Consider the following 72,089-nt stretch of genomic DNA (forward strand, 5'->3'; position numbering starts at 1 on the left):
GAGGTTAGTTATAAAAATTCAGATCAGAATTCTTGTATGAAATTGCATTGTTGTGAAATCTCTAGAGAACTGAATCGGGTAATAATTCTGGTTTGACGTATATTTGTAGAGAATGTATGTAAATTCATTAGGGGAGTCCCTAGAAAATATCACCTGTGAGGATTATGTAATTGCCAATTAAAACACGACCCATGGGCTTCCCTGGTGGCGCAGTGGTTGAGAGTCCGCCTGCCGATGCAGGGGGCACGGGTTCGTGCCCCGGTTCGGGAAGATCCCACATGCCGCGGAGCAACTGGGCCCGTGAGCCATGGCCGCTGAGCCTGCGCGTCCGGAGCCTGTGCTCCGCAACGGGAGAGGCCACAGCAGTGAGAGGCCCGCGTACCGCAAAAAAAAAAAAAAAAAAAAAAGCATTAAAACCTACTGACTCAAGGTTTAAAGAAGGAAAAGGCATTGAAACATCATATCAAAATAGTAACAAAATGAAGTTTTATCAAACAAGCCTGATTTAAAGAGAGAAATTGCTCAAAAAAAATAAAAAATCACCAATTAATGATAAAGAGCAGAGACACTGGATAAAAGATGTATCTTTATGCATCAAAATTTTAGGTTTAGATTTCTCGTAGATGCTATTTATCCAACTAACTTTCACTCAAGTTCTAGCTTATTTAAAACTTTTATGATAATTGGGTGTTGAATTTTGTCGCGTCTTTTTTCTGCACCTATTAAGATAGGTATAGGAACTTTTCCTTAGTTACATTAATGTGATGAGTTATACTGGTTATTTTTTGAATGTTGCACCAACTTTGTATTCTTGGTCCAAACCTCATTTGGTCATGAGGCATTATCCATTCTACATATGCTTGAATTTAAGGTGCTAACATTTTATTGAGATATTTGCATTAGGTTTGGACCAGCTTCATAAAGTGAGTTGGTAAGCATTCTTTACCTCTCAAATTTCTATAAGAATTTGAATAAGACTGGTATTATATTTTCTTAATTTGTATAAGACTGATATTATATTTTTCTGTTGGCAGAATTCAGCATTGAAAAAATCTGCTCCTAGAATTTTTGGGGGGGAAAAGTTATCGATTAAAAATTCAATTTCTTTATAGATACAGGGACATTCAGGTATTCTCCTGTGTCCATTTTATAAAATTACTTTTTAAAGAACTTTGTTCATTTTTTTAAGTTTCAAACTTTATTGGCATAAAGTTTTATAATATTCCTTATTGTCATTTTAACATATATAGTGATATGACCTTTTTAATTCCTGATATTTATAACTTGTAGCTTCTTTTTCTTAATTTTAAACATGCTAGAGATTTTTATTAATTCTTTCCAAGAACAGCCTTAATTTTACTTCTTTGCCATTGCATGGTTTCAGCTCTAAACTATATTATGTACTCTATTCTACTTAATTTACATTTAATTTGCTCTTCTTTTTATATTTTTTTAGAGTAGAAACTTAAAATCATTGATTTTAAACCTTTATTCATTACTGATGTAGGCATTTAAATGATATTTTTCCCCACTACACAATGTTTTGCTAATATCCCACAAATTTTGATACGTTGATTTTTTTTTTTTTTTGCGGTTCACGGGCCTCTCACTGTTGTGGCCTCTCCCGTTGCGGAGCACAGGCTCCAGAGGTGCAGGCTCAGCGGCCATGGCTCACGGGCCCAGCCACTCCGCGGCATGTGGGATCTTCCCAGACCGGGGCACGAACCCGTGTCCCCTGCATCGGCCGGCGGACTCTCAACCACTGCACCACCAGGGAAGCCCAAACATAATATATTTTTAAAATTTATTTATTTATTTAGTTTTGGCTGCATTGGGTCTTCGTTGCTGCCCACGGGCTTTCTCTAGTTGTGGCATGCAGGGGCTACTCTTCGTTGCAGTGCGTGGGCTTCTCATTGTGGTGGCTTTGTATTTTGCTTTGTATTTTTTGAGAATCTGTTACTAGATACGTACAAAGTTAGTATTGCTATGTCTTCCTCTTCTTGTTGAATCATGCTGTATCTTTGTTAGTAAAGATAACTAACACTTTATCACTTTATCTTTGTTAGTACTTCCTGTCTGATTGATATTATCAGTTATATCAATACTAACAGTAATGGCAGTATTGTCTGCTACATTTTTCTTTTTTATTGAAATATAGTTGGTTTACTATATTATATTAGTTTCAGGTGTACAATACAACATAGTTATTTAATATTTTTATAGGATTATAGTCCACTTAAAGCTATTACAAGATAATGGCTATATTCCCAGTGCTGTACAATATATCCTTGTAGCTTATTTTATGCATAGAAGTTTGTGCCTCTTGATCCCATATCCTTATGTTCCCCCCCCTCTTCCCTCTCCCCCCGATAACCACTAGTTTGTTCTCTGTGTCTGTATGTTTCTGTTTTATTATATTTGTTTGTTCTAATTTTTAGATTCCACATGTAAGTGATAACATAGAGTATTTGTCATTCTCTGCCTGATTTATTTCATTAAGCATAATACCCTCTAGGTCCATCCATGTTGTTGCAAATGGCAAGATTTCACTCATTTTTATGGCTGAGTAACGTTCCATTATATATATACACCACATCTTCTTCATCCATTCATCTGTTGATGGGCACGTGAGTTGCTTCCATATCTTGGGTATTATAAAAAATGCTGCTATGAACATTGGAGCATGATCTTTTCAAATTAGTGTTTACATTTCCTTCAGATATACACCCAGGTATGGAATTGCCAGGTCATATGGTAGCTCTATTTTTAGTTTTTTTAATAACCTCCATACTGTTTTCCATAGTGGCTGCACCAATTTACATTGCCACCAACAGTGTACAAGAGTTGTTTCCCTAAAAATAGAACTATCATATGACCCAGCAATCCCACTACTGGGCATATACCCTGCGAAAACCATAATTCAAAACGACACATGTACCCCAATGTTCATTGCAGCACTATTTACAATAGCCTGGTCAAGGAAGCAACCTAAATGCCCATCGACAGACGAATGCATAAAGAAAATGTGGTACATATATACAATGGAATATTAGCCATAAAAAGGAATGAAATTGTGTCATTCGTAGAGACATGGATGGATCTAGAGACTGTCATACAGAGTGAAGTAAGTCCGAAAGAGAAAAGCAAATATCGTATATTAACGCATATATGTGGAACCTAGAAAAATGGTACAGATGAACCAGTTTGCAGGGCAGAAATAGAGACACAGATGTAGAGAACAAACATATGGACACCAAGGGGGGACAGTGGCAGGGGGTGGGGTGGGGTGGTGGTGTGATGAATTGGGAGATTGGGATTGACATGTATACACTAATATATATAAAATGGATAACTAATAAAAACCTGCTGTATAAAAAAATAAATAAAATTAAATTTAAAAATTAAAAAAAAAAAGTTGTTTCTCTGCATCCTCACCAACATTTGTTATTTGTGTTCTTTTTGATGATAGTCATTCTGGCAGGTGTGTGGTGATATATCATTTTGGTTTTGATTTGCATTTCTCTGATGGTTAGTGATGTGGGGCATATTTTCATCTGTCTCTTGGCCATCTGTATGTCTTCTTTGGGAAAATGTCTATTCAGGTCTTCTGCCCATTTTTTAATTGGGTTCTTTGGTTTTGTGACGTTGAGTTGTATGAGCTGTTTAAGTATTTTCGATATTAACCTTTATAGGTCACATCATTTGCAAATATTCTCTCCTATTCTGTAGGTTGTCTTTTCATTTTGTTGATATTTTCCTTTGCTGTGCAAAAGCTTTTAAGTTCCATTAGGTCCCATTTCTTTATAGTTTGATATTAATATAGCCATACTAGCTTGCTTTAACTTCTCCTATACGTATATGATTTGTTCTTTCCCAGTCTCCTACTTTCAACATATTCGGGTCTTCATATCTGTTTTACATCTATTGCAGGCAGCCCAGAGTTAAATATTACTTCTTTCTCCAGTCAGATATTATGTATGTTTTAATTGGAATGTTTAATTTATTTACCTTTCAAGTAAAGATGGATATGGTTTAGGTCTGCTGTCTTCATATTTATTTTTATTTGTCCCTTCTGCTTTTCTCTCTCTCTCTCTTTTTTCTTTTCTTTTCTTTCTTTTCTTTTCTTTTCTTTTTTTTTTTTTTTGGTCTCTGTTCCTCTTTTCTAGACTTCTTTGTAGTTAATAAAAATTTTTGTCTCTCATTTTATTTTCTTTCTTGTTTTTTTTTAACTATACTCCCTTTTATTAATTTTTAGAGGATGTTCTATGAATTAAACCGTGCATTCTTAGGTTATCACCATCTGTTTAAAATTAATAGTATAAATTTTAAACTTCACAAGGTATAATTACATGTAACCATCCTATGTGATAATGTTGTTATATATTGTACTTCTGCATAAATTATGAATTCCGTCTTATGTAATAATATTTGTATTTTAATATCCATTTGTCTTTTAAGGAAATTAACTTAACTTGTACTCAAAAGTTGATGATGTTGAAGGAAACTTGGTTTATGTTCTAATATTCCTGGGAAAGTGGCACATGGAATTTTATCCAGAGTAAGTCATAAAAAGGGCCAGAGTCTGTATTAAAAGTGATCTTTATAAAGAAGGACCTAGAAGCACATGGCAGGAATGGGTATCCATGGGGGGAAGAGGATAAAGGCTGTTTTTCTAACTGTCGTTTTCCTTATAATTTTACTAGGACGGAACCTATTTTGGTACTTGCTCCCTTTGTTTTGTGTGTACGTTTTTAGTATTTTAATATCAGATTTTGAGAACTACATAAGCAATATAATCAGACACTTTTGTGAGAAAGTATATATTATAAGAAAGTTAGCTGTTCTGCAAGCAGAGTTAATGCTGATGAACGATATTGCAATTTCCTAGAACGGAAATAAACATCAAAAAGCAAACCTTTATTCTGTTCTTCCAGAGCTCCCTGTGGTTCACCCAACAGAGACACAACCCATCTTCATTTCTTGAGAAAACGACAGGCAGAAAACTTAGTACTAATATTTGTTGCTATACACAAATCCAGATGTTAGCTCAAATTATGATTATTTAGCGTTAACAGGGCCTCTGGGTGTACAGACATCAGCACTTTGTATATATTTCTCTTTTATCTAAAGAGCTGTCTGGAATGAGAATGTCAGGTCATTTTTCTACTAAACTAGGCTGAGCAGGTATGTATGGAATTGTGGGCATCCTCGAACACCAAGATGGGATCTCTTTATTCCTTGTTACAAACCCCATAGTTAGATGATATTTTGCAATGTTAATAGAAAGAAAATATTGTGTTTAGAATTCTTTATGGGCTGGAAAGAGAAAAAGTAGAAGCTTTCATAAGATTACATAGTCAGGGATTTTCAAATTTTAGTGTGATTAGTATCTGCCAGGAAATGTATTTAAAATGCGTAAACTAAACATTCCCAGAGCTTCTGTTACAGTATACCCACCTCCAATGGGAGCCAGGAATCCACATGTTTAAGAAGCATCCAAGGGTTTCTGTTGTGTGTTGTTCTACTATCACACTTTCAGAAACACATCCTTGAAGACTTCGGAGCAGAGATGGTGGGGTGCGGCCAGATCACAACGCCCCCTGCCGGGAACTCAATGAAACAGCAACTGCAATGTTTTAAAACATGCCACCAGCACCCAAACAAGGAGCATGGATGGTGTCGTGTTGCAAACTTCCAAAGGGGGCAGCTAAGGAAAGAAATAAACAAAATTTGAGAATGATGACTGATTTCCAAGTCTAGTAAGGTACTCTAAAGTAAACTTGCAGAACTCAGGAAACCCTCTTGTTTTTAATGTTCTTAATGGGACAGTGAGAATGCTGCACAGCATGGTGGCTGCCTCACTCTTAAAGGAGCAAAGGCTTTAGGACCATTTGGATTTGGGGAACAATTCAAAGCTAATAGGTACCTTTATTTGAAAATAAAATACACACCCCGCTTGATGAGTGAACCCCGCCACACTTACCAGCATCCCAGAAGAGAGTATGGAGCCCCGATTTCTAATAATGGCTCTGCATGGTCTTCTCTGTGCCCCATAACCATATCCACTCCCCGCCCCGAGTGTCCCAGCTTAGGCCTCAACAAAACAGATGAAACAGCAAATAGCTGGCTTAAAATCAGACGTATGAGCCGGAGGATGAATTAACATGCATGCAATTAGAGAAAATAGAAAGTCTGGGCAGGGGAGCCTGTATCAGTGCTCAGTCAAGATGCAAAGAAATGTGTGTGAGGGCACATCTGCTCACGCTGTGTGAAGAGAAGGAACGAGAAGGGGAGGGGAGGGGGGAAAGCATGCAGGACATGGGTCAAGAATCTGGGCTGGAAAAAATGAGAGAAGAAAAGGAAGTACTTCTTGAGTTTTTTATGTTCAAGAAGAACTTAATAAGTTCTTGATATTGTGAAAACCGGAGCTCGAAGGAGAGATGGTTCAACAACAGGATGATATTAAAGGGAGATTGTGAAGAATTTTAAGGACTTATACTAATGCTTTTATAGCACTAATTGCATACCTTAGGAGCAGCTAGACAGAATAGAGTCATCAAAATTCTAATCTGTTAAGACAGAAGAAAGGTAAGGTAATCATGGTGATTTCAAAAGAAAATAAAAAGGAGCAGTTCAGAGGAATGAGGAAAGCAAAAGAAAACATGATTATATGTAAACGGATCATTCGTGTTGAGAAAATTCAACGTGTGAAATGGAGAAAATGGTCAAATGAATAACAGAATAAAAAAGTGTTGAAGGAAAGATCTGTTTGATTTAAAAAATATTCTAGGGAAAATATTGAAGAACCACTTATGTATTACTTATTCTAGTTAAGATCTGAATTTCAAGAAGAAAAAAAAGTTTGAGGCACCTAGGAAACAAAAATAACACCTTTACCCACAGGTGCAGGTAGTTACAATGTCCAAACCTACTGCTTCTTTCCCAGCCTCCTGACAGTGAGGTAAGGCCAAGTGACAAGTTTGGATAAATGACAAGAGATAAGTGACGTGTGTCACCGGAGAGCCCAGGCAGGTGAGTGATTGTGAATTTTCCACTTTCTCTCTTGCCCTGTATTACAGACGAACCAGGCACACGGACTGGGCCCTCCATAGTCATGGCCTTGGAGTGATGGGGTAGAGCAGAAAGAAGCCTTTGCTGGGGTTAGACACTAAGATTTCGAGGTTCGTTTGTTTCTGCAGCGTGAGCTTTGTCCTATTAACATGACCCAGTTTTATTACCAAGGTGTCCCAGAATAAAGGCAGCCTCCAGACGCTCTCCAGCATGAAAACCTCAGCCAAGAGCATCCCAGTGAGAGCTTTCTGACAAAACAACTACATGATGAGGTCCATTTAGGGGATGCATCAAAATAACTCAAGAGTGGAAAATGCATGATAGCACAGCTGGATGGAGAGATTCGAATCAATTTGAATATAGAATTATATTGAACAACTATAGGCAATATAGTTACAGCACAGATGAAAAGTGCTATAAACCTTGACAGATTAAAAAACATAATCTTATCTAATGAAAAAACAAACAAGAAAGCCAGGAAGCAGAGGAAAGAGAGTTAGGAAGAAGTATGAGAGTGCTAATTTTTCCTCATGAGCAGCAGGTAAACAGTGATAATCTCTTTTTGAGGATGACCCTAACATCTAAATATTATTTTAAATATTTTCTCTATGTTAAAGAGAACTTTTAAGAATCAATATTTCTACTGATCAAGAAATATTTCTTTCAGTTTCATTTTAGTTTTCATGTTATTTTTCCCTCTATTAAAATTAAGAAAAATGAATCTGACTTTAAAATGTAATATACAGCATGAATAGAAAGATTCCATCTTAATAAAATTATTTTATCCAGGATTTGAGCAATTCTTTCTCCGTCTCTTTTTTATATTTGCTGCATAGACTGAATTATTTTATATTGAATGTGTGCTAATTTTATTGCAAAAATTATAAAGTCATTGACGGAGAGGGAGGAGACAAATAGAGGAAAAGAGAGTAAGTTAAATTATAAATTTATGCAAACCCAAGGAAAAAATACTATCAGATATTTTTAAATTCTGAAGCTAGAGAAGTTGACAATAAAGTTCATTTGGAAGAGCAGGGAAGCAAATGTAGCCAGGAAGCTTTGAATAAGAAGGCTAGTGCTACTAGACATAAAATAATATAAAAACTCTGTAATTAAAGGTGCCGAAATCACATGAATAAACAGAAAGACCAAGGGAACAAAATCCAAGAGAAGATGCAGCTGCACCTAGAAATTTCTGTAATATGATATGAAAGGGCTGCATTTTAAATCAGTAAAGGAAAGATGGACTTCTGAAAAAAACAATGTTTGGATAACTGGAAACAATGTGGAAAAAGATAAAATTGGATCCATTTCTCACAAAAAACATGATAAACCAAATGGCTCAAAGAGTGAAACAACAAACGAATGAACTAATGAACAAACAAATAAATAACACGTTAAAAGCATTAGAAGAAACAGGGGTGAATCTCTTAAAAACCTGGGAATGGGAAATCCTTCCCATCTATAACTCACAAATCAGAAGTAATAAGAAGGAAAAGGATAAATGCTACTACAAAAACAAATCCCAAGCACCTCAACCTGAAAAAAAATCAAAATAAACAATGTAATAAAATATGAAAAAATTTATTTGTAATCCATATCACAAAGCATTGTTAGTCCAAGAAAGTTTCCAAAAGTAGACCAGAAAACTATACAAGTAGGAAAAAAATGTGTAGAAAAAGGAACAAGAGATAAGATCAGATAATTCACAAATAAAGAAAGGCAAATGGCCTTTGAATATTAAAAGATGTTCAGTCTAACTCATTATTGGAGAAACCAGAGTGCAAAACTGTGTAAGAGAAACTTAAATCGACCCCAGCTTCCTCCCTTGGAAGAGTCTTGCTGACAATCACCTCCCTGGCGGAATCCTGCCGTTGAAAATCTCCAGAATACTAACTAGACCCCTCGAGACCAGAGCCTAACCCACAGACCCCTTTTCAGAATAATGTTTCAAATGGATCAAATAAAACACATACGTTTACAAAGGAAAACTTTAAAAAAACGACACTGAGAGATAATTTTTCGCCAATCGGACTGAACAAAATCTAGAAGTGTGTCATGCTCCGAGGAAAAGCCTTGGGGATACAGCACTGTCATAATTGTGGTGAGGTTGCAATTTGATTCAACAACCATGGAGAAAAATATGGCAAAGCCTAGTAAGATTACCTAGAGAGATCTAAAGACGGAAAGAACTGACAGTGCTATCTTAAACTGCAACCAGCAACTAAAGCCTTAAGGATAAAATCACATTACTGTTTTGAAACTATTATATATGAAATAGGATAAAGCAAATAGATAATCGTGCGAATGATATTAAGCATCAACGTTCTAAGCATAACGTCAGAGAGGCTGTGTGAGAGACTATAATCTTACATTTGAACGGGAAATATCCATATGAACTCATTATATAACTTTCTTTTAATTATATGCATTTTCTACCTCTCTGTACTGGAAAAGCCCAGAAGCAAGGATTAATTCAGTTACAACGAGCATGCCTAGCTTTCAGATTGTGGTCTCTTAATAGTATTTCCCGTGAAAAAGAACTAAGGCTCCTTGACAAACGACTGATCCCAGGTCTGTAGCAGAAAACGCATGAGTCTGGAATATAGTGTAACTGAAAGCAAAGACACTAATAAAGAACTCTGAGGTCCCAAGCACACGTGAGCCAAATGAATGGGCTCCATCGGCCAAAGCTAAGACAATGGGAGCATTAAGAAAGCAGTGACTATGATGACTTGAAAGCCACCATGTCAAAATCCATGTGATGCTAATGAAAGCAAGTGAACCCGAACTCTAGTTAACTCTGCAAGTTATTAGGCCATCACTGTAGTCTGAAAATTGGCAAATAGAAGACAAGTATCAGGGATTTCTCCTGCCGCTCCCACAAAACATATGGTGATAGAAATTCTTCTTTATGGAAGAGTTTCAATTATTAAATGCAGAAGGGAGAGTAAAACATCATCATTTTGCAAAAAACCCAAAGCGAAAATAACAGACCAAACGTCAGTCACCGGCAGCTGGCGGTCCCCTTAGGTGGAAGTCTGATGGGAGCCCTGGAGGAGCTGGATCAGGCCGTTGATACACGAATGCTTTGTTCAACGTTACTATCAGAAAAGAAGGTACCACCGGCCACCGTGTGCTTGCTGGAGGCACAGCAGCACCAACGAGTGTTCTTGCGAAGAAACTGAATCTGAATCTGATAGCCTCTAGAACCCAACTCGCAGATTAAAGGAAGGGAAGGGGTTAAAGGATGTATAAAATAACATCACAGGGATGCAATTACCAAAATCTAGTTGCAAAATATTCCACAAACAATGAGCTGGTTTCTTGATGACTGGAGGAGAGGAGAATAGAAAGGGCACAAGTCTCTGCCCCCGGGGCGAACGACCAGCCCCCCGTTTGCCTCGGAGGGTCCACGTTATCTCTGTTTATTCAGTTAGGACAGCACCCCTGATCACTCTCAGAACATTTGTATGATGATAATACGATCACCCTACCCATCAGCCTGGATCACTTAAAAAGTACGCAGCTATCAGATGTCCAACTGCTTTTGATATTTAGAAAGATCACTGGGAATCAGAATCCAAACCTGTGTGCCCTGGTTGACCACTATGTTAGTCCTCTAGGGCAGCTGTAACAGTGTCCCAGGCTGGGGGGCGTTAACAGCAGACATTTATTGTCTCACAGTTCTGGAGGCTAGAAGTATAGGGTCAAAGTGTCAGCAGGGTTGGCCCCAGGCCCCTCTCCTTTGCTGCAGGCAGTCTTCCTCCCGGGTCCTCACCGTCTTTCTCCCACATGAATCTGTGTCTAAATAGTCTCTTCTTGTAAGGACACCAGTCATGTTGGATTAGGGACCACCCTAATGACCTCAGTGTTCACTTGATTACTGCTCTAAAGATCCTATCTCCAAATAAGGTCCATTCTGTGGTGCTAGGGGTCTGCACTTCAACATATATATTTGTGTAGGGGGGCACAATTCAGTCCATGATAATCACCATGACCCTAAGTGAAGCAATTAAGATTTTGTCCAAACAATGGAGGAAATTTGAGATCTACTTTGGAGACTTAACAACCCTGGGATAAAAATCCTCAAACGTCACAGCCTCTGAGGAAGGGGCTCTCAGTGTCCAGATCCCTATCCTGAGCCAGTGGAGACTCAAGCTCCACCTGGAGACGGTGCTTGATCCCTGGTGAAGAGAACTCTGGGACGCAAACCCTGTGGGTCCTCTAAGTGTCCTCCATAGCCCTGTAGGACTTTGCTCCCAGGTCCTTACAAGCTAGTCCAGCAAGATGCCAAGGTTGAGGTCACCAATGGGAAAGAAGTTTCTGGTGGAAAGGAAGCTCTCTGCCCCTGAGAACAGCCTCTACAGCTGTGGGCTGAGAAGCCCATGGGCACAGGCAGCCAATCACCCACAGGGCATCGGCAGAAGCAAAAGCACCCATTATGGCCAGGCACCAAATGGCGGGACAAGAAAGAGAAATCTGGACCTCAGAGTGTCTTCCTCCAGGAAGACAGCCCCGCAGGGACGGGAGAACACTGGATTCAAAGTCCCAGGAGCTCCGGGAGCTCTGTTAGCTGTGGAGTTGCACTTCAATATCGTTTTTAGGTTTTATTGTAATTATTACTTACATCTACTTGCTTTCTCCTGGTGTGATTGGATTGGGAGAATTAAGGATTTCACAAAGAAACATGAAAACTCTAATACAGAAGAAAATTAATATTTTTATCTTAATGCTGAAGATGTTTTTACACCTGGTACCTTTATGGACAATTTGTTTTCAATCACTGGAGGATATATCATAATCTTCTAATTTGATGAAATTTCTCCCTATGGTTCAGAGCTGGGAGCATATTTAAACTCACCGGCAGGCGCTTTAATTGCTTATGCTGGTTTGTTATTATTTCTATCAAATATTCATGCTGGAAACATAAAACAGGGAACCTGATGAGAAGGATAAAATGCCATGTCTCCATCATATTTTTATGTATTTTAGGAAAATCTCAAATTCTCTATATCCAATCACATCTCATCACATCAAATTGTTATATGAATACTGTTTGTTTAAAGTCGGTGGACAGACTCCTGGAACACTGGTTTTTAAAGACGTTTCCCCCTTTTATGAACAGATATTCTTTGGCTGACTCAAAGCTTTCCACATTTGAAAAAAGATTCACATTAACTTAATATTTCAATAAATAGAGTAGGAGTTAGAACTAATGTATATGTCTCACAAATTGGTAACAGTCTCCCAAACCACTTATTCTTTCAAGGCTGCCTCTTTACCTAAAATTGGGTGGCCCACAATGTCACATGCAGGTTGAAGGGCATCTCTCCCTTTGCCCTAAGGGAAAGCAAACTGTCACCTGCCTTCACTCGTGGGGCAGGGCGCTCACATCCAGACAGGGCGCCTTAGGTACCAGCCCCTCCAGTGACACAGGCTCACTTGAGTGAACACTAAGCCCAGGAATCAGGTAAGGATTAAAAAGTAAGCCCAGCAAATGTTCTAAAATTGCTGAAGGAAAAAGCGAGCTCTGGCAGACACACGTCCTCTGTGAGGAGCCCCGTCAGACTCAGCGGCGGTCTCCTTCACCTGAAGCAGAGGGGCGGTGGAGACACCTCCATCTACTTGTTTGCAAATGTGGTGAATCGGGGCAATGCTGCTCTGTTTCTCTGTTTAAAATGGACGAGACAGAGGCTTCTGAAAGCAGGATGTCGGGGAGATGCACACACAGAAGAGAAACACAGAAAGAAAAGCAAGTAGGTCTTGGCCAAAACGGCTAATGAAGGGCTGTGTCTGCTTATGGCTGCTTTAAGCATTTCTTCCTGTGCAGCAACATCCACAAATGATGAGAAAGCTTCACTCACGTACGGAGCAGAGATTATATTCGCTGTCAGCTGCCTACCAAATAGGGGCGTTGAGAGGATTAATGAGGATCCGGGTGCTACACTGATCGTTGCCATGGAAATGCGTAGATAAGCAGGGCAGTATAAAAGACGTGCCAAGTGCAATACTTTTTATCCCATGGCTGATAATAATGGGAAGGCAGAATGTCTCTTTGCATTAAGGAACCCAACGGATTAGCACATCCACGACCTCTGTGCTCCCGCCACCCTCTGTGGTGTGTTTGTGACTTTTAGACCCAGGCTGTCAGTTTGGGTGTAAAGGGGCACTGGCAGAATTGAGACTGCCCGACAGATCAGTGTATTTCACTGACCTCTAGCAACCTTATGGCTCAGCAAATGACTGGGGCGTAAAATATTCACCTCGGCCCACACAGGGTCTTCCTAAACAATGTGCTGTTTACTCTGCTTCTAGTTTTCCTGACTTACAGTGGTGTGTGGAGCCTTTTTCTTACCTTGTCTACTATTTTCTTTTTTGGAAAATAAACTCAAGACCCTGCTTTTTCATCCAATATCCATGTAAGTCCATTCTACACCTACCGCAAATCTTACACCTATGTCTCCTGGTTTTAAAAGAGCAGGAGTCACACCAGCCCAGGAAGAAAGAGGAGTGTTCAAGGAGTGGGAAAATGGCCACCACCCTGTCTCAGGACTCTGTGGCTTGGACTATTCTCCCCACCCAGACTATACCTGCATCTTAGGACTAGGGTGATGTGGTTGTCCGGGAGTGCCCAGGAGAGCAGGGAGAGGAGCCAGCAGCAAGGGTGGGGTCTGCGGAGTGCTTTTCAGAGGGAGAGCCGAGCAAGTGCGTCTCTCCCAGAGCCTCATGCTGGGGTCACAGAGCTGCTTTGGGCTTGAATTATCCACATCCAATTCAGAGCAGCAACAGCAGCATTTTAGGGTGGATGTGTGGGTGGGGAAGGCAATGCACATATCAGGTGTGGGAGTGGAGGGGATGCAGCCAATGCTGTCGACAGCAGAGGCAAAGTCGTAGCCATGAGCAGGGAGAGCAAGGATGGGGTTGGGAGGTCCCCCCTTTTGGGTCAGAGGTGAGTGAAGGCTGCTGTCTGAAGACCACTGTGGAGCCTGTAGGCAAGGTGAGCCCTCAAAGTCTCTCCAGCTCAATGAAATAAAGCCCATCTGGTGATGCTGTGCACACTCAAAAGGGGCTGCACTTCCCCTGGATGTTTCATTCCCCATCAGCTAAAACTTTCTTTTAGTAAACATACGGATCTCTGACAGCTATGACAGCCCCCTGGAGTTGTGCAGTGCACAGCCTGCACTACCCGACATGGCGGAATGGAGCGGTCGTTGGGCTATGGCTGCTCCAGGGACACAGTTTCTTTGGGGACACCTACGTGACAGAGCCAGTTTGTCAGGAGGAACCAGACACCAGCATCATTGTTCAGAAGCAGGTGGGCCAGAGACAGGATCACCCAAGTGACACCAAGCAAGTCTGGCTGCCAGGATTTTCATTGGCCTAAATCAGCCCAGAGGACCTTCACTGGCTTAAATCAGCCCCGAGGAGGATCTGTTGGGTCCTTCGAGGATCCAGGCCCACCTGTGTGAGCATTTGGAGGTGACAGGACAGACTCGAGAATTAAAGAACATGGCTGTGGAGAACGCATGTGCTCCCCGAACGCCAATCTTAGGATAAAAGGAGAGTTTGAAAGTAATGAGCTTACCATTCGTTTCAAGAATTTAGTAAAAAGAATGGCCAAATAACCCCAAGATAAGGTGAAAGAGGAAATAATAAAGAAGAAGCTAACCCAGTCAGGAAAAGTGTGTTTGTTGGGTCAACCAAGGTTCCAGCAGGAAGACTGTGTATCTCTCTCGTTGTTATCACTGTCTCTGTCCCTGTCTCTCTAAAGCACATGATCTCTATCTCAGAAACACACACACACATGCACACACGCACATGCAAGGGCTCTCTGGAAACCTGTCCCTTGCTTAAGGGTGGAAATGTGCACTTCTCATCTAACTGTCAAGATTTAAAAGCATAAAAATAGAAATGTCCATAAACTTCCCACCAAGGAAGTTTTGATGACTAACTGTTGAAGTGCATATTTGCTCTGTTCTAGCCAAGCCTCACCGTGGCATTTGAGCCACTGCACACGGCCAAGCACAGTCAGGCCAGCACACTTCATGCCCTGAGTGAAGGCTGTAGCCTTTGCCGTCTGGGCAGCGTAGGTGGTGCACTTTAACTCTGGTGTTTACGCTTCTGGAAACAGAAATATAACCATCAGGTTGGTTGAGCTTTCCTCATGTTTTGTACTAGAAAGAGAGACAGTAGATTACAGGAGACGACAATTATGAGACAACTTCTATGGGTACTGCAATTCCACGCCCTATGATAACACATTGATTTCAATGTTCCCGTCTGCAAATAACTTCTCATGTTGCTAAGGGTAAATGCAAACTATCCAGTCCAACTAGGCAAAAATAAAGTCCCTTATGTGGAAGAAAAACCACTCAAACGGAATTGGCCTCATGTAGAAATGGCTCAAGAGTCAAGTGAGGAAGTGCACACGAAAATGAGGATTATGAGGAAATTGCTTTCACTTAACCAGGGTCCAGATGGGCTGAAGTCGGAACACGGTGCCCTGACTTGCATAACGTTTTGTGCTCTGAGCCACAGGAAAGGGCTGTTCCAGCATCCGAGGAAGGCCACGGAATTCAAACCCTCATTCTTATGACCTGCGGCCAATCCCTCAGCCTCACACAGACGCCTCCCTTCATGTATATGGAAGGAATAATCCTATCACCCAAGCTCAGATGTTCACTTGGGGAATTAACGAACATTTTAAAAGCTCTGCTTATAACAGCCATGCCACGCAAAAGGAAATTGGCTTATCCATTTTATATAGCAGCTCATGAAAGGAGTCTCTGCCGTGTCGTGGAAAGAATGCTCTCCTAGGAGGTGGGCAATTGTTTCCAGTCCTGGTCGCCCACATTTAGCAACACAACCTTGAATGCATCACAAAAACGCTTGAGCATTTGCAGCAACATGGATGGACCCAGAGATGATCATAGTAAGTGAAGTAAGCCAGACAGAGACAAATATCACGTGCATCACTTATATACGGAATCTTAAAAGGGGATGCAAATGAACTTACACACAAAAGAGAAATAGACCCACAGACAGAGAAAGCAAACTTATAGTTACCAAAGGGGAAAGTAGGGGGGGAGGAATAAATTAATAGTTTGAGATTAACATATACACACTACTGTATATAAAATAGATAACCAACAAGGACCTACTGTAGAGCACAGGGGACTTGACTCAATATTTTGTAATCACCTATAAGGGAAAAGAATCTGAAAAAGAATGGACATATATGTATGTATAACTGAATCACTTTGCTGTACACCTGCAACTGACACAACATTGTAAATCAGCTATACTTCAATTAAAAAGAAGAAAAAAACTTGAGTCTCAATTTTCTCATCTATAACCCAAAACATCTGTATCTGACGAGCTAACATCCTACACTACCGTAGCCACTGCAAACACATGTACACATGATAGATAAATAATAGATAGATGATAGATGGTTAGATAGGTAGGTAGATAGACAGATAGATAGATAGGGATAGAAGAGTTCCTCTTCCCAAATTTGGTGAAATAAAGAAACATGGAAATAAAGATTCTCCATTTAATACTGAAAAATATTAAATATACTGAGAGCAACGAAAACAATACTAAGCAAAATTGTCACAGCTAAACATTTGCCTGATTTGAGGTCATTTCCAAACACTGTCAATTAATGAGGCCCTACCATGCTTTAGAAATAGAATCTTTGAAATACTGTACTGAATCAATGATGCCCTAGGCATCCTTGACCTACAGAGTAAATTGTAGATGAAAAGTAAAGAAAAGTAGGTAGTCAATTAAACTTTAACACATATTTATTCATTGGTTCATTTAACATCTGTTTATGCAGTAGTGCCCACCAGGTGCCAGGTGCTGTGCTGAGGGAAGCACGGGGAATTAAACAGAATAGGTCTAAGTCAGAAAGAGAGAGACAAATACCGTGTGCTAACACATATATATGGAATTTAAGGGAAAAAAATGTCATGAAGAACCTGGGGGTAAAACAGGAATAAAGACACAGATCTACTAGACAATGGACTTGAGGATATGGGGAAGGGGAAGGGCAAGCTGGGACAAAGTGAGAGAGTGGCATGGACATATACACACTACCAAATGTAAACTAGATAGCTAGTGGGAAGCAGCTGCATAGCACAGGGAGATCAGCTCGGTGCTTTGTGACCACCTAGAGGGGTGGGATAGGGAGGGTGGGAGGGAGGGAGACACAAGAGGGAAGAGATATGGGAACATATGTATATGTATAACTGAGTCACTTTGTTATAAAGCAGAAACTAACACACCATTGTAAAGCAATTATACTCCAATAAAGATGTTAAAAAATAAAAAATAAAATAAAATAAACAAACAAACAAAGAAAAAACAGAATAGGTCCAGGCGCTGATGGAGCATGGAATCTAGGGGGAGAAAGACAATAAGAATAAACCTATAAACACAAGTCTAGTGCAGATACCTGCTAAAAGGCTAAGGACCGTAAGGTGAGGGCATGGATGGGGACCATTGGAGCCGGCACGGTGGTACCCATACTTTCTGCCCATCCCATGCTCCGGGCACTTCCCTATATCCCCCCCAAGGCCAGCGCTGCCTCTGGAGTTCTTGGAGGGTGTCCAGGCCTTTCTGTCTGGTGAGCCAGAAGTCAGGGGGAGCCCGTGCCCCAGCCTTCTGGGGAGAACTGTGAGCTGTGTTTGGGGCTCCAGCAGCCCCCTGCCTGGCAGCCCACCCTTTCTTGCCTTTCTTCTCTTCCCACCTCCCTGCCTGTGCTTCCTGGGACCACCTCCTGAGTAAAACAACTTGCCCTCCGATTCTTGTCCCAGAGGTGGCTTCTGCAGAACCCAGAGAGGAAGGTCTCTCTGATGCGAGATTGGAATCAAGAGAGAGAAGGAGCCATGCAGGCACCTGAGGTGTGTCCAGGCAGAGCGAGGAGTGTGGGCAATGACCCCGAGGTGGGCAGGTGAGCAGGGCAGTGGGTACCACGCACTGCGACAGCCCCCATGGGAAATACTTAGTGGACTCTGGCTATAAAGAGGGGGAAGCAAAGACAAAAAGAGCCTGGGTAAGTACCAGGTATAAGTTGAAAGGAAAACAGAGGGAGAGATGAATTCACCTACGAGTATCAGAGAAAGTTGCCTGGACAATATAACATTTAAAATAGACATTGGGGAGTTCCCTGGTGGCCTAGTGGTTAGGAATTGGCGCTTCAACTGTCTTGACCTGGATTCAATCCCTGGTTGGGGAACTGAGATCCCGCAAGCCACCCAGCACAGCCTAAAATACAATACAATACAAAACAATACAATACAATGAAATGAAATAAAATAATATAAAATAAAATAATATAATATAAAATAATATAAAATAAAAGTATGCTGACGAACATTGCCAAGAAGGAAAGATGCTTCTGGTCCAAGGAGCACCTTGAACAAAGGTGTGGAGAAGAAGTCTTTGGAACTTGTCCAAACCATCAGTGAAGAGGCAGAGAAATAACTGTTTCTTCTCCTGCCGCAACCTATGTACGACTGTTTTCCTTTGACTTCACAAACCATCCGAAGGAGTGCACATGAGGGCTGTGCCGGACTGGCGGCACAGCAGAGAGGGCCGGTGGAAGAAGACAGACATGGCTTTGCAGAAGCACTTGCTGTGGCTGCAGAGACGGGCGGTGTGTGAACAGACACCTGGAGAGATGCTGGGTCAGGGAAACCAAGGAGCTGCCCACATGGCCCGGGGCCTGGAGGAGCCCAGATGAGGGTCACCCCAAGTGCACTGTGACAAACGAAGGCTTTGTGGGGTTGTGTCTAGATGGTCCTTGTTGTCAACGTGCACCCATTTCCTGACACCTTCACGTGCTCAGAAGTGTTCTGTCCAGAGATCAGGACGCCTGGAGAGGAACCTCGTCTCTGTGAGGTCCTGGCCGTGACCTCAGCGGTATTGACCTCGCTGTGTCTCCATGTCCTCGTCTGTGAAAGGAGAAACTCAGGGTAAGGCAAACACAGCGTCTGCCCGTGACAGGCACTCAGTAAACGCTCCTGCTATTATCCACCTTGCCTCCCGAATGACTGTTACCCCAATGCCTCCCCTAACCCACTGGCCCTCCAGAAGACATCTCTCTTAATTTTTCAGCCGAGCCTATCCTCAGCCCGTTACATCAGCACCAAGTGCCTCCCTACTGGAAGCCTCTGCAACAAGCACGTCACGACATCTTTGGGATTATAACTGCCTTCTTGGGGACATTCCTCCAATAACTACTTGCCTCTTTCTGCAATCTACCTTCTCCAGTCTTCTGTAGCAGGTGCACATGTGCACACACATGCACACACACACACACACCCTCACTGAACATTCTAAAACACATACGAACCCAGAAAGGTTATGAAAGGAATTTGACAGTGATATTTTTTCAACCGTAAAATGCGGATAATAATAGTACCTATCTCGGAGGACTGTTCTGGAGATCAAGTGAATGAACACAGATAACACATTTTAAATATGCCTGGCTGTAGCAAGTGTGAACCACTATCATTACTTTTATGAATCACTCACTTTAAGCTTGGAGCAATATCTTATTCCATAAGTGGCTGCTAATCTTGACCTGTAATATCAAGATTATTAAATGGCTGTATTTATTCAAAAGTGGCTATCACACTCACAGGGGAAAATTTCCCAGCCACGAAAATACCCAAAGAGACTATCCAATCCACAGGGTCTAGATTGACAGGACAATTATCTTGTCCCTAAATGAACATTTTCTTCCAGTTCCATAACCATCCTATCCAGGAGCTTTCGTATTTTCTCAGTCTGCCTTTGTGTTTCACGTGTCGTTGCCTCATATGTCTTTGCCAGTTACAATAGACAACTAAGTAACACCCACATCTCATTGTTATTAGTGAGTTGAGAACTTCAATTGAAAAAGATTTTCAGGAAGATTGCTTGCTTTTAATATCTTCACCACTTTAACATGTATGTCTCTTGTAATTAGGAATATTTAAGAAAAAAACCAACCTATGACTCAAATTTTGAAAATGAACATAAGGTTTGACCTAAAAACCAAAGCCTGTAATTGGAGAAATAGGTGTGAGTGTTCACACTCTTTGGAGGACCTCTTGATATTTCTTCCTGATCCACAGCAGGGGAAGTGTTGCCGTCCATCCAATTAGAAAGCACATTACCGGGAACCAAAGGTACAACAGTGCTGGGTAGCACATTCAGGGCTTTTTGTGGGAACTTCTAACCCAGGACAACTTCCCAAGGTCACCTAGGGCATTTCAGCCGATTCTTCCTGGAGCTACACTGGGCTTAACTGAATGAATATATCCTCAGTTTACTCGTCAAAGCAATCGCTACATTCAGGAAACCCGATCTGCTATAAAAATGTAATAACAATAAATAAAAGAAAACAGCAATCTACTCCATTAGAAATCTCCACAGAAATGACTTTGAGATTGTACGTTCTATTAGGTAATTAATTTCACTCTTCTCTACACGATGTGCAGATTAGAATCTGACAAAAGAGTGAAACATCCATAGATTTTGCAGGTACTATAATAAGCTATCTTTTTTTAAAAAAGAGGTTTACAGAACAAACCCAGCGAGAATCTTTTTCTTTCCTGTTTTTTGTGTGCCTATAAAAATCATAAATGGAATACACGCCCATTTTTTAATTAAAAGTGAGAGGAAAATATTAAGAAGAGAAAAGAAGTCCTCTGGTCGTAGAAGTGGCTAAGAGACCCCACCATGCTCTTTCCCACGTTTAATACTAGGACCCCCGGTCCTTTAGTGGGTACGCTGAAGCCCAGCCAGAGACAGTCTTCCCTAGGGGCTCCTGCAGCAAGATGAGGGTATCCAGTTCCAGATCCCATTTCTAGAGGAAAGCCACTTAGCCTCCTTCCCCCCCTCCCCCCGCAGGCTAGAGCCCAGACTGATGCTAGTGGACCAGCTTTGAACAAGAGGACAAGGACCGCAGCCCGGGGTGTGGTGGAGAAACAAGGGTCCCTAGTGAGCTCTGAGGGCACGGCCTGCTACAGGCTCTGAACCACCTGCCTGCCTCCAGGCTATTGTATGAGAAATAAATACTCTTCTGTTCTGATGGAGCACCCATATTTTTGGCATCTTTTTTTACAGCATTTTAGCCTATTACCCAACTTTTACCACCTCTTACATTCTACTCTCCTAAAATGACCTAGTACCATCCAGTTGATTTTTTAAGCACTTAAAAATAGAGTGAATCTGCCTCTCTCTACGTAATTTTGCATTCTTTTTGTTAGCTTGATATTTTACTTAATGTACTTTCCGTGCCATTAACAAATCATCCCCTTCATCAAGCATATAGGTCATTACTATAAGGACGTTATTCATTGTCATTAGAAGGGCATTGCTCACTGTCATCTTAAGGATATTCCCTAATGCTGTACAATAATACCAGTAAAACACACATTTGAGAGTATTTTCTAAAATATATATTCCAAGAAGTAGAAAAGGAAGGATTGATATCTTTTTAAACAAGTTCTCTCTTTGTGAGTTGTTCATTTTTATTCGTCTCTCTCTTGGCCAGGGTGGTTGCTCAATCAGGTTTTTTTAAATGAATAATATCTGTGTCTATATCTAACTGAAAAAGCTTCTCATTGCTTTCACAGATAAAAGACATCTTTACCTGGGTACAGATCTTGCATCATCCCCTTTTGCCTCAAAATTCTACGGTTTTTTTCAAAAATAAAATTTAATTTTTTCAATAAGATGATTATATGCTTATTAGAAAAACTTTGAGATTTTACCTGTTTCCTGAGGTAAGAGTGAATTGCTATAAATTTCCCTCTTAGAACAGCTTTTGCTGCATCCCATAGATTTTGGGTCACTGTGTTTTTGTTTTCATTTGCCCTCTGGTGAGCAGAGCCAGCCGTGGGGTCTCTGGCTGCAGGGCCCTGGGGGTCCCAGGTCTAGTGTCTATGCCATGGTGTCATGTGGGGTCAGGTCCTGGTGAGTGGGCTTGTGTCCCCGCCAGTTAGTTCCTTGGCCTGAGGTGTCCCAGTACTGGTGCCTACAGGCTGGTAGGTGAGGTGGGGCTGGGTCCTGAGGCTAGTAAACTAGAGGGAGGGTCCCACAACATCTCTTGTCATCACCAGGGTCCACGTGGTAGAACGAGCTCCCTGAAGTGGCTGCTGCCAGTGTCTATGTCCCCAGGTGAGATGCAATTTCCTCCTGCTTCTCTAGGTGACTCTCCAAGATCAGCGGTAGGTCTGACCCAGGCTCCATCCAAATTACTGCTTCTGCCCTGGGACCCAGGTCATGCAAGACTCTGTGTTCGCCCTTTAAGAGTGGAGTATATCTCCCTCAGCCCTCTGGGTCTCCCAAAGGTCAGCCCTGCTGACCTTTAAACCAAATCTTCTGGAGTCTCATATTCCTGGTGCAGGATCCCTGGGCTGCAGAGCTCGATGTGGGGCTCAGACCCCTCACTTCTTGAGGAGAACCTCTGCAATTGTAATTATTCTCCTGTCTGTTGGTCGCTCACCCAGGGGTGTGGGTCTTGATTATACCATGACTCTGCCCATCCTACCCATCTCACTGTGGTTCCTTCTTTATATCTTTAGTTGTAAGAGATTTTTCTGGTAGGTTCCAGTCTTTCTCATCAATAAATTCTCTGTAATAGCTGTAATTTTGGTGCATCCATGGGAGGAGGGGAGCTTAGGGTCTTCCTACTCGGCCGTCTTGGGAACTTTCTAGTTCTTTAATTTTGTTTGGCAGAATTGTGTAGTTTTCCTCATATAGATCTCATATATATTTTGTTAGATTTATACCTAAGTGTTTCATTTTTGAATGGCAATGCTGTGAAAGCTTTTGTATCTTTAAAATTTTGAAAAGTAAATATATTCAATATTCTAAATTTTTTAAATTAAAATAACAATAAAACTGAAAGCAATATGAGACGGAAGTGACAAAAATGAAAGATTGAGGGGCATCCCAGCCCCCAACCTGTTTTGTCAAAGCACTGGATCATCCTCCAAAGACCCTTTCCTTTCAGGTCTAGCCCTGCCCTCGCCTTAGCCCCCTCCTGCTCTTGTCACTGATGTATCAATAATATTATATTTGGGGAGTGTTTTACTTTCTGTCCTCTGTCACCAAGTGGTGTGTGATATCGTTAAGGGCAGTGACCATTTCTTCAACCTCTTTTGATTCCCCAGCACTGAATACAGGCAACATATGGTAGGCTCTCTCAAAATATTTTAATAATAATGAGACTTTTGTGATCTAAGTATAAACCATGGCCATAATTTTCACAAACTGCTCCAAAACTTCAGTCTGGATAATTTATAGCCGTCATGTATCTGTATAGGCTTTTAAAGCCCCATAAAATCAAAGCAAACCTTATGTTTTAAAATATAGGTTATAAAAATAATGAAAATGTAAACAGATATGATTTTTAAAGGAGCAAACATTGCAGCAGAGCACAAATCTGAATAAACAGTGCATTTCAGCTATAAAAAGGTTGTATAGACGGAAGGCAAAAGTCTGGTCAACACTATTTATAGTTTTCTACATGTACCACAGACTTCAAATGTCAGCCCGAACTTTATCTGAAAGCTTATTGCTAATACTTCGAGCCATTTGCTGAAATGGCTTTTTTCCATTAAAATATTTACTGCAATTCCCTATTTTACTTCTCTTTCTTAAAAAGGCAAACTCTCTGTTGAAATAAATACTTTCCAGCCAATTTACATAAAGGATTAAGGGGCGTCCATCTGTACGGTTCCAAGAAAGGTAAAGGAGAATATACAGTTGGTACAAGCCGTAATCCGAATCGCGGGGCACTTGGCCACACTCAGGCTGTAGCTGAGGCCACCAGGGTGGAGGAAAGTGGAATAAAACCTGTCTAAAAACGTGTGTTTGTTAAAAAAAAAAGCAAGAAACGTTGAGGGGGTCTGAGGCTGCCCTGTCAAGCCGAATCCACACAGGCCTTGGTGTTCTCAACACCTCCAAGCAGGCACCTCCCCAGATGAAGAACCTCCACTGGGGTCTCACCGCGGAATTCACCACGAACTTCTCAGCGCGCCATATCCATCTGCCTCCCACCCGTTTGCGCACGGGCCCCCCACCCTTGGCCCATGTGGCCCCCTGAAGCCTCCCCACCTCTTTCGACTCACAGCCAGCCACCTGTCTGACCCTCCGAGCCTCATCTGAAATTACAGCTCCTCCAAAAAGCCTGACTAATCCCACCTGACCTCGCTTCTCTCCAAACCCTCGGACCCTTTTATGTGGTGTTGCCTGTCTCTTCGGTGCTGGTTCTTTGTGTGTACACGACTCATCCCTCTGCGGCTGGGGGCTACGTGGGAAGAAGGTCTGCTTTCTCATCATCACTAGAGTCCTGCCCGGAGGCTCAAAGACCCGTTTGCATATAACAGATGTTCAACGCAAATTCATCAAACTCAGCTGGACTTGGTAAATCTCTAAAGGGTCCATACGTGATGCATAATGAAAATGATTGCAGTAAGTTCAGAACTGACTGGCTTAGCGAAAGTGTGAATAAGGCATCGAAGGCTCATTGGAATATGAGGAACATGTACCACTCACCACCTCCTGTATCAGACGAGTAGCCTTTCCTTTCTCCGGGGTCACCCCGCGGTTTGCAGAGCTGACTCAGTCCTCTCCCAGCCGCTCTGCTCTGGCCCCGTCCACCACCAGGCACTGACAGCACCAACCTTTGAATACTTAGAAAGGCAGAAACCCCCGTCAACTCATCTCTTTGTCTGGACACAGGGTTATTCATGGAAACTGCACAGTCAAGGTACCAATGAGTGTCAGAGGAGAGGGTGAACAAAACAATTGATTACCCTGCATGACCCCGAACAAAAAGCCTGATTATCAAACCAATGACACAAAAATAGAAGGAGCTGATGGTACCTTCTGATGACGAACTGGAGGTTTTCTGCGAAAGTCATCCTGAGTGTTTCCTGCCCGGGCATCCAGGTACCATATATTACACTCGATTGGCTGGCCTTTGGACCAGGGGGTGTTAATTTATAGATCAGCCACATAGTGGCTTATGAATGGGTTGTTGGGCTCCCTTGGGCATAAGCCTTTGGGAGCTCAAGGACTCTGGCCCACTGGATTTGGAGAGAAATTTCTCTATCAGCTCAGGAAGCGTGTGCAGGCTTGGGAGAATGCCTCTGATGGTCTCGTCTTTTGATGGAATTCAGAAATCTGTTACCTCCAGCTGACCATTTCCAAAGCTTCAAACTGTCATAGCTTATTGAAGCCATGAGCTGGAATTGGTGTGCACAGAGCAAAGACAAGACGTATAAATCTTCATTCCTCTCATAGAGAAGTGCGGCACATTTTCTCGGCAGGCAAAGAGATGAAGTATTGCAACAGGGATGCTCTAGTGAGATCAAAAATATAGTTTTTACTTTTCTCTTTTTTTTAAAAATACCCTTATGGTTGCAAATATAGAGCAAGATGAAAATAATGTGTGCAGACAACCAAGAAGGTCAATAATTCTTTAAATTATTTTTGCCCTTTTTATTGATCTAAACGCAGGAAACAAGGAGTTTCATCTGATTCTGAGGCAGAAACACTCAGCTCTCTTTGAAGGACTTGGTCCAAGTACAAAGTTAACATAGAAGAAAAGAAAATACCCACGTTCAGAAAGTGTGATGGATTATGGAACGCTCCTGCTTTGGGGGAGCAGATGGAAGGGTCCATCTGTTGGTCCGCCTTGTATGGGGTTCTAGGGTGGGCAGCGGCAGTCTACACCTCCTCACTGTTAACCCTGACCTGTGTTTTCTTGCTCAGCCTAATCTGTCTGCCTTCCACCCTGCAGAGTCTCCAAGAGTTCCTAATAGATTTTGTGCCTAGATTTTACATGACTTTTTTCACATTTCTGTGTAGAATCCTCTCAATGTCAGAGAATGGGAAAATGTAAGGTACAGCAGGGATGCAGAAAGATGAGGGTCTCTGGTTGGAGGGTCAATCAAAGCAAACTTTGGGGAAAGCAGCTTTGGAAATGGTGCTGACTTTCGACTCAGACAGTCTGCTTCTGAGAATCCAGCCTAAGGAACAAGCCCAGAATGTGAACACATGTTCAATAGCAAGAAGCCCCCTGAGGCACCAGAGACAGCGCTGCTTCCTTGCCAGCTCCAAGCTTAGCAGGGGTGCAGCCCAGTCTCCAAGGAATGGTTGAGGAGGAAATCGATGACCTCCTGTGCCGATGGGCCCCTGTATCGGGCTTCTTCTCTAAGTAGACATGGAAATCAACATGTATGTATGTGTCAGGCACTTTGGGAGGCAGCATTCTTTTTAATCTGCACTCCAGCCCTATGGTGTTCTTACCATTACTATGTTATTAGCAGAAGTTTAATACATGGACTATTTATAGGGATTTTGATTAAGTGATTATCAAAGTCAGGAACAACTACAGGAAATTCTCAAATGGAGACAATCTATATGTGAAAAGGGACGGTGAAAGAAAAGAACAACGTGAGGTAGGTGTGAAAAATCACTGAAAATAACCTCCAGTTGCTGTGGAATTGAGACCTAGCTCTAAGTTGGACAGCAGCTTCCCTTCGGGAGACGATATTTTAAATTTTTATTTATTTTTATAAGACAGTTGTTATCCTATAGAGGAAAAGAATCTTTTTCCTGTAGAGCAATCCCGTACCATATACATTTATGGTTAGCAAATATGTAAGCCTACAAGAGAAAAACATCATGTTCAGTGTTTCTAAAGAAACTGAACATTTCACATTTGAGAATATTTAAGAGTGTGCCTTTCTTTTTTTATAATTTATACAAGCGTATTGATTTCTCAAAATAAATAGACTGTTTAAATGCTTCCAATCTTTCAGCACTGAAATATAATTTGCAGAGACGAAACAGTGAATAGTCATTTAACTATATATATTCTGTATGCTCTCCAGGCTGTGCTGTAGCCTTTGGGGGAAAACAAAGAAATAGAACATATGATTTCCGCAGACAGAGTTTACAGAATGTTAAAAGGTTAAATAACGATGCAAGGGATGTAATGAATGAAAATATGATTAAATGTCAACAAACTAATATAGGCTATAGGTAATAAATTTGGCAAACTTAAAAGAGAACAGTGTTTGCTCTAAGGTAGAACAGTTATGAGTAGAATTGACATAAACAGTGAAGAGAATTCAAGTCTTGGAAAAGGCATGGTTAGAGATGGAGTGACGTAAATACAGGGAGAGGTGAAGGACAGTTGAGTTGACCAATTCCACTGGAGGAAGAAACATAAAGCAAGTTGGATGGACACTTGGGTTGTAGGGATGAACCCAGCAGTCTAAATTGGTTAGACTCAAGCTGAATCAATTAGCTTAGTTCACCTCTCTCACTGAAATACCGCAAGACACAGCATAGGTATTTCTAATGAAATTATATCTTATCCACAGTTCTGGGATGAGGTCCTCCCTGGAATACCAAAGAGAAGCCAATTATAACAGCTCAAACAGTGCAATCTGGGACTTTTAGATCTTCCAATACCTCAGTTATCATGTGTGCAAACAGAAAGAAAATATAAAGGAAGGAAAGAAATGCTAGATTGAAGCTGCTTTCATGAATGGTCCACAGAGCCCCTCTAAAGACTACATTCCAGGGATGTACTCTGGCTGGCTTTGCCGCAAAGTCCAGATCAGCATCGGTCTGAACAGTGCGCATCAGAGCCACAGGAGACGGGAAGTCGGGCCCAGGACCCTGCTTTGAACAAGCATCCCAGCTGCTGTGGAGCTCCCTGTGTTAACTGCCACTAACAAGGTAATACAGCAAAGGGGGAAACACTGTGCACATGACTATTAAATCAGCACCAGTGAAGTCGGTTTACTAACTGTGGAGGCCTGTTTCAGCCTCTGGTCACTTCCTGAACTTAGGGTCATCTCAGCGGCTGCTAAAGATTACTACCATGTTGTTGAAAGAAATCCATAGGTAAAGAATCAAAAACAATTGTATGTGGTGACTACAGCAATCAATCAATGGTGGCGATTTTAAACAGCCCAATTATTGGCTCAGTTTTCTGCCTCTCTATCTTGTCTCAACAAGCTTTACAAACAAGGTGGTACAGAGAGGAATTACAAAGAAGGTCACCTGGATAAAGGCCCAGGATATTTGTTTGTACCATCCTTTTCTCAACTCCATCTCCACAATTATGAACTTTATTTCGTGGTTTCAGAAGCCACATGAATCGATCAATGCTCAGGGTAACGCATTAGAAGATAAACGAGACATATCTTTCAGATTCAATGTATTTTATTTGCTTTATTAACAGTAGTCTTTTAAAAAATTCATACTAAAAGTTTGAAATATACTTCAGAAATCATAAAAAAAATAAAAATGAAAATAAGGTGATAAATGGAAATGGGTCTTCCTAACCAAATTTTTAAAGAACCCAAATATCGCATTGATTTCTTAAATCATTTACTATTTCCAGGAAACTACCACCCAACGGCAGCCTCTTCTTTTATCCCAAATCCCGTACACGGGGTGTCAGTTGCTCTCAGCCTAAGGTCCCTTCTCTGTCCATTTGTCCTTTCAACCTTTCCACCCATGTGGGACTCCTTCGGACAACTTTTGGGGAAGTAGAATGGATTTGGGCCTTAGAGACATGTCAGCTGGCTGTCACTGGCAAGATAAGGATACTAACTCACTTTTTCAAGCAGAACTCAGCCTTTGAAAAGATAAATGTGGACCGAGGCCCATCAGGGAACCAGGAAATAACCCCAGGAAAAGGGAAACTAAAGCCAAGCTTGTCAGCAGTACCACCTGTGCTGGGCACCCTGGTCCCCTCTGGAGCCCTGTCACCTGCCTTTTCCTTCATTTTAGCATCTGTCTTCCTCACGCTGACCCCTCTGCTCCCCAAGATCTCTAGTGGACAGGCAGTTCACTGCGTCAGGGGGATAGTGTGAACTGAGGGCCAGACAGTCCTTTGTACCGTGTCACCCAGAAGGTGGGGGCAGCAGCTGAGTTAGGAGTAAACGTTAGGTCTGTGTTAGCAGGTAGAAGTCACATCTGGGAAGCATTTCTGTGCTTGGACCTGGCGAGAGGAAAGAGTGATGTGTTGATCTCTTTCTCTTGCTCTGTCTGCAAAGCTACCAAGTTAACAGGCTTTCCCTATTTATAACTTTCTCTTCATATTTTATAATCCACGGTTACTGAAGGCATTTAGGGGCTGTATTTCTAAGCATCTTGCATGGAGTTGGCTGTCTTCGAAGCACTGCGTGGGACAACTCTTGTCTTTTTTACAAAGAGTAACTTTGGACCGTGGTCCAGCCGGTTGGCTTGACCTTGCCTTGAGCCGGGCACTGTCACGGGCTGGAGGAGGGAGGCACCCAAGGGTTTGCTTCCGAATCCAGCCGCCCGGGCTGCCATCTCCATGCCAGCCTGGCCCCCGGGTTCCTGCCGCTGCTGCTGTCAACGCTGCTCTGCAGATAACGACTTTGCTGGGTTGGCAAATGGGCTGAGGTCTGCCTTCGAGGCATTCTGCTCCCAGCTCCCAAGGGGCAACTTCTGGAAAGCAGAGAAATGCTCCAACAGTTGCCGCTGTGGGGGTTGCTGTTAAGTCATTAAACACTGACAAGGCAAGAATTCAGAGCGTGGAATCTTGCGTGCGTCTCTCTTTCTGTTCTGTGGAGTTCAGGGACCTCACATCCATAGGCTTATGTGGACATATATCAAAAGCAGCTACGTGTAAACACCGATCTACTCCAGCATGGAAACTTTACCCTTAGAAAGACAGGCTTTTGCCCTTCAGTAAAACACTACTATAATGTTTTCCCAAAGATGAAATGAAATTGCTCCTAACGTTGGAAGCGAGGTCCAGGAGAAGGGACGCAATGCAGGGCTCTTCTCTACTCCAATCCATGTTACGAAAGACTCACAATCCCTTGTTTCAGAGTTTGATCTCACAGATAAATTTGAGAGGAAAAAAGTTTACAGAAAAAAAGAAAGAAGTGTGTTTATGCACATGAATTGGGTTGGAATGAAGACATAATTCAGTAATAATGAAACAACAAATATTTACTGGGCATCTGGTTGGCGCTCATTATTTGAAAAATAAGACATAGCTGTGATATCAGATTACTCCCGAAGCAGAGACGCAAAAAATTAGAGAAAAGTGTTTATCTTTGGAACAATGTACCCGGATGGCTGTGAGCCAGTGGGGATCAGGGGACAGGAACAGATCTGACAATCTGGTATCATCCATCACTAAGGGTACTCCTGGACCAGAATTATTTGTATATAATTCCAATTACTGTCCTCACAACTGCAAAAATCAAATAGGTCACCCTCTTTTAATTTATCGTTGCCAAATCTTTCACAGAGGGGAGGTGAAAACGCATTTGCGTGTTTACTGAGGAAGCCAGGCCTCCTGCAGGAGAACTCCAATTTGATTCCTATTTGGGGCTATTTGCTGGTTCACTGCTTTCCCCCACGTCCCCAGGTTTCCACCTACTGGCTTCTCTTTCCTCACTCCCATCACTTATTCTCCCACCTGTGTTCTTTGACCCCAAGGTTGTTCCTGCAGATTAGACAAGAGATTCTCCAGGTCTCTCTGAAACACATACATGGTTTTATGTGTTAGGAGGGATTTTTGAGTTTTATTACAAGATAATATTCTTTTTTTTTAACTTTTATTTTACGTTGGAGTATAGCCAATTAACAATGTTGGGATAGTTTCAGGTGCACAGCAAAGGGACTCAGCCATACATAGACACGTATCCATTCTCCCCCCAATTCCCCTCCCATCCAGGCTGTCACATAACACTGAGCAGAGTTCCCTGTGCTCTACAGTAGGTCCTTGTTGGTTATCCATTTTAAATATAGCAGTCATGTCAAAATATAGTGTACATGTCAAACTTATGGTTGCCGGGGGAAAGGATGGGGAGAAGGGATAGTTAGGGAGGTTGGGATTGACAAGATAATATTCTGAGGTAAGCAAAACTGAGGTAATTGTAGAAAACCTCCCATAGTAGCAGGGAGGTTTGTTCTGAAGTCAGGGGGTTAGATCTGCATTCTCTGACCCCCTTCTCTGACACCTGTGGGAAATTTCCAAGACATGTGCGGTCAGCCATCCGACTCTTGGATTCGTTTATAAGCCAGGAATGAGCACCGCTGTATGTCAGACATCATACTAAGTGCTGGGGATTCTGAAGGGTTCAGTCACATGAGTGCCTTCTTGGGTAAGGAAGGTAATGCCTTTCTGGTCCCCACACAGAACTCCTTCAGTCTTCAGAACTCACTACACAGATTTTGTATTTATTTCTTGAAGTCAAGTCTGAATGGCTCTTACCTCTTGAAGACCTCACTTTTCACTACCTTGATTTGCTTTCTCCCATGCGGCTTTCCTATAAGTGGTTCTTAGCTTCTCTTTGATATTCTTAAGTTGCTACTCAGGTTTTATTTTCTTACAATCTAGGTGGCATCCTGGGATTCTGACTGCTTTAGTTAACTCACAAATAGTCTCAATCCCCATCTCTTCTTATTTCAAAGCTCTCCTTGTCAGGCTCCCACTTAGTTCCGATTTGAGACCCGAGGGGCACTGCGGCTCTCAATTCGTGGTAAGAACAGAAATAGCAGATGTCTTCTGAGTTCAGTACAAAAGTACACGCTTCTTGACTCAGACGGTGAATTCCACGCATTCCTGAGTTTCTGTGGACTCAGCTCAGAAGATCATCCAGAATTATCCTCAGAGGCTCAGAGGCTGAAGAAGATAGAAAATAATACACCAATAGTATCAAAAAAAAATTTTTTTAAAGACAATACTAACAAGTAAAAATGGAAGATTGATTCTCAAAATCTTTTCTACTTGTCCTGAAGAACGTCTTATCATCCATAAATCCAAAATCAGAGAAGGATGTCTATAAGGCTCCACCCTACCATTGACTGAAGGATAAAACTAATAACCAGGTTCATTTATAGATGAAGTTTGACTGCAAAGGTAATAGTAGCCACTCTTTGCCTACCCTGACAACAGACTAAAGTATCACATTTTAAGATGCAGCATAAAAAATTTGTAATCTTTAACATGAACATTTTTGGACACTGGAGTATTACGAAATCTCCTACATAGTTTGAAGTTCTAAGTCACTTAGTGGAGATTTAAGTGTAGTTTTATCCAGAAATGAATGGCTTACTTCTCAAAATTCTGTATAATGCATGCTAACTGGTTTGCAGACGTTGGACTCCATTTGCTTGACTCCTAGATTTTGTACTGTTGTGGTTTTAGGAATCGATTTTTGAATTGCTTGATATTGTTCAATATTTTCTTCCCATTCAGGTGGGTTACCTAGCCAGAGGTCATTTTTCCAGCCATACTGAAGATTAATCTGACTTAATGGAAATCATTCTTTTACTTTTCAGGGGCTCTGAGCAGGACCAGGGGTCTAAGCTGCAGAGAAATCTAAGAAGAAAACATGTTGGCAGCCACCAGGTACTGCTGACGGAAAAATAGAAGGTACATTGTTTCCTTTCTATTCTGTTGATGTTGTTTCTAATATGTGTGATTGTTTCTGGACTAGTGAGTCTGGGGGCAGTTCTGAAACAGATGGACATCTATACGGAGTGTGGTTCAATAAAATGGCTTTTGTTTATTTTTGGTCTCTTCAGAACTATTTAAACTTAGCTCATTTTTCTTACATAGTGACTTGGAATGTGTGAGTCCAATCATATATAGATAGATAGATGATAGATAGATAGATAGACATATCTAGATAGATATCCCTATTTATCTATCTATCTAGAGAGTTGTATCTATTTTCCCTAACTGGAAATAGCAAGGAAAGAAACAGTATCTATTGTTTTTACCGTATGTGTGAAAAGAAATTTAGCCCGCCTTTTTCTCCCATTCCTTCTTCTACCTCTCCTGATGATTCTTGTTTCATTACTATCACCTTGGATTTTAAGCCCATATTGTTATATAAGATTTGTGTGATTAAAGTTTTAAATCCATCACAAGCCCTTAAAAAATGGCATTATTATTATCAAGTTATGATTTTGCCTTTCAAAAAAGTTATTTGCACAATTTTCTAACAGCACTCTTTATATAACTGGTTTCATTTGTTCCTATTATTTTTTTCTACTATATTTCCCCATTCCTGAATTAGTCAGTTATTATGTCAGTTGGCAAAAATGTACATTTTTCCAGGAGAGGTCCATTGATGGTACGCTTTATACACCAATAAGAAACACGATTTTTCTATTCATTTGCATATGACTAACAACTTGGAGATCTTGCCCTGGAATAGACAGCAATTTGGTGCAGTGTGGACACTATTTGGTAGTGAAGAAGGGGAGCCTGTTTAACTGTAATTGGATATTCATGAATTATTTTTCCTTTGTTTGCCTTAAAATTAAAAATTCTCAGATTGGAAATTGTTACCAGTTTATTCATTTTAATTGGTACTTTGCGAGCTTTTGTGCTCTGCACTTTACTGGAAAAAGATTTCCTCTATTAATTGGAGAGTCCTATAAACATCAAACTGCATTTATAGGACTGTCTTCACCTTTCCTCTCATTTTCTCTCTCTTTTTCTTACCCTTCAAATTCCTTCAAGTTCTTTAAATTCTCAAAATTCTTCCTAGAAGAAGTAATTTTGTAATATCTTTAATACAGAATTCCTGTTCTTAAATTTTTTATCTGAATTCCTCTGATCTTAGATTTTTCCACGCTTAAAATGAATGTTCTTTAATTTTCTTGGTGGGAGAACTAATCAGAAATTTTCTAAATTTTCTCCCATTTCTTAGAGTAAATCTATTTCAGGAAATTACTTACTGTGAGTTTTCATAATGTCCGCCTCCTTTGAGTTATGTTTCATCAGGTGTATAATGATTTTTTTTTCCGTTTGCTTTCTCTTATTATGGAGATTTATGAATGTCTGTATTGCTTTATAATCAAATGAGAGTTGAGAGTGTGTCACAAGTTGGTTGGTTGGTCCCTGAGGATCCAGATGAGGTGGAGGAGATACCTGGACCCTTTTCTGCTCCATGTGAGCAACAAAGAAGGGAAGCAGCCCTGCATGGACACTTGTCTTCCTCTGAAGCCCATTGTATGGTTTAGTGTCATTTCTACTTCCTCCCTTGGTCTCTTTCACAGGAGGTAGACTCATGAAGAAAAGAGAATTACATTGATTGCCAAGGAAGCTCCTGTCAAAATTCAGCACCTGTAAGTAATTCTGGAAAGGCCCCTGGAGGCTTCCATGTACCAAGCTATCTCTGCTACCCCTGTTATGGGTTACATTGTGTCTCTCCAAGATAGATACTAAAGACCAAAACGCTGAAGCCTGGAAATGGGTCCTTGGCAATGTAACCAAGTCAAGATGAGAACATAGTGAATTAGGGTGGACCTAATCCAATGACTACTGTCCTTATAAGGAGAGGAAGTTTCAGACACAGAGACACAGGGAGAAGGCCATGTACAGAAGGAGACAGAAATTGGAATGAGGCCTTTACAAGCCAAGGAACGTGAAGAATTTCCAGGAGCCTCCAGAAGCTGGAAGAGACAAGGAAGGAGTCTTCCCCAGAACCGTCAAGGGGAGCTTGGCTCACCGACCTCTCGATGTTGGATGTCTGGCCTCGGGAACTGTAAGAGAATAAATTTCTGTTATTTTAAGCCACCCAGTATATTCTTGTTCTCTTGGACCACTTGCCCGGGTAAAGCTAGTCGTGAGCAGTCTTGTTCAAAGTTTCCCATGGCAGGGGATGGAGCCTGGTCAAAGCCATGTGAGATGCTCAACAGCAGATACACCTGCCACGTTTGATCCTTCAGATGCAACCATGGCTCAAACCAACAGCTTGACCACAAGCACATGAGAAACACTGAGCCAGAGGTAACCAGCTAAGTCACACCTGCATGCTGAGTCGTAGAAACTGTGCAATAATGACGCTTGTTGTTTAAAGCCACTGAGTGTGGAGTAATCTGTCATGCAGTGATATATAACCCATGTATCCAGGTGCATCACTCAGCCTGCCCTCCCCAGCTGTCTAGTTCTACGACAGACTTGGAATAAAAGCAACCAATGCATGAGTCATTCATTCATTCATCTAACCATTTACTCAACTCTGTCCTACCAAGTATTCTTTTGACTGTACCTACCGAAATGAACAAATCTCAACCATCATGGTGCTTAGAGTCAAATTCTTCCACTTGCTATAAAACTTAGCAGGTACTCTGCTGGGGAGAAAGGGTGGACAAATAAAGAAAGGAAGGAAGGGAACAGAACCTGGTAATTGAGGACACACCGTACTAAGTACAGCTTTAGGCATTTTCATATATTTTATTCCATTTGTACAACTCTTTGAGATTTATAAGGAATCGTTATTCCTTCTTTACATATAAGGAAGCTGGGATTCATAAGATCATAGTTCCTTGTACAGGTTCCCATACCTAATAAATGATGGTCCTACAAACCAAGTCACGTCTGTCATTTATTTCTATGTCACGCATTTGCAGAATTGCTGCTAACTTAAAATCCTACATTGTTGTCAATAATGTGAATAGCATTTTCTGAGCATGTACTATGTAACAGACATGGAATTAGAAATTCCCCACATGTTATTTCACTAACAGATTATTTTAAAAAAAAACAAACAAAAACCAAAAAAACTGTGGCATGGCCAGGCAGAGAAGGGAAATCACGTAGTGTGTAGAGATAATCCTAGCAAAAAGTGCCATGCCAAGTTGGCAAACGTTTTCAGAAAGGACAATGCAGTCAAATTCCATTCATTCATGTACACTATAATGTGTTACAATAAAATGTGTTATAAACTGAGCTATTCATTAAAATAAAAACAATCCAAGAATGACCTATGTTATAGGGCACCAGAGGAGTCAAGAGGAATTTATTAAGCAAAACCAAATGGAACAACAATCTTTACCTTAAATAATTTTTAAGAACTTCTCTCTGAGATGGCAGAGAGGAAGTCAGTTTGATGAGAATTATATATTTTTTCCCAGATCTTGCTTTCATTAAAATGAGTTTCATGGTGCCCATGTGCCCATATACATGATTTTGATTGCTTCCTTGTAATTTTATGCATTTTCTACAATAAGCTATTACGTTTATAGTCATAGAAATAGGACTTAAATGAAAATTAAAGTGGAATAATGCAGTTTTGTATTTGATTTCACATTTCTTGGGAAAACTAGAAACACACTGTGAATCTCATGGCAGATCATTACGCTGTGTCAGGAGAGTAAAGAGGCACATTCCCTTAAAAATTCCGTCAAAAGTCTGGAAAAACAAGTAGGATTTCCCAGGGTTAAACCCTTTCCCCGTCTTTGTAAGGGGCACCTAGAAGTGGAGGTGTCCTCCTGCACCCCCGTGTCCCAGCAGGTGCACACAGGTGTTTGAGATGCTCACCAATCCTCCCTGAACTCCCGGGAGGCTGGATGGCCACTTGTGCTCAGCGGAAAGAAAACAAAAATTATCTTGTGAGATCTGAGGCTTTGTTGGACTACACACTATTTGGTCTGGCTGCAGTGAGGGACATTGACTAAGAATAACGTGTTCTCTGTCCCCTACAGCCGTCTGTCTGCCTGATCTTTAGACATGCCTAAGGGACCGTGTATCAATATTTTAAGAACTTTGGAATGTTTTCAACATCCCTTGTCTTCTCTGAAAAATAGCCTTGCCAAAGCCTTCTAGAACTGAAGATTGGTTTTTCTTCTTTTTGTACCACATGAGATTTTTAAAACTAATCTATTTGGATCAAAAATGTAAACTTGGATGAAGAAAAGTCTTGTAGAAAATATTTACCTCCCTCCCCATAGAAAAGTGAGGCTCTGTGGACAGGGCGACATAATTCACCAGAATTATGAAGGCAGAAGGGAGAATCATGAGTTTGGGATGAAATCAAAATGGTCTTTGGTTTACACCTCCATACACACCCCTAGAATTCTAAGCTCAGTGACTCTTACAGTTACAGCCTTGTAGAAGGAACAGACAAAACTGAGACCACAGGGACTCACATCAGAAAAGAAAGACAGTCTCAATGAACAGAACTGAACCCCGTCCAGGGTTAATGCTTTTTGGCCACAGCTAACCCCAGAGACATCTGGAAACCTCCCTTCTATTTAGGGACTCAGGATTGTTGCTGTGTCACCTTGGGGTCAGCTAGATGTCCCATGTCACTCACACACACATCCCTGTTCTCCATGTTCTTTGTCCTAAGGTGGAAGCCCCATCTCATATATCCTCTGATGACTTACCCCCATGGCTCCCCTCCTTGAAAGCATCCACGCCCCTCTACAGAACACCTGTCTCGTGATTGAACACACTCCACTAACACCTCAAATCCTCACTAAGGGCTCCTGACCCCAGCAGAAACATGCTTCTCTCCAGAGGACATTACATCCCTTCCAGTCTCTCCAGGGCAAAGTGCTTTTTCTCCTTCTTGTGGTATTTCCTAGGACTGTGCTCAGAACCAGGAAGAGATACTTGATGGCTCCCTCTTGGAGGAAGAAGGTACTCCTTTGAGATCCATGCAGTTCTATGTCACTCTGTCCCTTTTCACTATGAGCCTCTCATGAGTCCCACTCGTTGAAGACTTTGGCCCAAGGTCCACTGTCTTTACATCCCATTAGCCCCATCAGACTGCCACTAACAGAACAGAGTGATGTCTGTGCCCACAAGGAAGCACCACCCACCACACTGACCTGCCAGGTCCTGGAACTCTTCATCCCCCTCGTCAACTCAAGTTTAACCACAACCTTATTTACAGCCCCCTACCCCCGACAAGGGATTACGAAGACACAGCACAGATGGAAAAGAGAAGATGGCTGACCGTCCCTTCTGGGACTCGGAAGTGGACAACCAGCACGGCGAGCATCTCTCTGCAGTTTACATAGATCGTGTGCCATTTTGCAAATTAATACCCAGTGTTTCTGAGAAATTTCAAAACTCCTGAGGGAGGCATACAAAATAGGCTGGAATTGGCAGGTGAACAATATCTCCGCTCAGAGAAGAGCCTGGGGAACTCTTAATGTAGGAGAGCATGATTTACAACCTGAGGACACAGAATTCAGAGTGCAATCGACCTGCGGCATAGATTCAGTGGGAAAAATCGCATCTAAGTGGGATGTGGATGAATTTTTAAAGTTACCAAAGTTTCAGTCCACTTCTGCTAAATGGAGACAGTGGGCCCTACCTCAGGGAGTGGTGGACCAAATGAGGTGTGGTAGGGAAAGCATCCAGCATGGTGTCTGGGACACAGACGCCCTCAAGAAAGGTCAACTCGATGGTGTGGGTGATAGTGAGGACGGCTTCCAGACCTTGGAAAGATCTGTGGTTCTGTGAGCTCCATAACTGACTAGGATTCCGATCTTGTCTTTGCCACCAATTACTCAGTTAAGTCATCTTCGAGTTTCGTGTGCATTCTTTTTAAAATGGAGAGCGTGACCTCTAGGTGTGGAGCCCTGTGTGGATTCAGCGGGATGAACGCCGCTGCACAGCGCTGCCTGGTCTAAGTTCACGGATGCTTCCACCGTCCACATGGAGCCCCGTGCTGACCCCGCCACAGACACGTGCTTCTATTTCAGACTCACAGGTAACGTGCAGCCCTTAATGAGCCAAAATAAATAAGCACATACACTCCACGGAAGCAAGTGGAGGATGCTACGCGAGCTGCTGCGATTTACTTACGTTCATACTTTTCTCTAATTGTTGCACATACCACATCTGCACTTTCAAAGTCCTATTTTATTTATTTTATTTATTTATTTTTACCGTCCCCAACATCCATTTTATAATTTACTTATTTTTTTTTTTAAATTTTATTGGAGTATAGTTGATTTACGATGTTGTGTTAGCTTCAGGTATACAGCAAAGTGGCTCAGTTAGACATATACATATGTCTATTCTTTTTCAGATTCTTTTCCCATACATTACAGAGTACTGAGTAGAGTTCCCTGTGCTATACAGTAGGTTCTTTCTAGTTATCTATTTTATATGTAATAGTGTGTGTATGTTAATCCCAAGCTCCTGATTTATTCCTCCCCCTCCCACCTTTCCCCTTTGGTAACCATAAGTTTGTTTTCTATATCTGTAAGTCTGTTTCTGTTTTTTGAATAAGTTCTCAAAGTCCTGTTTTAAAATGATGGGACCATGCAGTTATTTTGTGAAAACATCATGAATTGCGATGCTTAGCAGTTGTGGAATTTTAATAATTGTATCTTGACAGATCAAGTCATAAATGCTGATAGCTTTTGTGCAATAAATGTGCTCCTAAGAAACTGTATGTGTTTTTTTATGTCAATTCAAGCCATACTTTACATGTACTTTAGTAATAAATACTATCAAATTGTTTTAGAATATAAGAAATCATCCATTTACTTATGTTTCCTCGAATCCTGAATTTTTACATTTGAATTTTCCTTAAAGCAAGGTTTACTGTATTGCATACTATTATTTTGTAATTGAGGTAAGATTCTTCTTCTTTTTTATTGTAAGAACTGGAAGTGGCTTTCCTTCAGAGAGAAGTGGCTTCCTGAGGTCATAAAGAATGCCGAGAACTCACCACAAAATCCACCTGAGCATCTATTCACATAGGATTTTCCTGCCTATGAACCTTTGCAGCTCTATTCCATTTACATAATTGTTAATATTATGCAGATATGCAAATATCAACCCATGCAGTTTGTTTATTCAAGTAGTCAGAATAACTATAATGGGAAGACTGCAGTATTTACATTTTGTTCATTTTATTTAACTGAGCTCATTTCACATTTTAGACCATCACCAAGAGTAAAAGGATAAAAATGACAGCAGACTTGGGATTTGATTAATTTCATTTTATGCCTTAAATTAAGAATCCATTTCTCTCCTGATTAATATGCAGAGAAGATTATGAAACGACACTTGATTTTCTCATGTCTTTACATCAACCCTATTTTCTTATTATTTTAAATGAAACGCTGAAGGGCTTAGATTTTTCAATCAATCTTCAGTCCCATTGTTAACTTGCTTGCCAAAAATATGTTTAAAACATGAGTTTCTAGTTTATACAGTGCTCATCCCTACGTTGTCAGGTATCAATACTTACATCACCCTGATGGTTTTATGTTTTCCCGTGTAAACTATGTCATCATGAATCAGCTGTCACTTCTCACCTTTCATAGCAACTCCTGTAAAATCAACGTACCCTGGCAAATTCCACAGTGGATGGCCTGATAGTCAAAATTCTCTATCTTAGCTTTCCCGTTCAATTTTTAAAATATTTTTTACATTAATCCAGTAGGAATTAAGGGATGGCTGACTGTAAATTCAGTTATTTCACAGGCTTTTGGTGGTTGTGTGCAATGCACTTCACTGGCCCAAAGCCCTTCTTGATGAGATTTCTCCTGCCTCTCTACCCTCAACAAGAAGTATTTAAGCCCCTTCAATGTGCAGACAGTGTGCTCACAGAGATTAGTATCTAAAGATTTCAACTTTCAAGGCAGGTCACAATTTAATGAAGAATATATGCAAACGCTACAGTATAATATGACAAATTCTAAAGCTAATGCGTGTCCAGTATATGAAGGCACCATGGAAAAACAATTCACTAAAATTTACTTCAAGGTAATATTTGACCTGGATCTTAAAGGGTGCCTAAGGATTTGTCAAATGGGAAGTTTGAAGAAAATGCATCAAACTGCCCATTTCATTAGAAATTTGTTTTAAAAAGTCAGATTTCCAAGTGGAAGCAGAAGCTAACTGAGTCAGGTTTAGACGTAAACACTATTGAATCTCATGTTTCTTTAGGTTTGCAGGAGGTTTTCACATGTTTTGAAGAAGGGTCTTGTTTTATAATAAAAAGGACGTGAATTAACTTTTCCATAAAAGATAAGGTTGTAAGAGGACTTTCTGTTTCCTGCCTGGCATAGGGGGAGCTTAGACATCATCACTTCCATCCCCACAGGAAGAGAAAAGTTGAGAACCTGAAAACCAACAACTATTCTTAAATCCGTTGAGGCTGAATCGATGCCCCCAACTTGGAGACAGACAGGTGGATACAGGGAAGCGAGACTCGGCAGAGCAGAAGCTGGGGAGTGGGACCCTCCCAGGCACAGGCACTGGGGGAGGAAAACTTAAACTGTAATTGATGAACTGATGGAGGCTTGGTGTTCACAAGTCTGAGAGGCAAAAACTCCAGGGGACCCCGAATTTTTGAGTTTTATCTCCAGGACCCCATCTAGTTCTCACAATGAACATGAGATGTGCTTTCAGCAAGAAGAGAGGAAAGTCAGCCATTGTAAATCCCCCGGAGCTCCCTGTCCTTGGCAGGGCCTGCCCTCGAGGGGAATTATTTCACCAGAGCCTAAGTGTCATGGCAGAAAGGGAACACCCAGCCCTTCCGTTACACACAAGGGGTGGCGGCCGGCAAACCTGAGAAACACTTGCTCACGTCACAGCCCAGAGCGCTGGCTCACTAGGACTAAGACCTAATCGTAAAAACACAGGACCTGCCCTGCCCACATATCTTACCTCCACATCAGTAGGGCTTCTGGGTAATAACAGGGTAATAAAACCGAAAGAGCACATCTCAGGCTTATCTAAGAAGCTCTAGAAACCCCCCTGCAGCACGCCCCCCCCACAAAAAAAAAACAGAGGAGACGAAAACAAGGACACCAGGGAAATTTTTGCCTCTGAAATCTATAGCTGTAGCAAATAGCAAACACACCCTAGCACCAGGCAGAAAAACATAAAGCATCACATTAAGGACCTATTTACCTCAACTCCTTTTTCCTGGTATATTACACAGGTTTTCAAGAAAAAGTTACAAGACATGCCGAAAGAAAGAAACAACAAGGCCCTACTGTAGAGCACAAGGAACTATATTTAATATCTTGTAACAAACCATAGTGGAAAAAATATGAAAAAGAATATATATATATGTATATGTATAACTGAGTCCCTTTGCTGTACAAAAGAAATTAACACAACATTGTAAATCAATTATACTTCAACAAAATTTTTTAAAAATTCAAAAGAAAAAAGAAAGAAACACAGTCTGAGGAGCAGAGCAAGCACCAGAACCCGACTCAGGTACGGCAGAGAGATTAGACTTGGCAGAGCCAGAACTTAACACAACAATGACTTATAAGCTAGGGCTAGTGATGGAAAACCTGGACAGCATGTCAGAGCACATGGATCGTGTACACAGAGAGATGGAAACTCTAAGAAAGAATCAAGAAGAAACGTTAGAAATCGAAACGTTGCTCAGAAGTTAAGAATGCCTTTGATGGGCTCATCGGTAGATGGACACGGGTGAAGGAAAAATTAGTGAACTTGAGGAAATGTCAGTAGAAACTTCCAAAACTGAAATGCAAAGAGAAAGAGAATGAAAAAGACAGAACAGAATATCCAAGAACTTGGGACAAACATAGAAGGTATACCAGACACGTAACAAATATAACAAACAGACCACAGCACCCTCATGTAACATATTAGTGATGGGGGAAATGGGAGGGGCGCATATACGAGGACCCTCTGTACTTTATGTTCAGATCATCCTAAACCTGAAATTGCTTCGGATAAAAGCCTATTACTTTTTAAAAAGCTAGAGGCGATGACCAGAAAATGTCACATGCACAAATGCAGTTGTAAACGAAACAGTTTATTGCCTGAAACAAGAGCAGTGAGAATCTTTACACCTTTATAACATCACTCTACTATCTCAAGAAGACAGTGAAAGAGCAAGGACATACTGTCATGAATAATGATATTTTAATAAGCATTTGACACACATTAAAGAAGTGAGACCACCCAGTCTTTCCAAAGGTTTATGGAATAGTTATACACATTCTTCCTGTACAAGACTACAAAGATACTTTTAATAAATTACCCAAGTCCTAGAGGTATAGGCTATATCATTTAATTAAAACACAGCAAAATAGAACATTTATAACACATGTGGAAACCCTCCGAAATTCCAATCGCTCAGAAACGTTAAAACGTGTGTAACTCTCTTAAACAACCTCGTTTCAAGAGGAAACATACAACCGCAGGCTCTTTTGCTATAAATACGGCATGTAGGCATGTCTGTATTCACACGGGCAGTCATGAACGTTGAGTTCCCTCCTGGCAAACACTCAGGATCTCTCAGGCTGCAACCGCTGCGAGAATGGCTAGAAATACACTGAGAAACTTACAGAGATAGGCAAGAACTGAAATATAGTATATTGGAAATGGGATAGAACAGTGTGTGTTTCCATATATTATAGTGAATATTTATCTAGAAATTGTGGAGAAAAATATAAAGGTTCCGATATGAAAATGAAACGAGGGTCCAGCTACATTCATCAAGAATATTTTATTGGGACTTCCCTGGTGGTGCAGTCATTAAGAATCCGCCTGCCAATGCAGGGGACATGGGTTCGAGCCCTGGTCCAAGAAGATTCCACATGCCACGGAGCACCTAAGCCCGTGCACCACAAGTACTGACCGCATGTGCCACAACTACTGAACCCACGTGCCACAACTACTGAAGCCCATGTGCCTAAAGCCCGGGCTCCGCAACAAGAGAAGCCACCGCAGTGAGAAGCCCGCGCACCGCAACCAAGAGTAGCCCCCGCTCGCTGCAACTAGAGAAAGCCCACACGCAGCAATGAAGACCCAACGCAGCCAAAAATAAATAAAAAAAATTTTTTTAAAGTATTTTCTTTTCAGAGGAGGCCACGTGAAACTTGGGCACTCATGCTTTTACCGTCTTCCTCTCTCCCTGGTGAACTTGTAGTCACGCCCCTTGGAAGGTCTCAAAAGGCCCTGGGCCTCCCTGAGCCTGTGTCACATGTGCTCAGGGTACTTGGGGGATGGGGTCCAGCCGGCAGCACCCTCTCAGGCCCCTCTCCAGAGCTCAGAGACAAAGGACAAGGTGCCAGAGTGTTCGCGGGTCATCCACGCTGGGAGAAGCTACGCTTTCTCCGGAAAACGAGGCAAGGTTTCCCAGCAGCATCTCACCCCCATTCCCAACTCTGCCCTCTGTCCACGGCCCTGTGGCCAGCAGGCCAGACATCTGGAAAGCAGAAGCGTGTTTGGGAGGAGAGCGTGCATCCACTGAGGAGAAACTGAGAGAAAGGAAGAGGGACCCACGGGTGGAGGCACAGAACCGAGGTTACCTGAAGCACCCTGTAGACAGATGGGGCAGACCTGCATCTTCAGGTCCTGGTACACACGGCACTGGGCATCCCGCGTATGCAGGGACCCTGGTCCGGGCTGGAGCCTGCACTCAGTGGACTGCTTTTCGGCCCGAGGGCTGCCACACTCTCTAACGTGCGACATGGCAAGACAGCACAAAGGTGTGGGGTGGAATAGTGGTCTTCAGGGGAAAAGTGAAACTCTCCCGGGGGAGGGACCGAGATGCGGGAAGAAGCCATGGGCTGTGGAGCCGTGTGCGCAGGAGGTGGTGTCTGGCCTCCCTAAATCCTTTCCCCTTTCCTTTGGGTCTCGTCCCAGCAAATCCTTTTGCCAGAAAAAGCACTGAAGTAGAGAAAGCAGTGTTTCAGCAGTGCTATTGAAAAACGTTCTCTCCTTCAGCCAAAGCAGAGACAGAAATGCCAAGACTTTTACACCCAGACAAGAGCTGACCCCGAGGCAGGCCTGTGCTGGGCTCGCTTGGCTGGGGACTGCTGCGGGGGGGACAGGCAGGACCTTCACACGATGGTGTGAAATGACACTGGGCCAAGGCACGGCAGGGCAGAATCCACAACAGTTAGCACCTCTCATCACTCCGGGGACCTTCAGAGAAGGCAAGCTGCTTGGGTTTTAAACAATTAGATGAAATTATCCAGCTGGTATTTTCCCGAGGACCGCGAGGTCCTGTTTCCTGGGCAGCGGTGACCGCACAAAGGCCCAGTGACTCAGGGAAGGGACGACACAGAGGCCTCTTGTAAGAATTCACCCGCAGCTTTGGCCTCTCCTCATCTCTTTAGCGTTCCCTGTTCTTAGGACCAATTTGCAATGAGCCGGGCAAGCGGGACGAAAGGAGAGCTTTAGACAAGGGGCCACACTGATTAGCACGTCCCGACTGGGAATTTGGGTCACCCCAGAGCATCCTCAGGTCACTTAGGGATGCTGTAAGTGCTGAGAGCAAAACCATGAAAATCCACTTTGATTTTAAAGAAAAATATATGCACAGTAATCACTTTACTACTTGGGGGTTGAGGAGAAGGTCTGGCGGAATCAACAAGTAACAACAAAATCTCGTTAAGTGGCAAGAGCTGGGATATGCGCAAACTCATTTGGGTTGGGGGAATGCACTGAGAAGTACAGAAATCACTCTAGTGAGGGCCTGGGAATAGGGAGAAAAATATAGGATCTCTTCAGCCACAAACTGAATCAACTGTTTCTCTAAAGAGAGTGTGGCAGATCGTGGCCGTCTGCCCTGTTGGTTTTAGACGTGTGATGCTTCTGTTTCAAGTACGTGGGCACCTTTGGAAGGAGGGGCACATTTGGGGCAGCTTTTGTTCAAATCAGCTCCAGGAGGAAAAAGCCTTGGGACACACGTCCCAGCAGCTGCCTCCTGGGAAAGCACAGCAAGAATAAGGCGTTGCAGAGGGGTTCATTAGGGACACGCCACGTGTGTTCCAAACAGAATCCCCGAAGCAAATGTAACAGAATGCGGTGAGCTGCTGCCCGCCCCCGACCCAGGCTCCTCTCTGCGTCTCCCTCCTTTTGCATCTCTCTCTCTTTGATGGATCTGACGTCATCTCTATCAGTGCGCTGTAGCCTCTGAAGCAAGGGCCAGATCAGGGGGAGGACAAAACCGTGTGAGCGGCTGTGCTTGCGGAGCTGCTGGCAGGAGGGGTGTCTCCGGGAGTGGGGCTGAGCTGCAGACCTGAGGATGCTGACTGACTCACCGGCCGGACCAGTGGCTCGCAAACGGCTCCAGGGCACCAAACACCAGGCGGAGGCATCCAACGGTCTTAGTCCAAAGCAATGTGTGCGTCACTGCGTCAGTGTTGGCAACACAGTGACTGCTGATGAGCTGAAATATTAGGATGGTGTAGTCTGGAATCCCATTAAGGGTGGGTAGAATGAGAATTGAAACAGGGAAGGAGGCTGGGGAGTCGGAAGAAGAAACACAAAGGAATTTTAGTTTGAGAGGATATTAAGAGGACAGTGGCATAAGTGCTGTCTTTCTGGGAAAGGAGAGAAGCGGGCAGGGAGGGGATGACTTGAAGACCCAGAGCCCAAATCTCAGTCACTCGTGAGAACACTGTGGACGTCCCTGCAGAACTTCGGGGGCGAGGCCCCCAGTGCCGCCCTCTGGAGTCTCCCCACAACCCCATCACTGGTTGGCTTTCTCTCTCCACGGCCACAGACTCATTCCTGACGATAGCTGACACAGGTCACCTTGACAGATGGACAAGCCTTCAAGAGTTTTTTATGTTTGTTTGTTTGTTTGGTTTTTTCTTGCTTTTTTTTTTTTTGCACTACGTGGGCCTCTCACTGTTGTGGCCTCTCCCGTTGCGGAGCACAGGCCGGACGCGCAGGCTCAGCGGCCATGGCTCACGGGCCCAGCCGCTCCGCGGCATATGGGATCCTCCCGGACCGGGGCACGAACCCGCGTCGCCTGCATTGGCAGGCGGACTCCCAACCACTGCGCCACCAGGGAAGCCCAGCCTTTAAGGTTTTGCCTGAAAGTTTGTTTATCACTCTTTTCCATGCTCACTGTCCAAAAAGCAAGGCGGGTGGAAAAGAAGACCCATCCTTGTGGAAGTAGGGGCAGGTGCACAGTCTGCTAAGGCTGGAAGCAGGGGTGCTCAAAGTGAGGTCCCTGGACCAGTAGCACTGACATTGAAACGCATCAGAAATGCAGGTTCTCGGGCCCCACCCCAAACCCACGGCACCCGACATGCTGGGGGAGACCAGCGATCTGTGTTCTCGCGAGCTGTCTAACTGAAGTCCCAGAGTCGCTAACCTAACAAAGCTTTTATGGGAACACACATCCCTGTCCTGCTTTCTTCCTTGGAATGTTCTTCCCCTATTACCTGTCTGGCAAGACTCCCCTCAACCTTTTAAAATGCAGCTCAGCTTTCAGCTCTGAGTTCTTTCCTAATTCCTCACCGTAGGTGCTCTCACGGTAAACCTCTATCGTAGTTTTTAAGAACAGCCTTTGTTTTCCTGTCTGGATGCTCTTCCGTTATCCCCAAAACCTACAACAGAGACTGTTTATCTTAAAACTTGGATAGATTTTAAATGAAACAGAACCTATAAAATCTGAGGAGTTGTATTATATTTTTTCTCTCCACCATGACTGGAGTTCATACTTTCAAACCAAGGATAAATAGAGGTAAAAAAATAGCATGGATAAGAGAAAGATGGATACAGGAGAAGTAAGAGGCAGAAATTCTAGACTGTCACTTCATAGGTTATCTTGTTGGCAAGTATTTAGGAAGAGCCGGTCCCACAGCCAGAGTTAACGGAGGCGTGATCTGCCCTGAGCCGTAATAAGCTCTCGCCGGCTAAGGTGTCCCGAGGGAGAGCAGATGACAAACAAGAGTTGGCGCTGGAGATAAAAGCCAATCAGTGTGGAAGTGGCTCAGAGCACTGTGTGAAGAAGCATCATCCCTGGGTCAGGGAGCAGCTGGCCAAGTCCAGTGTGGATTAGTAATGCCTGCTTTGGGTGTGAGGTGAGGACAAGGGTATCATGAAATCGACTTACCAGGCCAGTGACGCTAAAGGCACCCTTCTGTGGCTCGTGGTGGGATTATATGCAATGCTTTCTCGGCTACGTAAGTTCCATGTGTCTGTGGTAAAAACAGGAACGTTCCGCTGGACCCACAAGGTGTTCTTGTCCTGTGTTTGGCGTGTGGTTGGTGACGAGCCACTGCCGATGAAGACGCTGAGGAAGATGAGTGACTTTAGCCACGGATGGGGCGGGGCCAGCCAGCTCCGTTCACAGTAGCCAGACCTGTAAGTCAATATTTAATACCCGACGTACCTCACGAGGCTACTAACAAGCAAGCATGAAACACTTGGAGAATATAAATAATGAACAGGAAAGTAATTAGAGGTCTTTAAAAAAAACAATCTATCTTGATTCATGTGAAGGAGCTTAGATGAATGTTTCTCTGTAAGAGCAAACCATCCTTGTTTCCGTCATTGCCACTCTTGAGTGCTGTGTTCACTCCAATTATTTATAAAGCACGGGGGACTGGAAAGCTTAGGGGTGTTACTTTGAGCTATTGATACCTCGAGCAGATGTTTTAATAAACAATTCCCTTTCCACTTACTTTCCTGTTTTACGGGCTGGGGGGGTGGTAAAGGTGTAAAGGTATCCAGATTGGGGGCGGCGGGGGGCGGGGCGATCATCATTTTGTTTTAGAGGCAGTAGTAAAATGGAAACTTTGTAAAATGTGGTCTGGAGACCTCAAGGATCAGGTGGATTGATTTGGAAGGTTACTGTCTGAGCTGCATTTAAAACCACTCACAAGGTGGTTCCCAGGCTTTAAGTTACAAAAACCTCATTCAGTATTTATGGACACTGGGATCCTTGGTGTCAGGAGGGTCCCTGACCCATCCTGAACACTCAAGGGGTCTTCCGTGACAGAAGTCACTCGGTCAGGTTACTTCTGAGTATCATTATGTCCTTAACACAATACAGGTAAAACACCCTTTGCCATAAATCACCTATAATTAGTGGCAGGAAATCTTTTAAGCAATCCTCTGAATGCATGCACTTTTATTTAGGACATTCAGGAAAGGACCCTTCGTCACCTAGCCCGCTGTCATAATAAAAGCAATAGCTTCTTTTCAGCAGAAGTGGGCACAAGTAAGGGCCAGAAGAAGATCTTCTCGGGAAACCTAGATTCTTCTTTGCTCAATGAAGCGAAATATGAAGCGAACCATTCAATAAGGTTTCTGCAGGTCTTTGAACTTAGGTCTCAGTTGATGAAATGGGAAAAGAAAAAGCGCTTCAGAGTGGTCACGAGGATTTAAGGAGGAAAGAAATCAGTAACGCAGGGCTGCATCTGCCACGACGCGAGTGGGTAAATGTCACTTACCCCCTACTTTCTTCCCTTCCCGTTTCCAAGCTCTGGCTTTCCCTCCCGGAGGCCAGCCCTCATCTAGTGCTTCAGGGAGAGGATAATGTGATCAAGTCCACTCCGACTTCAAATTTCAAGCCTAATAACCTGATTTCCACCTCGCTCCACTTTCCAGCTGAGATCTGATAACCAGACTCTGGACTATGGTCATAAAGTTTGTCTCATCTATTTGGGATGTGAACTGTCCATCCCTCCACCATCCTGCCCATTTCACCCTCCGTCCTAGAGCCCCACGTCTGGAATTGCCCAGGGTCGGCGGGGGGAATGCTAGGTGCTGACCCCTCTCCTTTTCCCAGAGTACTGCCTGGCTCTCTAAACGCGACTGTTTCTGTGTGCGTCCTGGCAGGATTCTCCTTTTTATGAGGTTAACTCCATCCCATGTTAGACAAGCTGACACCCGCTGTCTGTCCGAACTGGACCTGCTGTCTGTGCGCTCACTCTTTGACATCCAGCTTCTGAGGGATGGGTTGGACGTATTCCTAGAAACTAACACTGCTTGTCTCTTAAGTGATTGACTTATTCCCACGCAGACCAGACCCACATGATGGAGGGTGGTCTGCTTTACTCAAAGGCCACCAATTTGGATTTTAATCTCATCTAAAAACCACCCTCACAGAAATATCCAGAATAACGTTTGACCATATATCTGTGCCCCGAGGCCCACCCATCACAGACCCAACTTCTGCCAACCCCTGGTCCAGGCATGGGAGCTGCAGCTACCAATAAAATACTCATGAGCACACACTCTCAAATATCAAACTGCATTTTTGTCTTAACTTTGGGGGACATTTTGAGCCCTTTGACAGTCCAATTAAAGCTATCAGCTTTCTGCTCCGAAGAATACACATATAGATGAAGTTTGCATAGACTTTGAGGAGGGATGGTCTACAGTATCCTTAGCCCATGTGTGGCCATCTTAAGGGGAGATTTCTGTATGTCACACCTGCCCACAGGTGCACATGCTGTGATTTGTGTATATGTGTATCTGTACTCAGAGACAGGAAGGGTTTCCTTTCTGGCTAAAGATTGCAGACATATTGCCCTAAACATACACATATTTATTTTAGATATAGGCTCACCATTTTCAATTGCATTTATTATTGGGATTTTTAAAGGCTGTCAGATGAAGGATCTTTTAATAAATAAAGGATCTCTCTAGCAGATTTAATATTGTTAAAACCCCCAAATATCTGTCAAATGAAAAAGGTGTTGTGACATTTCCAATACTCTTATTTTATTTGCAACTCAGCTCAGATATGACAGTTTCTCTGGGACTTCAGCCTTCAGCCTATGTATTTATAAAGACACTTTTAACTCATTACATTTTGGTCAAATGGCTATAGTGTAATTTCTCATAAAAATTTAACTAAACAATCCCTCTCAACCATATTTTCAAAGAGCATTTATGTGTTTATTAAATCACCTCCTTAACTGATAAATATTACTATGTACTTCTTTTTATCATAAATAAAAGAATATTTGCATGACATTCCTAACCTAAGCCTCCCAGCCAAGTGGCTATTCCAGTTAAAACGTTATTCCTGTTAAAAATGATTCCCCTTTGACTGTCAGCTCTGAGGCCAAACCCCCATAGAAACAGAAACAATTTCCTCACAAACACACCCATGACTTCATTCCCCAGAGAAAGTGCCTTTTGCTTGTTCCTTTCTTTTAGGAAAAAAGATACAATGTTGTTGGGTGGTTTTTTGGTTGGTTTTGGTTTCTTAAAAGAGTCCAAAGCAATTATACTCCAATAAAGATGTTTAAAAAAAAAAAAAAGGACTTCCCTGGTGGCGCAGCGGTTAAGAATCCGCCTGCCAATGCAGGGGACACTGGTTCGAGCCCTGGTCCAGGAAGATCCCACATGCCACGGAGCAACTAAGCCCGTGCGCCACAACTACTGAGCCTGCGCTCTAGAGCCCATGAGCCACAACTACTGAGCCCACATGCCACAACTACTGAGCCTGTGCACCTAGAGCCCGTGCTCTGCAATAAGAGAAGCCACTGCAGTGAGATACCCACGCACTGCAGCGAAGAGTAACCCCCGCTCAACCCAACTAGAGAAAGCCCACGCGCAGCAACGAAGACCCAACTCAGCCAAAAATAAATAAACAAACAAATAAATAAATAAATTTGTTTTTTAAAAAAAGAGTCCAGGTCTGTTTGCAGACAGATCCCTTTCCAAGTGTGAGGCCTTAGGAGGCTCGCATGGGTTATGCAACAAGGCGTCAGTTCAGGCAGAAATCTGCTCATGACTCTCCGCGTTGGGCCACTTTGCTGCGTGTGCTGGGGCACATCTGGGTGTCTGGGAGGTGTGTGCTCTTTGTGGGGTCTGAGTGTGTATTGGGGGAGGGCGGGGGGCATGCAGAGAACGGGAGAAGCTGACGAACTACCCGCATGGCCACTGGGTGAGCTGGCTGCTCTCAGCTGCTGTCTGGCCAGTCTGAGTGCGGACACTGGCTCTGCTCCCACCCAGACCCTCACCCCCAGGACACACATCCCCATCCTGAACCTCGCAGGTCCCCTTGTCCCCATCCAGACCCTCCCCTCCCAGGTCCCCATCCCCACCCAGACCCTCCCCCCAGCTCTCCCATTCCCATCCAGAACCTCTCAGGTCCCCTTGTCCCCATCCAGACCCTCCCCTCCCAGGTCCCTTTGCTGAAACTGCAGTTGGTGAACTCAAAACAAGATGAAAGAAGTGAGAAGCCAGTTAAATGTCAAACACTGACAAAGTAAATGTATTTGCTGTTTTCTGACTTGCAATGAAAAGATATGCTGACTGTTTGCGTGTTCTGGAGCAAAGCTGAATAAACTCCTCTGTCTGAAGCACAGCTGCACAAATGGTTGGTGGCATTTCAACTTCGCAAACCTGCAAACACCTCTGTTCCTTCACACCCACCACACTTTCCTTCAGTCTCTTTGCTGACCGTACTGAATGCACCAACAGGTATGGGAAACGAAGACTCCAGTCCCTGGGTAGTTGATAGCTTTTGAGAATTTGTAGTTCTTGCCCCCGAATAAATCTGAGTTGAAATCTGGAGCGTATATCTCATGTTCACATCCTGAAATGTTTCTTTGGCTTTGAGACAAGTGAGGGAAGAAAAATCACAGCAGATTTAGAGGATTTAGGCGGGCGAGTGTAAGCGTTTGGCTCAAAGGGGGGCCGATCCTGCCTCCCCATCAGGTCCTGTGACCGCCCCGTCCCCCCTCTCCTTCCAGGAGCGCTTTCCTCTGAGAAGCTGTTGCCCAGGCAGCAGAAAGACGCCAGCTCCTCGGACACATGTGACTCAAGGGTGCAGAGGGACACCCTGCAGACACACGTTTGTGTCCTGAAGGACGTCTACCTTCACCCCGGGCTCAGGGTTGGGGTCGGGCTGCTGTAGGGCTTGTTCCCAGCGCAAAGGCTGTGGCGGGGTTTCTGGGAGTTTCTGTTCAGAACAGAGCCGACGTTGCTGCATCTATCCAGCTGCCGTTTAACTGGCGCTTGGTCGGTGTGGAGCCCTGTGCCAGTGAGGGTCCCCAGATTGCTTGCTGGGGGCTGAAATGCGGTGGACATAATGGCTGAAGTTGGCAGCCCCTCGAGGAAGGAAGAATGCATACACCCTCTGGGACCCTCCGAGCTGGACGTCGCTTGCTGTCAGCCCGCGCAGCTCTGGGCCACCTCCTATGGCAGAGGCTGCGGCTGAGGGCGCCGCGTTTATAGCTGCCCAGGGACTGGCCCTAATATTTGGAGAATGTATATATGGATGATGTAAGGAACGCTGTTGTCCACACCATCGTCCTAAGAAGCTAAATGGGATGGATTTGTGGGTCACCTTCTAAGTTCGCTCTCAATTTAGATCAGTTAAAATTTGTATCAACTGGTTTGGAATTTGTTTTTTTTTGTTTTTTTTTTTTTTGCGGTACGCGGGCCTCTCACTGCTGTGGCCTCTCCCGTTGCGGAGCACAGGCTCCAGACGCGCGGGCTCAGCGGCCATGGCTCACGGGCCCAGCCGCTCCGCGGCATGTGGGATCTTCCCGGACCGGGGCATGAACCCGCGTCCCCTGCATCGGCAGGCGGGCTCTCAACCACTGCGCCACCAGGGAAGCCCGGAATTTGCTTTTTTAAAAAATTTTTTTCTTAACCTTTTATTGTCTAGTGTCGCTTGTTTGTTTGTTTTTGGCTGCACCATGCGGCTTGTGGGAACCTAGCTCTCAGACCAGGGGTTGAATCTGGGCTCTCGGCAGTGAAAGTGTCAAGTCCTAACCAGTGGACCACCAGGGAATTTCTTTTTTTGTTGTTATTTTTAGTTTTTTTAGGGTTTTTTTTTTTTTTTTTTTTTAGTGGCAAGTTATTTCTTCTTTATTGGTAAGATTCTTAGTGTAGATTGACTGGAACATAATTTTGTTTCTGTTCAGTTTTGCTTTTTTTTTAAATTACGAAGTCCTGTGACTTGAGGTTAGAGGCAAACAAGTCAAAAGAAGTCCATGGTCCTCCGGTGAGCTCACGAAGCACAGCATGGCTTTGTCAGCCTCGAAGAAAAAGAGAGACGAAGGAGAGAAAGAAACGGTTCAGATCGCATTAGCCCCTAGAGTATCTGGAAAGTAGAAGATGGAATTTACTGAGGAAATGACATCACAGGAAAGTTTCCAACTGTTTATTCTTGTTGCCAGTAAACACTGAATACACGTGGCCTCTGGTGGTAACCCCGAGAGCTTTAGGGATGATGTCATACTTGGAAAGATGGTGCCCTGCTGGCTGAGCAACTTGGAACAAAGGAGCAGAAAAGAAAGTTGAGAACCAGGTACCTGGGATGCGGAGGGGACTGAGTTTCTGCCCTGGCTTGTCCAGAGGATTTACCTTATCAGCTGACATCCCCTGTTGTCCCGGCCACCTGCCCACAGGACCTCATAGGAACCAGTCTTGGACTTGTGAGAATCTCTCCTGCAAACCCAGGTGCAGGAGACAAGTGATGGAAACCCCCCTTCCCAGTCCCAGTTCTGAGTGTTGTGACCAGCACAGCTGCTGGGGCAGGATGTCTGGAATCCAAAGACGGGTACAAGACCTCCTCTAAGGCTCCCTCGAGTCAACTTGAAATGGGTAGTTCTCGGGCCTCTCCCTTGAGAAGGGCGACACACAGCTGTCCGTCTAAAAGCTACCTGGTCATTTTGACCCTTGTGAAAATCCACATCACTTAGAAAGAAAATAATCTACCGACTGCTACGACTACTTTTTAACTGTATTTCTACTTCTTGAACCCTGTGTAAAATACCCATCATAGTGCCAAGCCCGTAATAGCAAGAATACCAAAAATCAACATTTTCGTTCTCTGTTCTCAGCCTCTATAATGACAACTGTTGTTACTGGCCTATATTTGACAACATTTTACTGTTTGGTGTTTTCCGGTTATGATACAATTCTTTAACAAATTATTTGTTAGAATTAGGCAAGTGTGGAGTCAAATACCAAGCAGTTTACAAAATGTTAACTTCTAACACATATTGGCTTTACATGTTCTGACCTGACGAATTTGCCAACAGAGGCTGAATTCATGGATGATTGCACCCCATACATTCATGTCCGCTTCTCAGGGTGAAAACATAGCATAGCTCGTGCAGGGCACTGAGCACACCTCAACCACGCATTTTCTCAAATCTATGAAATCCACATCTGCCCTGTAACAAAAGGCCAAGCTGTACTTGGAGCCCTGTGCATGGTTGGACAGATCTGGGGTCAGGCGCACATCCCTTCACAAGGTCCCCTCCCCTGAGCCAGCAAAGCAACTGCCCACAGAACAAAGTGAGGACTTTTTGCTCCTTTTATCATCATGCCCCAGAATTGTGGGGGAAATCAAGAATAAGCCCAAAGACCAATAGGACCATGTCCAGGTCCAAGTCCAGGCCCCATCAGCTGCTCCAGGGAACGGCAGCATGTACCAGAAAAGAGCTTTCAGAGGGGTCCCTGTATTGTCCATTGACAGAGGAATGGATAAAGAAGATGTGGTCCATACATGCAATGGAATATTACTCAGCCATAAAAAAGAATGAAATGATGCCATTTGCAGCAACGTGGATGGACCTGGAGATTATCACACTAAGTAAAGTAAGTCAGACAGAGAAAGACAAATATGTGATATCGCTTATATGTGGAATCTAAAAAAAAAAAGTGATGCAAATGAACTTATTTACAAAACAGAAATAGACCTGCAGACACGGAGCACAAACTTATGGTTACCAAAGGGGAAGGGGGGGAGGGATAAATTAGGAGTTTGGGATGAACAGATACATGCACTGCTATATATAAAATAGATAACAAAGACCTACTGTATAGCAGTATAGCACAGGGAACTAGACCGAATATTTTATAATAACCTATAAGGGAAAAGAACCTGAAAAAGAGCATATATATATATATATATATATATATATATATATATATATGAAACTGAAGAGTGTATAGATAGATAGATAGATAACTGAATCACTGTGCTGTACACCTGAAACTAACACAACATAAAGTAACTCTTCTTCAATAACAAAAGAAAATCTTTTAAAAATAATTTTAAAAATTTTTTAAAAAGAAATGTAGAGTGAACAATTCCTAGTGTTCCTGAATACCTAAGTGAGCAAGTATTCCAAGCTCTATCACTCCTCCTCTCAATTCTCATGATACACACACACACACATATGGACACACACATGTGCACACTTACATATATACCTATTTATACACACATATGTACCACATATATACACATACATATATATACATGTATATATACATATACACACATGTTGAAACATGCATATGTTAAAAACATCTGTATCATTTCCCAGCATTTCTAATACAGAACTTGGTATCTGGTTTCCCCGGCTGACCAGCTCCACACACTTCCGAGGTCATCCTCGCACTGGCGAGTGAAGGTCATGGGGGAGACAGAGTACAAGCAGGCTGTTAGGAAGCCCTAACTTACATTAATGAAGAAGAGGACAGATGGGCGCGGCCTGGAGGAAGCGCTTCGCAGCGTGTGTAACTAACTGCTGAGAGAGTAACGTCGGAATGAAGAAGAACACTTAAAACAAGACAATTCTATTTACGCAAAGTTCAAACATATTCACAAGTAAACTAGGTATTATAAAGGAGACAAAGTTATAAAGAAAAGGAGGAATTTTGAAATCCAAGGCATGGTTACCTTTGAAGAAGGATCGGAAAAGGGCTACCGTCACTCTCCTTTGACAGGTTGGAAATTCAGCCCCTCCGTCAGGGGGTGACCCAAAGCCCATCCTTTAAAAGTGGTACAAATGAAACTTATTTACAAAACATAAATAGAGTCGCAGATGTAGAAAACAAACTTATGGCTACCAGGAGGGAAAGGGGATAGGGATAAACTGGGAGACTGGGATTGACCCATATGTACTACCATATATAAAACAGGTGACTAACAAGGACCTACTGTATAGCACAGGGAACTCTTCTCAATACTCTGTAATGGTCTATATAGGAAAAGAAGCTAAAAAAGAGTGGATGTATGTATAACTGATTCACTTTGCTGTACAGCAGAAACTAACACAACATTGTAAATCAACTCTACTTCAATAAAAATTTTTTTAAAAAGGCATAGATAACAAAACAAAGGCGAGGAGACCAACTGAAGCATCGGGGTATGAAAGGACGGTTGGTCTGAGGGGTGAGGACACACCCAACACAAGACGTCATGTCAGGATCTCAGGCTCGTGGTGTTTCCAAAATGCAGTGCAGTAATTTTGCACGTCCTTGTGTTGAAAGCAGCCAAAGTGATTAAAACATTCCAAGGCTGAAGCAAGCAAGCCTCAGGAGCCCTCACTTACATTCTGCTGTTGGCTTTAATATAAACTCTCACGTGTGGCTTTTCTATTTGGGAAGTAGGAAAAAAAAAAAAAACACTAGATATTCTGAAAAAATTTACATACTTGGTGTACGTCATCCCTCTTTACATACAATCGGTTGTGAGATCAATTCTCTGTCACATGCCACAAGGATGCAGGCTCTTAGTCTGTGCTTTCTTGTTCCAAAATAAAAACTTAATTAAAAATTTTATGCATGGGAGGCATTGCCCTTATCCTTTCCAAAAGATTGCACATATTACTTCCTCAGCTACAAAGCCAGAAAATAACCCTTCAGGAGTCTCATTTCTAAGTTTTATTTTCTGGGAAGATAGAAACTTTCCTGAGTATGATGTCAAAAAAATTGATTAACCAGCATTCAAACTTCTTTTCTTTCAGCAGCTTAAAAAAACCTATTTTTTTCTCCATTTCATTAACTGCAGACTCTGCTTGATTCTCCAAAACCTATCTTGTTTCAACCCCACATGTATGTGGGATTGTTACAGTGAAGGTGTATGTTGGGGGTTTGATGGACAATGTAAGTTAACACAAGCTCCCAGGAGACCTAGGTTGACGCCTCATGTCTGTGAAGACTCTGTCCTTGACACCGCACAGCAAGAGCCTAAAAACAGCTGGACACTTGGACCCAGCCAGTCTACGTCTAAGAATGTATCATCAGGAAAGAATCAGAAATGTGATTAAAGGTTTGTAAGAGAACATATGTACCATAGGTATTTACATACTAGCAAAAAAAAAACAAAGCTAGAATATGCAGCAAGAGGTGAATAATGAATTGCAGTCATTCATACAAAGAAACGTTTTATAGCCACTAAAAATAGCCTTCAAGAAACATTTAACAGTGTGGAAAATGCTCCTGGTAAAATAACGTGAAACAAAAGTCATCAAAATTCTGTGAACCAAATGATCCCAATTGTGGAGAAACACATGTGTACAGGAAAGAAAAATGCAACACACTAAAAGAAATATAATAAACTAGCAGAAACTTCTAGATAATGGAATTACAGTAATTTTGATTTTTCTTTTTTCTATCATTATTCCCCAAGTTTATATGCAGAGTATTATTATTTTTCTAATAAGAAAATCATTGTTTATTTATTTATTTAGTGTTTATACATTTATTGATTGCCACCCTTACACTGGCCCTGGGGTCTATCCCCAGGACCTATTCAGTGAATTGATTTTAAGAGAAATAGAACACATACCCTGACATTTCTCAATAGCAGAGATTTTTGTTCTCATACATAAACATGAATTAATTAGTATATTCATGTAAACAGATTCAGGTGTAAAGTGGAAGCTAATCTTCACTCTGGGTGTTAGAAGCAATTCTACGTTCTTCTCTGTTAATGTCACATCTGCAAATCATCGAAAGGATCCTATTCGTGTGTTGTTCTGGAATTGTTCTTACTCTATTCGGTAATATCAGTCCCTCAAGAAGTAAGATTTATTCGGCTGTTATGACGCTAGACCACTTTTATGAAAGAAATCTGCACTGAACATCTGATACAGCATAATACTCAAATAGAAGGGTCACCACCAAACAGTGGTCGCTGTGGGTGTCGAGTGTCCATGTGCATCCCACCCTCCTTCTTGACTCCTGTTTCCACCAGCCAACTTGGAAACTGGCACCTGCAGTAGCAAAGGAAGGATCATCAAATCCTGCTCCACTCAGAATCACCTGCTGTCAATTACATACAGAATTAATAGTTTCCTGAGACGACACACGTGTCAGGAAGTTCAGGCTATGTCCCCGCACGACTCATCTTTAACTCTCCAAGGAGTTTGCAATTTTGGTGTCTTTCGGCCACGATAGCACAGAAGGTGCAGAGAAGCTGTCCTTACAAGGCTGACTTCCCTCTCATCCACAGCATTATCCCCTTCCGCTTTTACCCGTATTCCCCTGCAGTAAAGCAAACAGGACCAGCTATTTAAATTACACAGTCTGCTTTCTTACAACTCAGGAAACTCTCAGCTATGAACTATGATAGGGCCGATCTGTCATTCCTTATTGGTTCACTCTCTGTTTTTAGAAAATCATTATTTAAAATAATAGTTTCATCGATAGACGATGAGGCAAACTCCTGCTTATACATTAAAGGATTAAATCTAAAGTAAAACCTAGTTCTTTGATACAGAAATCCCACATGAGTATTTAAAAACTTACTGTACCAAGGCACTGGACAGACTCTGCTGTGGGCGTGTGTCTGTGTCTCTGTGTGTGCATCTGTGTGTGTGTGTGAGGGTGTGTGTGTGTGTGTGTGAGGGTGTGTGGGTGTGAGGGTGTGTGGGTGTGTGTGTGTGAGGGTGTGTGGGTGTGTGTGGGTGTGTGTGAGGGTGTGTGTGGGTGTGCGGGCACATGTGTGTAGGAGGAAAGGCCAGGAAACAGCAGAACAGGACGATGGACGAGCTTTGAAGTCAGCCTGACCTGGCTGCTAATTCTCATTCTGTTGCTTTCCTAACTCTGGGGTCCCAGCCAAGTGCTCATCTCAAACTGGGGTCACTGTAGCCATTAAGAAGATACTGCGAATACACGTGAGGTCCTTAGCATCTCCCCTGGACATTTATATGAAAAGTCTAACAGTCTTGACTCCTACCTCACATTATAAAGATCAATTCCAGATGGATTACAGATCCAAATATGAAGGAAAGGGCTTTCCTGGTGGCGCAGTGGTTGAGAGTCCGCCTGCCGATGCAGGGGACACGGGTTCGTGCCCCGGTCTGGGAGGATCCCACATGCCGCAGAGCGGCTGGGCCCGTGAGCCATGGCCGCTGGGCCTGCGCGTCCAGGGCCTGTGCTCCGCAGCGGGAGAGGCCACAACAGTGAGAGGCCCGCTACCGCAAAAAAATAAAATAAAAAATATGAAGGAAAAAATACGTCCTTTTGAAGAAATCATAGGAGAACATCTTCATGAGCTCAGAAAAGACAAAAAATACTTCACTAAATCATGAGACATGCTAATCATAAAAGAAAAAGTATAATAAATTAGACCGCATTAAGATGAACAACTTGAATTCACCAAATAGCATTATAGAGAGAGTGATAGTGTAAGCCCCGTGTATTTGACCAGGAAGTCACACCCAGAATACACAAAGAGCTCCCACAGATCAATAGGAAATAGAAAACACAAATGAGTTTACCCAAGTCACCCCTCAGCCTATGAAAAGATGCTCGATTTCATTAGTTATCAGTGAAATGTGCATTAAAAGCACAACGTGGTAACAGTAAAATGAAGAAGACACAAAGTACTAGATGTGGTTAAGGGCGCAAATGAAACTCTGAGACATTTCCAGCATCAGTGTAAATCAGCATCTGTGTAGGACCTATTTGTCAGTATCTACTAAGGCCAAGAACTTTCCTATCGCATGACCCCAAGATCCCACTTATAGGCTAATACCCCCCAGAGCTGTGTGCATGCTGCCATCAAAGGACATGTAGAGGGAAGCTTGCAGTGTGACTATTTGTAATAACCAGAAATCGGAGCTTATCTAAATACCCATCAGAAGTACTTCGGGTGAAGAGTGGTTGGTGTCCTCACATGATGGAATACTGTAGGGCCACGTGTGCAGAAATAGTACAACTAGATGAATATCACGGATACAGCAGTCAGTGAGATAAGCCAGACACAGTGGACTACGTACTTGATAGAAATAACGAAAATAGGTGAAGCGAATCTCAGCTGTTATGAGTCAGCATCGTGGTCCCCTTGGTAGGAAGCAGTGGCTGGGAAGGGGCCAGAGGGGGTCCTGGAATTGCTGGTGATATTCTGTTTCTTGATCCAGGTGCGGTTTACGAAGGGGCGTTGTATTTGTGAAAATGTCTTTATCACATGTGCAATTCTGTCTCCATACAATACTCTTCAATAAAAGGTTAAGGATGCAATGGCCCTTGTACGATTAGGATTTGATTTCTGCACGGCTCACCTAGAATGAGACGTGGCTGTGATTTGGGTGGTAATAGATCAGAAAGGAAGAACGGAGGAGAGAGGGGGCTGTGAGAGCCGTGCCTGCCCTACGTCCTCCTTGAGTCCGGCCAAGGCTTTCTGTTCTGGCTGGAAGGTCTCTGAAGGACAGATGTCAAAAGTGCAGCTTCACAGAGAAAGCCTGCAGCAAGCAGGCAGGTTGGTCAGCTTAGACCGACAAGAAACTAAGAAATTATCGTGTGAAAAATAAAGAAAATGAACACACAGGCAAGAATTCAAAATCGTTGTTATAGAAACTGTGAATTGACCTGGATGTCACAGGAACAGCTGCACAGCTGTTACACCCCCTTCCTTCATTAGCAGAGTCATGATTGACATTTTAGGAAACTGTGTTTAAAGGGTGTGCCTGTGTGTGTGTGCACGTGTTCGAGTCTGTAAGCGTGGGCAACTGTGTGTGCATTTGTGTGTACACGTGTGCATGCGTGTGCACCCGCATGCATGTTGCATGTGTGCCTGCGTGTGTGTATGCGTGTGTGTGTATGTGTGAAATCTCTTTCAGTGAACACACTGGATCAAAGTCCCTCCGTTTCCACCCCTCTTGCTTAGACGACAGGCCCGGGGCGGGTGAGCACTCCAGTGCTGGCATTTTGGAGACACTGTGACCGGATGTCCCTTCATCGTGCCCTCTGGCCGGGCACTCCCATTCGCAAGCGCAGGGCCGGTCAGTCAGGTCCACAGCGTTTCGCAGAGTCACTTAGTCTTCAAGGTTCCGGCAGAGAAGCCCTAGTGTGTTTATGCTGAATTCCCATGGCCACCTCCCGTGGTCGCTGAGGTCAGTCAGGTCGGTCAGAACAGCCGTCAGCACCTTATTAAGCTCAGCTTTGGAGCAAGAATGCAGGTGGTGGGATGTTCAAAAATGAAACACGGACAGCCGATGTTCCCAGAGCCCTGGGCTGTGATGAGGACACAGAGAGTCCTGGGCTAGTAAGAGGCTGCCCTGGGGGCCTGTCCCAGTGAGAAGGACAGGCCCGGGTGGAAGATGCTTTGCCCTGAGCCTCCCCGGCGCTGCTGCCTGGGGGTCTTGCTTGGGGTGCTTGATCCCTGGCACTGCCCTTCTGCAGCCTCCAGACACTCAGACCAGAGGCTGCTCCGTCCTCCAACACCCCCTCGCTGCACTGGTAATTTTTCATCTAAATAGCTCCCTGTCTAAAAGCATTTGGCACCTGGGAGCGAGTGCATCTTATCTTTTCCAGCACATGGCTTTTTTCTTCTTCTTTTTTTCCTCCTGACAGCCAACTGGGAAAGGGGTAATACAAATCCACTCAAGATGAAAATGAAAGCGGTTCCCCTCACTTTCCCAGGATCCCATCTGGGGCAAAGCAGCTGGGATGCAGCCTCAGGGAGAGAGACTTCCAAGCCCTGCTCCTCGTGGTAGCTGGTGGCTAGTGGCTGGTGGCTGGCTCGCTCCTGCTGTGGGACAGGCTTGGGGCCCCTCGCACGTGAGCACAGCGCAGTGGGCACACCTGTCCACCTTGTAGACAAGGCAGCTCACTCCCACTGGCCCTGGAAGACCCTCTCCTCCGTCCAGCTCACGGCATGGACCCAGAAGACACCTGCTGTGGGTCCCCACTTCACACACATGGCCACATCTTCACTTTATGGCGGACGAGTTCTCTAGGGTCAGGAGCTTACTTCGGAGGCTACTGAACTTACTATGCTCCCTGAGACTTTCCAGTTGGTCTAGTGTCTTTAAAATTGTCACTTCCAGGGGCAGCCTACCCAGTGCCCTGGAAGAAAGCATGGCAGGAATGCAGCCTTTCTCCAGACCCTGGAAAGTCAGTGACCCCTTTTTTTCCCAGTGATGTGTCTCTAGAAGATGGATTCCAAACTATTGATAATACCCTGTGATTTGAGAGGACTTTGCTCTTTACAAAGAATTGCCAGGCACTTCTTCTCATCAGGTTCCTGGTGCAGGAAATAGTGTCTCTGTCCACACTTCACAGATGCTGAAACCGAGGCTTCGGGCAAGTAGGTGCTTTGTTGAAGTTCACATGGGCGACCCGGTACCCCAACCCAGACATAGGACTGTACTCGGCTGTTTGGCTTCCAACATAACCGTTTTCCTTGTGCCGGGAGATGCACTGCAGCTTGCCTGCGTCATCTGGACCGTCTCACTCTTGGTATCGGTGTGTCTGTTGTCTGCCCTGAGCACCAACACTGTGGGAGGTTCATGGAAGGGCAGGTGTGTGGGCTCGCTCCCTCCCCCCTCTGCTCAGGACCCCTGTGCCCACCGTCACCACGCTCGGCCTTTGTGTGCTCAGTGACTCAAGCCAGTAGAGCATGGAGCAGAGCATCAATCCTGCCCTGAGCCAAGACTAACCCTGGGCCTTTCAAGGCAGACTGAGGCCTGGAATCGGGATGTCGGCTGGAGGTGGCTGCCCACCAGCTTCTCTTGATATCAGACCCTCCCAGGGCACTCGGGTTATGTGAGCGCCATCCTCTTCCCTCTGCAACACCTACCAAACCCTCTTTCTTAAAAGCCCAAGAAATAACCTTTCAGGATGGACAAATGCAAAGTGTGTCCCTCAGAAACTTGTTAGAGAATCCTAAAGATACTACCAGAAAACTACTAGAGCTAATCAATGAATTTGGAAAAGTAGCAGGATACAAAATCAATACACAGAAATCTCTTGCATTCCTATAAACTAATGATGAAAAATCTGAAAGAGAAATTAAGGAAACACTCCTATTTACCTTTGCAACAAAAAGAATAAAATACCTAGGAATAAACCTACCTAAGGAGACAAAAGACCTGTATGCAGAAAACTATATGACACTGATGAAAGAAATCAAAGATGTTACAAACAGATGGAGAGATAAACCACGTTCCTGGATTGGAAGAATCAACATTGTGAGAATGATTATACTACCCAAGATAATCTACAGATTCAATGCAATCCCTATCAAACTACCAATGGCATTTTTCACAGAACTAGAACAAAAAATTTCACAATTTGTATGGAAACACAAAAGACCCCGAGTAGCCAAAGCAATCTTGAGAAAGAAAAATGGAGCTGGAGGAATCAGGCTCCTGGACTTCAGACTATACTACAAAGCTACAGTAATCAAGACAGTATGGTACTGGCACAAAAACAGAACTATAGATCAATGGAACAGGATAGAAAGCCCAGAGATAAACCCACACACATATGGTCACCTTATCTTTGATAAAGGAGGCAAGAGTATACAATGGAGAAAAGACAGCCTTCAATAAGTGGTGCTGGGAAAACTGGACAGCTACATGTAAAAGAATGAAATTAGTACACTTCCTAACACCATACACCAAAATAAACTCCAAATGGATTAAAGACCTAAATGTAAGGCCAGACACTATAAAACTCTTAGAGGAAAACATAGGCAGAGCACTCTTTGACATAAATCAAAGCAAGATCCTTTTTGATCCACCTCCTAGAGAAATGGAAATAAAAACAAAAATCAACAAATGGGACCTAATGAAACTTAAAAGCTTTTGCACAGCAATGGAAACCATAAACAAGACAATAAGACAACCCTCAGAATGGGAGAAAATATTTTCAAATGAAACAACTGACAAGGGATTAATCTCCAAAATATACAAGCAGCTCATGCAGCTGAATATCAGAAAAACAAACAACCCAATCCAAAAATGGGCAGAAGACCTAAATAGACATTTCTCCAAAGAAGATATACAGATGGTCAGCAAACACATGAAAGGATGCTCAACATCACTAATCATTAGAGAAATGCAAATCAAAACTACAATGAGGTATCACCTCACACCAGTCAGAATGGCCATCACCAAAAAATCTACAAACTATAAATGGTGGAGAGTGTGTGGAAAAAGGGGAACACTCTTGCTCTGTTGGTGGGAATGTAAACTAATAAAGCCACTATGGAGAACAGTATGGAGGTTCTTTAAAAAACTAAAAATAGAACTACCATATGACCCAGCAATCCCACTATTGGGCATATACCCTGAGAAGAGCATAATTCAAAAATAGACATGTACCACAATGTTCATTGCAGCACTATTTACAATAGCCAGGACATGGAAGCAACCTGTGTCCATTGACAGATGAATGGATAAAGAAGATATGGTACATATATACAATGGAATATTACTCAGCCACAAAAAGAAATGAAATTATTTTTAGTGAGGTGGATGGACTTAGAGTCTGTCATACAGAGTGAAGCAAGTAAGAAAGAGAAAAACAAATACTGTATGATAACACATACATATGGGATCTAAAATTTAAAAAATGGTTCTGAAGAACCTCAGGCCAGGGCAGGAATAAAGACACAGACCTAGAGAATGGACTTGAGGATACAGGAAGGGGAAAGGGTAAGCTGGGACAAAGTGAGAGAGTGGCATGGACATATATACGCTACCAAACGTAAAATAGAGAGGGAGTGGGAAGCAGCCGCATAGCACAGGGAGATCAGCTCGGTGCTTTGTGACCACCTAGAGGGGTGGGATAGGGAGGGTGGGAGGGAGGGAGACGCAAGAGGGAAGGGATATGGGGATATATGTATACGTATAGTTGATCCATTTTGTGATACAGCAGAAACTAACACACCATTGTAAGGCAAATATACTCCAATAGAGATGTTAAAAGAAAACTTTAAAAGAATTTCCACTCCAATAAAGAGTTAAATAAATTAATTAATTAAATAAAGTAAAATGCCGATTATTACTTAAAAAAAAAAAATTTCCAGGCTGGTTGAGCAGACATATCTTTGAGAGAATGACCTAATCTTCACTTCATAAAAAAAGCCAGTTGTATAAATCACACTTCTCCCCATGCCTTTGATTTACAGTAAGCAACGTTCATAAAATTCCCATCCAGATCGTCACCCCAAATTGGGCCACACCCCACTTAAGGAAGCAGATTTTGAGAAGGGAAGAGTCATTATTGAAGAGAAGAAGATAGAGCAAAAATGGGAATTAATTAGGGAAAAAAGAATAAATGAATGAAATCTTCGATTTCTCTCAACTTTCGGGAAGAAGACAGGGCGTCGTTTGTGTTCTCACCTTGTTTTTCTTGCTGAAGACACCAACTTCACATTCAAACGCAGCGCTGACTGCACGCAAAGTGGTTCATACATCACTTCCCCCCAGATACCCCACACAAATATTTCAAGTCAGTTACAACTGGTAATCTTCTGGTGGATCATTGCTTTGCTAAAACTTCAGAGAAAGGCTTTCTGAAAAGGAGAGAGCAAAGAAGATACGGGGGTGGCAGGGAAATGGGAGGGAGAATAAACCAGATACAGAAGTAATCCCATGAGGTATCATACAGGCTTTTTTATTGCTTCATCCTGATTCTATATTAAATCACTAGATGCAGGATTTAAGCATTTTTCTCTTAAAAAGTATTTGGTATGGTGATTCAACTGACAGGAACGTGTTTTCTATTTTATTCATTTTGTATTCTGATGGAAAATTATAAGGAGGACCCCTATCTTTCTCGACTCTGGAGAACCTGAGAGTTCAAATGACAGAGATTATTTTTCCAGATAGTATAATAAAAACTGAATTCATTATTATGACCTTGTAATGTTGCAGGAGGGCTATGCTGGCTTCTAAATCAGCTCAAGAAGAGAATAATGGTGTTCTTCTCCTCTGTAGTCCTAAAATGCAGTTTTCTATATTTTAAAGCTTTGAATGTTATCAATCTGTGTGTGGGAAGAATTCTGCTGTAATGTTAGTTAATTAGAAAAGGTTAAAAAAAATGAGAGTGCTTGACCTGGATAAGGGGGAATTGATTTCAGAATAAGTCAGTAGCATGCTCCTCGCTGTGGGTGGGAAGACCCCTGGTCTGGAGCTTTGCCGATTTCCAAGAGGCAAATGCTCCCACCCTGGCGGATTGCTAGCACCTAGCCTGGCATTACCGTGCGCAGGTGGGGCGAGAAACCCAGGAATCCAGCACCGTGTAGCATGTCCACCGGGCTTATGCACTACATGTAAATAATCTCAACAGCGGAGAGAGTAGTAAATGTAAAAATAATTAAGAAGTACATACTATTTTAACATATTACCTTTGTTTTTAATGAAATGCATTTAATTGTAAGTTTAGGCAATATCATTTTTATTAACGGCTGTGTTTAACACCAGGCTCACAGAATTCCTGAACATTTGCCAATCACTCTCGTGAGCCACACAGGCAGGCAGCAGGCCTCGCTGATCACGGAGTGGGTGTAGAACAAAACCCAAAACGTGCATTTTAACTTTCTACTGCAGAAGCTGCAAGAGCAAGGACCTGAAAACACGCTGCCTTCGATAGTGAGTTGGACTGACTTTTTATCAAATGTCGACCGTTGACAGCCGTGTCTGGTTGTGCGGAAAAGCAAACAGGGGTCAGAAATGGCTTCTGGCCCCAGGCAGCTCCCGACATAGGGGAGAGGACAGGTGATACCAGGGCGGATGTGGGTGACACCACAGAACAGGGACACACACACATGGACCCATCCCGGCAGGCGGGACCCAGGGTGGGCATTGGAGCTTGTCGTTAAGGGCGAGTCCGAAGAGAGATTTCAAACAGAGAAAAGGGGAAAGGATATTCTCTGCGGGGGACACAGGATATGCAAACTCAAAACTAGCACTAGCAGGCACACACTTTTCTCAATTTGTATGTTTTTCAAGCGAGGAGACTGTGGTTAAGGTGTTACCTGGGATACAACTTTTAGATTCGCTACCTGCTGGCTAAGTTGCACATTGACTTAACCTCTCTTTCCTCTGTAAGCCTGTGACTGATGAGGTCCTGCGTGTGTCTAGAACTTAGCCTGGCACACTGGACGGACTTCAGCAACACGGGGAAAGGAAGTGGGGGAGGAGGAAAGGGTGGAAGAGGTGATGCCCGTGAAGGGCTGATTGCTTGAGTCTGAGTTCTGTTTCGACAAGGAATGTGTGGGTGATGCGCAGTTTTCTTTGGTGGGTGGGGTGGGAAGGGACAACAGAACCACTTTCAGGCCTCAAGTTGCCCAGAAGTTTGAAGACTCCCAATGTTAACCTCTAGCTGCCTTCATGTCAAATATCCCCCATCCCTCCAAGTTCCACCACACCTGGTTGACTTTCCCACAGTTTCCTTTACAGGTACAAACCAAAACTGGGGGCAACTGTCTTCTGGAAACCGTTGTTTAATATTCACATGAGTTCTCTTAACCCAGAAGAGTTCCTAGTGTTCGTTTGAGCTCTTTTCCAGCGAGACAGTAAATGATTTCCAAGTGCTCGATTCTGAACCAGAGAGTGGGATATCATTAACACGTGACAATGTGGCTGGTGCTGAGTGTTTTAAATCACTCTCTCAGCCAATGTTAGTGCTTTGCCCATTTCTCACTTGGGTACCATTGCGTGAATTTTCCTTGTACGTCGATGCAGCACAAAGAATTGAGTTTAACGAGGACCAGCCATATTAGGGAGAGATTGGTGAATAGAATTTAGTTCTAATTCCTCAGAAGCAACCACGATGGTCTGCTTCAGGACATGTGCTCTATTCACATTGTGGAGGGGTTACTGGTTCATGCAGTCAGGAGCCTGGAACACTGAGGTGTGTCATAAGAGTTCACACCCTAAAGATGTCAGTTCCTTCTTAAAATTTAGCAGATGACATTCTGTGTGTGTAGTGTTTGGTTAAACCTGAGGAATGCCCTGCTTTTGATAAAGTAACTGAAATCTAGAGACTCTCATCCTAGAAACTGGAATGGCTTCTGGATTCAAGTTCTCCTCCTGAGAAAGTTAATGACTTTCAAGTGATGTTCTCTTTAATATTTTTTCCTTTAAAAATTTTTTTCCTTTAAAAAATTTCTTTTTTATACCTTTCAATGTGGGATATAGTGTCCCAACATTTAAACACTGACTGGTATTCTATCTTAATTTTTGTGTCAAAATCTGGTACAGAAAGAATTGTAATATTGTAATGTCATGGATAATTTGGGGCTAATGATCTTAACAGTGTAAACACAAGGTTCACTAGAACTGAACTTTGTGTGTATATATATATATATTTGGAGGAATATAATATATATATTTGGGGAATCATATATATGTATAATATATTTATTTATATATAATATTATATATATATATATTTGGGGAATTTTACCTCCAGGAGGCCTATAAGTTTGTAAGGGTCTAAAGATCAGAGAAAATTGTCCTGATTCTGGTGGTGGGAAGGGGAAGTCTCTACTCTGAAATATGCCCAGAGCTTTCAGCTCTCTGGCCACAGGGAAATGATTTTCCTGGAGTCTAACTGATTGGAATCTTACCAGGCAGACCCACATGCTGATTACCTAAGGGTAGTGGGAGTGGCTGGTGAGGATAAAGGGCTGCGAATGGATGAAGCCAGCTCTCTGTGTGGCTGAGAGTGAGTGAGCCGCAGGACAGGAAGAGGCCCGCTGCCTGAGAGGCATGGCTTGCCAGGGAAAGCTGGAAAGGTCCCACCTCAGCGTCACCTGTTGCCAAATGACTCTCAAAGACGGCAATGGGTCAGACCCAGAAGGTGGCAATAATACTTAGACTGGGGTGTGCAATTAAGGATTTTGGAAAAGGGATCTTTGATCTTTGATGTCTGGGTTTTTTTCCATTAGATAGAAACTCCAGGAGGACACAAACATTGTCAGTTTAGCTCACCACTGCATCCCCAGAGCCCAGAAGAGGACCCAGAACAAGATAAACACTCAATATTTAAAGAGCTAATGAAGGCCCAAGGGGACCCTCGCACTGAGAAAAATTCTTTTCTATGCAAATCATCAACCTCTAGTTTACCTTGCTCATCAGGACCGAGGCAGTTGAAGTCGAGGTGCCGTTTTCAGGGGAGCCACTAACTGGTTACGTCATCAGAATAAAGACAGGCAATTGCTGTGGCTGAAGACTCAGCCTACTTGACCTTGAGCTTGGGAGCCTGTTAAACTCCCAGAGGGACAAGCAGAGCAGCGAGCGCTCAGGACCACATGGAACAGGGCCTGGGGATGCATGAAGTCAGGGCACACACCGGGCAGAACTGGGGAGAATACATTAGAAACCACTGTTTCCATTAAAATGACTTAATTGGCTGAGTATTTCCAACTCAGCTTTGTGAAGTAGCTCGAGTCTGCTTTCATGGAGAGGGCGCAACAGGCTAGCAGTGTGAGTATCAGGGGAGTTATTTGTAACTTGTGTAACATGCATAGTCGTAGGGCTGTGCATGATTACAGAAGCAGTAGACACTGAATCTCCATCCTCTGCGGGGATGCTGACGGCTCTTGGACCCATGGCTGCCACTGTGTCTCCCAGTGAGGCATCAGCAAACCTCTCACTGTTTTGCGGTTCACTCACGTGCACAGAAGAAGCCCCAGGAGAAGCAGCCGTGGATGGACAGGCTGAGATCCACTCTTTCTTCTCTTGGAACATCACCATTTCCTCCTGGTAGGACTCAGTCCACATCACCCTCTTCAAATGGCCATATCTTCTGGAGCACAGATCCTGAAACTGCTCTTGGGTCTGCCTGGAAGTCCTCATTCCATGAATTTCATCCACTGAGGATGATAAGCCCTTTCATGCACTCCTCCAGCTGTGCCCTGGGCTTTGCCTATCCACCTCTCTCCACAATTCTTCCTTAAATTTGCAGCTATCTCCAAAGACCTGATTCAACTTTCAAGGCCTGCCTTTAAATGTCACGTTCTCCGTGAAGTCTTTAGAGATGACTTTCTCTACATCTAGCGTTTTTCATAATGATCCACTACCATCAATCTTCCCTACGCACTGTACTTTATCTCTTTGGACGTTACGTTTTTATCTGTTAAGTGTGGACATTGGACAAAGTCAGAAGTTCTCAAAGTTGGTGGCAAGTCAGTCAGATGAGTAGAGTTTACTGATAGAACAGATTGCCGGTCTCCACCCCAATCCTAATGAATCCAGATTCTCCCGGGAGTGAAAGGGAAGTCAAGTCTGAGGAACCTCAGACCTCACAAGGGATTCCTTCTTGCACAGTCTGAAAGTACTGGGAATACAGCAAGATACACTCAAACTTAAACATGCTGTTTTTTTTATTGACGTGATCTGAATTGTTGGCAGAACTAGACCTGATGCTGTTATAATTGCTTAGCTGCATGGAATTGATTTAAATTGGATCTTTACTTTTCATATTCCATTAATTGTTCAAAATGTCCAAAGAATATTAAAATAAAGCATAAGACAAGGTACATGCATGGGGAGGGAACACCCTCTTTCCACACAGAAGCGTGTCCAGGCCAACCACAAAAAACCATGAGCTTTCTGATGTCCCAAGACTCCAAACTGAGGGGGAGACACACCCTCAATATTCCAGACTGTAATCCACAAATTATACTGCTGTCTCAGGCAGGGCCACAGTTAAAACTATTTACCAAATGAAAGCAATTTAATACAAAATGGTAAAACGCAAATATCAACTTTTTTGCGATGTAGAGTAGTATAGATACTTGCACCATCTCAGATCATAGCTTTTTTTTTTTTTTTTTTTCAGAAATACTGAGACATCACAAAGGTGGAAAGCATGAATGGCTTTTTTCCTCTACCCCAAATGCCAAAATCGAAAGGAAAGAATGGAGGAGAGTAAAGTTTATCTGCTGCTCTGATGGAAGACTGTTTTCCAAACCAGTTTTGCTGAAGCAGAGCCGAGAGTACACAGGGTGCAGTAATAAAGTCATTTCTGGATTTAATTTACCTTGATTAGCGCAACAATTTGCTATACCTTCCTCAAGAAGTGCTAATCAATTTTACAACAAGTAGAGTGAATTGCTCTCATGGCCCCAAATTGCTAATCAATTTTGAAAACCTAAATCAATCTGCATTTTATGCTGTCATTTCTCACTTGACCTCTTTAGTATCTCTCATACTCTGAATTCTGTGGAATGAGTTTTTGTGCCAAATAATGAACTGACATGCTATTACATTTTGGCTTAAGGATTGTCGTTTTTTCCCCTCCCAACACATACTCCTCTGGCTTGAAAATGCTGATGGGTGTGTTTGCAAGAGGGAGCAAGCTATTTTTTTATTTTTTTGCGGTACGCGGACCTCTCACCGTTGTGGCCTCTCCCATTGCGGAGCAACAGGCTCTGGACGCGCAGGCCCAGCGGCCATGGCTCACGGGCCCAGCCGCTCCGCAGCACGTGGGATCTTCCCGGACCGGGGCACGAGCCCGCGTC

The sequence above is a fragment of the Monodon monoceros genome, unplaced genomic scaffold, assembly GCF_005190385.1.
Source record: "Monodon monoceros isolate NGI ecotype Baffin Bay Population unplaced genomic scaffold, NGI_Narwhal_1 Super_Scaffold_19, whole genome shotgun sequence".
Lineage (NCBI taxonomy): Eukaryota > Metazoa > Chordata > Mammalia > Artiodactyla > Monodontidae > Monodon > Monodon monoceros.